Source organism: Rhinichthys klamathensis, unplaced genomic scaffold, assembly GCF_029890125.1.
Source record: "Rhinichthys klamathensis goyatoka isolate OS25496 unplaced genomic scaffold, OSU_Roscu_1.1 h1tg000114l_1, whole genome shotgun sequence".
Taxonomy (NCBI): Eukaryota; Metazoa; Chordata; class Actinopteri; order Cypriniformes; family Leuciscidae; genus Rhinichthys; species Rhinichthys klamathensis.
Genome location: NW_026606651.1, coordinates 3,067,384 through 3,130,000, shown reverse-complemented (window position 1 = coordinate 3,130,000; position 62,617 = coordinate 3,067,384). Strand labels below are relative to the sequence as shown.

The 62,617-nt window shown below is 37.3% G+C and overlaps 2 protein-coding genes across 5 annotated transcripts in view; both read right to left on the bottom strand.

Annotated features, from left to right (window-relative positions):
* gak (cyclin G associated kinase) overlaps nucleotides 1-7,728 on the bottom strand; it is a 51,984-nt gene extending 44,256 nt beyond the window's left edge. For 3 of the 4 annotated variants that reach the window (XM_056254789.1, XM_056254790.1, XM_056254791.1), the window contains exon 1: nucleotides 7,371-7,727. In XM_056254789.1, coding sequence (XP_056110764.1) covers nucleotides 7,371-7,515 — 145 coding nt within the window. In that variant the 5' untranslated portion in view covers nucleotides 7,516-7,727. Of the gene's footprint in view, nucleotides 1-7,370 lie in introns of all 4 variants that reach the window. The other variant, XM_056254792.1, reaches the window with a different exon arrangement.
* A 6,468-nt stretch (nucleotides 7,729-14,196) lies between these two features.
* On the bottom strand, nucleotides 14,197-60,477 carry sh2b3 (SH2B adaptor protein 3). Its single transcript, XM_056254802.1, has 8 exons — nucleotides 60,360-60,477; nucleotides 43,738-44,718; nucleotides 26,041-26,145; nucleotides 24,290-24,384; nucleotides 20,649-20,734; nucleotides 20,035-20,249; nucleotides 18,892-19,063; nucleotides 14,197-14,583 (listed from the first exon to the last, which is right to left on the bottom strand). The coding sequence occupies exons 2-8, from the start codon at nucleotides 44,689-44,691 to the stop codon at nucleotides 14,243-14,245; spliced, it is 1,968 nt and encodes a 655-aa protein (XP_056110777.1). The 5' UTR covers nucleotides 44,692-44,718; nucleotides 60,360-60,477; the 3' UTR covers nucleotides 14,197-14,242.
* Nucleotides 60,478-62,617: the final 2,140 nt, after the last annotated feature.

The window sequence follows — 62,617 nt, the reverse complement described above, 5'->3', positions numbered from 1 at the left end:
CATTTTTGTACAAGCTAATATGATTCTTTAGAGTCTAAATTAAAACTTTGTAATATACTTTAATTAAAAATTCTCATTAGTATTGTAAGGAAACACTTATTTTACCTGGTCAAAAACAGCTGTTTTCAGCACGCCATTTCAGTGCATATGACTTTAAATGATAATGAGCTTTGCTCACCCCGCCTCTCTGTTCTGTGCGAACACCGTTTGTAACACAATAACCATAACGCGTTGTTCATTATAGACGTGGGATTATGAATTATATTGAGAACGTCGTACATAGAAAACATGCCGTAATGTACCCTGAGTGTAAACCTTAGACGCATTCATTGTGAAGCGCGCAGCTAGCGATTTGCAAAGATTAATATAAATATTAAAGGTTAATAAAACATTACACTCACTTCAGTTATTTTGGAGGTTCAGCAGGAACACGAATAGTTGGTACCGGTCCAGGAGCAGCTTCTTAGCAAAACCAGCTTTATACTGACGCTCGTTTATAAAGCAGTCTGGTGTGTGAAATGATTCGCGCAAATATGAGAGCATTGACGTTGCTCGTGGGGAATATTCCCTTTGAAAACAAACTCAGCCACTGCGTCTTCAGCGGTTCGGATTTAGGAACATTAAAATGACTGCTGTGTTCGTTATTACACCCAAGAACAGAACATCACAATCGCTTAGACGCCATTCTGCTCATAGACAGTGCTCCAGCATATCAACAATGACCGCGCCGGTCCGCGCGTACTATGATTGACAGCTCGCTCACGAGCGAGGGCGGGTCTGTGTTGAAACGCTGCTGTCAATCAACAATCGTGGGAGGGGCGTGCGAGCTTGTGACGTCACAGGCTCGAACGGCTCGATTTGAGGCAGGGGAAAACATAAGGAGATTAAAACAAAACACTGGATGGATTTTTATCATTTTATGATGGTTGTGTACAGGCACTGCCAACACACATTTCAGTACAATCAACTTGTAAAAGTGCATGTACCATTATATGACCCCTTTAACCAATAGCTTACATGGATTGGTGAAAAGCTACATTTATATAAAAGTAAAATTAGAATAAAAACTTTAAAATATAAATGGTAACACTTTAGTTTGGGGACTAATTTTCAATATTATCTAGTTTCTTATTATGTAGTCACGTAACTCCGCCCCGTCCAGTCTGCGACTAAATTGAAGCAACATGAGCCCCTTTCACACAGCGCGTTAATCCCGGGAAATTGCCCGAACAAACACCTTCTGTGTGAACGCAAACACGACCCGGGATTGATGCCAGGTTGGGGACCTAGTAACATTGCCGTGTTCAGTCCCGGAACGCGCGCTGTGTGAACAAAAGCCGTAATCAATGCCGTGTCGTAATGATGGCGCTTAAGCCGGGATCGTTCGCCAGCGTGAAACGGTACGTAATGCACTAGTTTATGATCGAATCAAAGAGAAAAAAATACACAAGCGTGTTCGCAATCACGCAAACTATATACGCCGCTGAGACACGTCACATGTCTTTGCAGGTTGTGTGTGAACGCTAGGGGTGTAACGATATTCGAACCGAACCGAAAAAACGCGATACAGAACACACGATTCGAATCGCGATACTCTCATTGCGTACCGAACACGCCCCTCCCCGCCCCCTGCTACCCCGGCCCCGCCCGGCTCAATGGACCTCATGTCTTGTGTACAGTACACAACGAATTCAGTTTTGTAGCCTAACCACCATTAACACCAAATAACCACCTCCGTGTTTTGTTACTTTCGATAATAAGCAAGATGTAATCTTTCAAATTCTGTCTATTTGATCACGAAATTCAAACAATAAATGGCGTTTTGGCGCTCTTTGATTTGGCGTGACAGATCGCTGTAGGCCTATTAAGCTCCTTAATTCAAATGGCAGCGCGGCGCGCGGGTAAACGCGATCATCTCTTCCTCAGTTACAGAATGGACACCTGAAGGTATGTTGAAAGATGCAGTATACTTACTGAAAGGCATCATAACTCGTGTAATCGCTCAATCAGTGTTTCAGCAGCGGAAAGACGTCAATAAAACAGCATAGCTTGTCACTAGCATTATATTTACCTCAACAGGCAAGTGATTCAGTGTCCACAACTTTGGTTCCTATAAATGAACTCTTGCACTAAATAAATGCACCATGTTAGCCTATATATTATATTTTACTTAACCTGTTAATGATATCTTGATTATTTAATGTATGTTTAAAATATCTTTCATGAAAATGACCACTGTGTAAAGTATTATATTTCAATAACAAATTAGAGTAAAAACACAAGTTAATGCAAAAACTGCCTTATGTTCAGTTTACATGTTTTCATACAATGTGTTGTGTGTTGATTATTATATCTAAAAAATAAATAGCATCTGAATTTAGGTTAAAAGTCTAGGCTACATCCTTTAATGTTATAGTAATGTGCGGCTCCCTATATAGGTTACAGATTTAGAAGATTTTTTTTTAATCCTTGTGAAACGTTTAATTGTAATTGAATTAATTTAAAGACAAAGACAATTTTTTCGTTAAACCACTGTTTAAAAAAAGAAGAAAAAAAAAGAGCAATTTTAGCTTTCTAAACCGAACCGAACCGAACCGAGACGTCAAAACCGTGGGGAAACCGAACCGTCAGTTTTGTGTATCGTTACACCCCTAGTGAACGCACTCTCTGATTCCGGAAAATCACTGGCAGTGTGAATGAACCAAAAGCTCCTTTCACACAGAGATTCCGGAAAATACACGGATAAAATGACCCGGGATTTGACCCGGGTTCGTTTGATTTTGCTTCATTCACACTGCCAGTGATTTGCCGGAATCAGAGAGCGCGTTCACACACAACCCGTGTATGTTCCGGAAAGACGCGTGACGTTGGATGTGACGGGTCTCTACTTCAGTCCAGTTTGCAGACATTTTTTCGTTCTTTCTTGTATCGTTTTTATTTTTTTCTCTTTTTTTTATTATTATTATTCAGTATTAACAATATAATACAACAACATCTGTTTATGCCAGGGTTGATACACAAAATACACTACTAAAACAGACATACAAAACAAACAATAACCATAAAATAAATAAAATAAAAAATAAAACAAGACCAAATTACATAAAAGGATGCAAATTAAACATATTTAGAGAGTACAAGATCGGTCTTAATAGCCTTTCTATTTTTAAGACCTCTTACAGTGGTGTGATATTGTTTTAGCTCTGCTAAAAGGTGTTCAAAATTTAGTTTGGACTCTGCCCATTTCTTCTTATGAATATGGAATTTTCCTAAGACTAAAAACAATTGGACAAAAAAGAAAAATCCTTATCTGTTCCACCATCTACAAAGTAAATAAACACATCTTTTCCCCTCAATGTTAAAGTTTGTCCAGTAAAAGTCTTATATAGTTTTCAACATCTCTCCAAAATTTTTCTTGTATCGATGACGAACACAAACTTTCTTCTAGAGTAACTGAGTCGCACGATAACTACGTCATTGCAAAGGCTCGTGAATCATCACTATGACACACCCTTTATACGGCATTGGTTCTGGCTTTTGTTCACACAGCGCGCGTTCCGGGTCTTTACACGGCAATGTTACTAGGTCCCCAACCCGGCATCGATCCCGGCATCAATCCCGGGTCGCGTTCACACAGAAGGCACTCTGGCAATTTGCCGGGTTCAAAGCGCTGTGTGAAAGGGGCTTAAGTCAAACGAACCCGGGTCAAATCCCAGGTCACTTTATCCGTGTATTTTCCGGAATCTGTGTGAAAGGGAACTCAAACACTGAGTCAACTCCGCAACAGGAGCCGCTTGTCCCAAAGAAACACGCGAAAAAAGAGAGAGACTGACAAACGCCCAGCAACAAGTGCCTCCACTCCACAAAACAGGTTTCGATAACACAAGCATTTACAAATGCTACACAATATGAAAAGGATTTTTTTTTTTTTTTATACAAGTTTTACTTTTAAGATGGCAATATTTACAATAATTTATTTTGTTTACAAAAAAACCTATTTTCTACATTTTTAGGAAACTTTCTTTTTACATTAAAACTTAATTACTTTTTTATAAGACGTTTTTATTTCAAGCATTGTATGCTTTGTTTGATTCAATTGTTTGAAATATTTAATAAATAAGCATTAAAAGCTATCTGTGTTTCTCCTTATTTTAGAATCACAAAGATAGGATTATGCATTCTTTCATTAAAAAAAATAACCGAGAACATATTTACAGTATAAGCCTTGCCAGTGACATGAGAAAGATTTTTTTTTAAATAATCGTAATCGAGGTAACTTGTTCGATTAATCGCGATTATGATTTTAGCCAAAATCGTCCAGCCCTAGTTAATAGTGAATGTGTTCCCAAACTAAAGAGTGACCACAAAAATAATTAAAACGAAACTTACTGAAAAAAATATAGAGTATCGTATTTATTTCCCTGCATTATAATGCAAACATTAACTGACATCAGAGAACCAAGAATAAAGACACATCGAAATGTGTCTTTAAATTAATTAAATATTAGATAATCAATTCAGAGGGTACTTCAAGTAAATATTTTAGGTCAAAGGTGTTTAGCTGAGTCCCTGGTGGGGATATAAAGGTGGATATAAATATGCATGCATTAATGACCAGGAACATGTATTAAGAAAGTAAAAAGGGCTTTCAATTAATTTATGCATGAAGACATAAAAAAAAAAAAAAAAATGTCCTTTTCACATCTTACAAGAATTCTGTTGTTCCACTCCAAAAACAATTATAGAAATATGAGAATGTACCTGACTGATTATTAAAATGAACAATAATAAAACATTAAAAGTATGTCAGATGTTGACTGACTGTTTCAGGTCAACAACGCACAGAGGTGTGTGTCTTTACATGAACAAAAGTGACAATGACAGGTATTTATGAACACTTGTGAAACAATCCTCAAGTGACCAAAACGACCTGTAACCATGGCAACGGGTAAATGAATACCAGCGGAGGCCTGAGTCAGGCTGCACGAATCAAAAGAAGCTTTCGAGTTTCACCTTACAGTGCCCTGACATTCACACGCACCACGCATTTGCAAAAGAACGGTGCAAAACACACTAACAGATGTAGAGCAAAGACACCTCAGGTAAATATGAAGTATAGTGAGCCCAAACATTTCGTTTTTAAAAGAAAGCCTTTTCTGGAAACAAATTCCCGCCAACATTTACAGTCCAGAAATGTCATGCGATACAACGAACGTGGTGCAACTGTGCAAACAATACTGAGTCGGATACTTTGTCATTAAAAATGATGCTTTCATCCAAAGCAACAAGTAGTGGAGTCATTACACAGTCCAACTTTCAGTTTACCAGCCTGGACCTCGAACCACTACGCCTCACCACCACCATGTAAATCATTCCTGTTTACCCAGAATGCCCTCTGTTTCCATTAAAGGCCTGTAGATATCAACACACCTGTGAGGGTTTATGGACATACACTGATCTCACTGCCATAATCCAACAGATTTCAAATGGTCTGAGCAAAATACACAACAATCAATATATGAACATGGCTATATGAATATAATGTCAAAATATGAACATATATCAAATAATGTAGTACAACAATGTGCACTTTTTACAACAAAAATATTAATACTTTTATTCAGCAAGGGCACATTAATTTGATTAAACGTGACAGCCGAGACATTTGTCCTCTTACAAAGATTTCCTTGTCAAAACAGACCTCCTATTCATCAAAGAATTCAGAAAAAATGCATAACGGTTTCTATTTAGACTGATTTCTGAAGGATCATGTGACACTGAAGACTGGAGTAATGACGCTGAAATTTCATTTTGATCGCAGGAATAAATTACATTTTAAAACATTCAAATATAATATAGAATATTGTAATGATATTTTACAATATTCCTGCTTTACTGTATTTTATCAAATAAATGCAGCCTTGGTGAGCATAAGAGACTTCTATCAGAAACATACAAATGGATCCAGTCCCAAACCTTTGAACGATATTGTATACTTTTATACAGTTCTTACACAATATAGACTGACATTATGAAAAGCTTATATACGTTAGGGCTGCACGATATTGGAAACAAAACAACTGACATTGCAATTTCTTGTTTTCCTGCAATATTTCCTGTAATTTCACCAGATGACTTGAACAGCTCTATTTGGAAAGAATTAATCATAAATACAAATAAAATAGATAAACACAACACAATAAAACAAATTAAATAAACAGTGCTTTATGTTTTTGAGGTAACTCTTAAAGTATTCAGGTACAGAAATTGTATAATCAAATGTAAACTGTATAAATTCACTGCATAAATATAATGAATATTTGTTAAAGCTACAAAAGTGATTTTCTCTTTGTATTTTGTTGTTTGATTTTTAAGATGATTAACATTAATGGAATAGCAGCAGGAATATTGAGCTGCTGTCACTTTAAGACCAAATATAATGATATGCATCCATTTTTTCCCTCAATTGTTCATTTTCACGTAAGCCATAAGTGACTGTGTTTATGACATTACAAACACATTTGCAAAGGTGGGCATTTTGACATTATTTTGCATGTATGTGTCTTTCAAACAGATACGGAAGAGAACAGCATTCTTATAAAATGTGTCATCTGACACACATGAGACTTTATTGGAAAAGGTACCATAGTACTTTGAATATGATGTAAATTTGTGAAATTCAGTACCATTGTAAATTTCAATGCGTCACAGCACTAAATAGTGATACCATGGTGCTATCATAGTACTTTTTTAAAGGGATGAGAGACCACTAACAAAACATACCACGGTCAGGTCATGTTATTATGAACATGTATCAAAGCACTCTTTGAATCATCACGTTATTATGAGTGAACATATATCAAAGTACTCTTTGAATCACCACGGAGTAGCATGAAATACCCATGGTGCAGTCTGCACACACACACACACACACACATATATATATATATATATATAAGAGAAGTTAAAATATAACGTTACAGATCAACATATAGAACATAAATATGATCTATTGTTGGCGTGGCAAATTATATAGATGTGCAATGAAAGAGTGTAAGCATAACGTTATGTCTGAATGCCTCAAGAGCACACAGACTTAACGTTACTAGCATATGAAATATATGGGTTCATGTCAGGTGCATCACAAGTGACTTGCTAACAACTTAGCCAGCGAGTTTAAGTCAATTTTCATTACGCTAAATTCCCAAATAAACACATATACACTAAGGTCAATGTTTATATGTGTGAATAATAATACATTATGTACATTATACAGTCAAATTCACAGCTGTTTTAAATAAAATACATGTTAGTAACATAAACCCAGGTTAGCATGACTAGCCTAATGCTATTTTGATTGATTCTTTTACCTTCCGCAATGACTCGTTTGATCCGGAGCTTGAGCTCTCCGAGCTCCACCACCTGCCCGACGAAGTCGTTCTGATCCCGGCTTGCGGCGCCGACGGATCCGCCGGGCCCGGCCAGGAAATCGAGGGCTGATTGGAACAGGGACATTTTGTCCCTCTTTTTCCCGTTGCGCCTATTAACCGGAACCGGCACCGGATGGGAGATCAAGTGCACTAACTCAACTAGTGGCGTGAGTAGATAATGATGCGTAAATTTAGATTTGAAACTCTCTATTGGAGTATGAAAACATCTCGAGTACTGGTTCCGATCGACCTGTCCTCTCGCAGCGGTATTTCCGCAAGGTGCTGACGTGGGCGGTGACGTCACGCGCACGAGATGCTTTCAAACTCTTCACTAGTTTGCCAGGTCTGTCTGTCATTCATGTCTGAAATTTGCGTGACTAAGATGGTTGGAAGTCAGTGAATTGTAGGTTTTGAAGTGCAATGTATTCTATTCATCAGTCAAAGTTATTTGACGTGCAAACCTAAAATGTTTAGAATAAGTCTACAATACTGTGCCAATACAATGGCACAGTCAGTGATGCATGGGATTGAAATTCATGTACCATGGTATTTATGGTATGCCTACTGCAAGGTACTTCCCAGAATACCATGGAACTCCCATAGTATAGTACATGTAGAATACCATATCCTAAAACATACTTTTTGGTACTAAATCTTTACTTTAAAAAAAAGTATTGTGGTGGTAGCATGGTTGTGGAATCAGATGGTAATCTTATGGTATACTTTAAAATATACCTTATGACAGAGTAGACCTACCATGGCACTTTTGAAGTGTTGCTTGTCAGACTTACTATAGACATTTAAATATATCCAGTTAGCAGGAGGTTTTATTCATTGACTTATGAATATAGTGCAAGCATAAGTGATTGAAAATAATTGGCTATAAATTGGGTGATAAATGCAAGTACTATATACTGTATCAAACAATATTGATACCATATATCCTAATTTTACCATCACTTAAAGTGTTTAATATTTGCTTTATACTTCATTATAATTACCATACTGCAAAACATTAAATTATTACATAATTCACATAGGCCTACATAGAACATTAAATAATATTACAAATTCTTAATGATATATTTATGTTTTAAATATAAGATTATTGTATTACAGTCATTTTCTGATATCTAATTTTTAATATTGTATATAATTACTGTATTAAATTTATGGTAAAAAGTGAAAATCATGAGTCATGAATTATTGACTTATTAATTATCATTGTTTTAAGGGATATACCGTATAATATATATATATATATATATATATATATATATATATATATATATATATATATATATATATATATATATATATATATTATATACACTCACCTAAAGGATTATTAGGAACACCATACTAATACTGTGTTTGACCCCCTTTCGCCTTCAGAACTGCCTTAATTCTACGTGGCATTGATTCAACAAGGTGCTGAAAGCATTCTTTAGAAATGTTGGCCCATATTGATAGGATAGCATCTTGCAGTTGATGGAGATTTGTGGGATGCACATCCAAGGCACGAAGCTCCCGTTCCACCACATCCCAAAGATGCTCTATTGGGTTGAGATCTGGTGACTGTGGGGGCCATTTTAGTACAGTGAACTCATTGTCATGTTCAAGAAACCAATTTGAAATGATTCGAGTTTTGTGACATGGTGCATTATCCTGCTGGAAGTAGCCATCAGAGGATGGGTACATGGTGGCCATAAAGGGATGGACATGGTCAGAAACAATGCTCAGGTAGGCCGTGGCATTTAAACGATGCCCAATTGGCACTAAGGGGCCTAAAGTGTGCCAAGAAAACATCCCCCACACCATTACACCACCACCACCAGCCTGCACAGTGGTAACAAGGCATGATGGATCCATGTTCTCATTCTGTTTACACCAAATTCTGACTCTACCATCTGAATGTCTCAACAGATATCAAGACTCATCAGACCAGGCAACATTTTTCCAGTCTTCAACTGTCCAATTTTGGTGAGCTCTTGCAAATTGTAGCCTCTTTTTCCTATTTGTAGTGGAGGAGATGAGTGGTTAAATCAGCAAAATTGCTTAAATCACCTTTCTTTCCCATTCTGACATTCAGTTTGGAGTTCAGGAGATTGTCTTGACCAGGACCACACCCCTAAATGCATTGAAGCAACTGCCATGTGATTGGTTGATTAGATAATTGCATTAATGAGAAATTGAACAGGTGTTCCTAATAATCCTTTAGGTGATATGATTTCTAAAAATAGTCATAGTTTTTCAGTAATACCATGGTACATTTTTTTAAGATGCTTTTTAAGTGTTGTTAATCTATCAGAACCATAGTACATTTACATGTATTCATTTAGCAGAAGGTTTTGATGTAAAATATGAATGCTTTCCAGAATGAAATGAACTTATTTAAGAACTAAGTAACAGAAAAGTTTTGCATGCAATATAAATCATTATGATATTAATATTGTGTGGACAATATTTATTATATTTTGTTTAATATACCCATAACAAAGAACCAAAAATACTTGGTGGATTTAACTATTAACTTTATTTTTCCCCTCTAAAAAGATCAAAAATACAGTTGATAATATAATTTAATATGCATATGCAAAGTAACAGGAAAATTTGATGAGAAAGCCGTGTTGGAGTGGTTAAACTAGCTGAGGGTAAAGCCCAGGGGTTTACAGTGCACTTATACGTCTCAGAGCAACAACAGTATAGAGAGAGAGAGGACATACATTCATCAGCTGAACTTTGAGGGACCTCAGAAGGGTTACATTTGTGACTATAAAGCAAAGTGGTGCAGTTTAGGGCCAGTATGTACAAAGCATCTCCAAGTGCACAGCTTCAGGATCAGGGGCCAGTTGCATTAACATAGCCCTTATGTTCAGACTGTGTCTTAAAGGGATAGTTCACCCAAAAATGAAAATTCTGTCAGTAATTACTCTCCCTCATGTTGTTCCAACCCCGTAAGACTTTCGTTCATCTTCGCAACACAAATTAAGATATTTTTGATTAAATCTGAGAGCTGGATCACTCCTCCATAGGCTTCTTAAGGGATCGAAACTGGCCGGCCCAAAAGTTATGAAAGACATCGTTAAAATAGTCCAAGTGACTACAGTGGCTCAATCTTAAGTTTATCAAGCGACGAGAATACTTTTTGTGCGCAAAAACAAACAAAAATAACGACTTTATTCAACTATTAATTTCCTTCTCTGTTGGCCTCGAGATTTCACGTAGTGAAACTACGCAACGCTTCTAGGTTCCACGTCACACGCATCACACACATGACCAGCGTGGGCCAATAGTGAGCCTACGTGTGACGTCCAACACAGAACCGTTGCGCAGTTCCACTACGTGAAATCTCGAGGCCAACAGAGAAGGAAATGAATAGTTGAATAAAGTCGTTATTTTTGTTTGTTTTTAGTGCACAAAAAGTATTCTCGTCGCTTGATAAACTTAAGATTGAGCCACTGTAGTCACTCTGACTATTTTAACGATGTCTTTCATAACTTTTGGTCCGGCCAGTTTCGATCCCTTAAGAAGCCTATGGAGGAGTGATCCAGCTCTCAGATTTAATCAAAAATATCTTAATTTGTGTTCCGAAGATGAACGAAAGTCTTACGGGGTTGGAACAACATGAGGGCGAGTAATTACTGACAGAATTTTCATTTTTGGATGAACTATCCCTTTAAGTACTGGTATGTCCAACTAGCGTTGAGTCAAGGGGCAGCCTTACTTTGTGACTGACTAGTCTGAACGGTTTATGCGACCGGCCCCAAATCTTCCCATTTCCATTATATTATATAACAGTGCAATTGACTCTGAGATGTACTTTTGTCAATATGGCCCGTTGAGCACTACGTTTGGAGTAAGCAATTCATTACCAGACAATGCAGCTGTTGTTTTCTGATAAAGTCAGCAATACGAAATTTAATCTGTACATATTAAAACTCATGTTAGAAACTTATTTGCATAAAAACAAGTGTTTTCTAATTACAAAAGGACATTCTGGGTCCTTTGCAAAGCAGCATAGTCATTTAAACAATACTCTGCTGACTGAATTGAACACATGCATGTCAGCGACACAATGCTACTCTGACACCGTCCAATCTTAAAAAAAAAACAGTCTACCTGAAACACACAATCCACAATGCAATGCGAGGTAGTGATACACAGGTACAGGTACGCTTTCATTCATATCATGTTAAAAAATATAATTATAGATTGTAGAATGTGGTTGCCAAACCACATGCGAAAGCGAAGAAACAACGGCCGATGAAGAGTAGCAGGAACAGAACGTATAGCAGAGACCGAATTCTGCAGAAAAGCAGATGAGAAGGAGAGAGTATAGAGATGGAGAGAGTATAGAGAAGTTTCTTGCTTTGCATCAATCATGGACAATCAGATTCGTGTGAACTGTTATGAATTCACAAAATCTGTATGTAATATGTCAGTCATATTTCACCCCACAACCAGAAGAAAAGTCTTAATTGTACATTGATTTTTTTTTAATATTGTATAAAAGTACTGTAATACAGTAATTGTAAAACACGCAAATAATCATTAAGTATTATGAGAATTATTTATGGTCCTAAAAATGAAGGCCTAATTTTCTTCATTTTATGAAAAATATAATTACATATCATTTTAAAAATAAATTAAGTACAAATATTATATATTAGTAAATATATTTTTACGCACACGCGCACACATACACACGCACCTGTCATTATATGAGGACATTCCATAGGCATAATGGTTTTTATACTGTACAAACTGTATATTCTATCCCCTAACCCTAAACCCATCACAGAAAGCTTTGCATTTTTACATTTAAAAAAAACATTGTTTCACGTTTTTTAAGCCATTTTAATTACGAGGACTCAGGAAATGTCCTCATAAACCACATTTACGTTGTTATACCAGTGTAATGTCGTTCTACAAAATTTTGTCATCATAAATCATATAAACAAGCACGTGTACAATTATGAGGACTTTCCATCGACATAATAATTTTATACTGTACAAACTGCATACTCTATCCCATACTCCTAAACCTATATACCACAAAAAAAAAAAAAAAAAAAAACTTTCTGCATTTTTACATTGAAAAAAAAACATCACTTAGTATGATTTTTCTCATGGGGACCAAAAAAAAAAAGTCTCACTAGTTCAAAAAATTTACTGGTAGTACTATCCTTGTGGGATCATTTGGTCCTCACAACCTAGGGACAATCAGGTACACACACATACATACATACATACACATATATATATCTTTTCTTTTGACTTAGGGGTGAAATGTGAGATTTTCCAAATTATGTGTGAACGAGATATAAAGTGATTTGGGTATCTGCACTTGATACAGATTTGACTATCATGGTAGTGTTAAGCACAAAGAAAGACATTCACAACGATTTAAAGAGACAAAGGAGACACGGCTCCGAAAACGTTGAGCAATGTTTTTTTTCATAATGCATTTACTAAAAAAAAACGACAGACAAATAGCTTAAAATCAACTATTTATGGTGTCAGATTTTTTTTTAGCAGTTAGTTTAGAAGTAGTATTTCCACAGCTTATGAAGCCATGAAACACACGAGGGTTAAAATGTGTTAAAACAGATAGAAAGAATGAATTCACAGGTTAAAACAAATTAAATATGACAATTTAGGCATAACAAAACGTATTGCCTATAATGCTGGATTGGTTTTGGTTAATTTTACTCTTTGGTCGGTTAAATCGTAAACCTCTAGAATCCAGGATGACATGACTCACTGTGATGAGAGACGCACTACATCTAGGCCTATTCGACCAAAATATGGTTCTATGGTCTATATTATTTGGTCTTCTTATACACGAAACATAGAAACCTGTGTATTACTACAACTGAACATGAATTGAACAATCAGAGAGTGTGTGTGTGTGCAGCCAGACTAAACTATTTGGATCTTTAAGATGTTTAACACAGTATCTACATCATGTTTGGCATGTGGCAACACGACACAACTAAGTTGCTCCGCTTATAATGATCAGAGCTGTCTACACTGCAAGCACTCGAAGCGGATGCCCCGTTTCTCCACTTCTATATCCGACTACTCCAGCCACATCGAAAATGATGTGATTTTTTATTTCAAATCAATAAATTGTATTCTGTTCATGTTTAAATAACTTCTGACCGTTATATATCAAAGCCAGCTCGAGATGTTTCTGGTCTAATGTACTAATTGTAATCATTAATTTAACCATAAGAATACTAACATATGGAAAATTAAGTATAATATTAATCACACGCAAAATCAATTTTATGACCAATCTCTTTTAAAAAGAACGATTCTTTTCAGCTGGTTTTATTGTCGTTTTACCACTTGCTCGAGTGCAGTCTCAAGCTTGCAGCTGACTGGTCTGTGAACGCTTCCAGTGTAGACGACCTCAAGTTGTCGCAATGTCGGCCACTTCCAGTGTAGACACAGACGTGTTTGAATAGACCCTTGGGTTGTGTTCAACTTACTGACTAGCCATTGTGAAACTTTCCCATTCCACGTTCTTCAACAAATGCGCTGTATCCCCATGAGCCGCTGCCTGCTTCTACTTCCTACTTGAGTTATTCTACAATACACACAGATTTGATAGTGAAACATCTGTATAATACATTAACAAGGCAGACAGCTGTGATGGTGAGGTGCCAGGGCTCTGGCGGTATCGTTCAGACACATGTGCATCGCACGGTTACCCCGAGTCTGGTGCACGACTAGATCTCGCGGGAATTCTGGAGCACTTTTCATCCGCGGCGGCTTCTGTTCGCTTTTTCATCCCGTCTCTGTCAGAAGAACATGTACTGGTTGTCGATGGCTCTCTTGCGCCCCCTGTCCAGCGGCTCCAGTTCGTAGTCAGAGTCCCGGTTGGGCAGGAGGGGCGGCAGTGGGTTGGGGTGGCGGAGCAGGTTTCTGCGGCCCACTGACTCGCTCCGGCGCAGGGGAACGGGAACGGGACGATCTGGAAGGGAAGGGGGCGCGCGGTGCGGGAGCTCGACTAACGCTGAGGGGGGCGAACACGACTGGGCCATGTGAGGGCACGAATCCGGGCTACAGTGAGCCAGACTCGGCTCTGAGCTCCAGCGAGAGAAGGGCACCAACACCGGAGATCCCACGGCCGAACTCTGACCTAGAGAGATGGAACAGACAAAACACTTCATCAGCGCAACAGTTATTACAGTTATCAAAAAAATGATTGGTTTTCGGTTTAATTTGAGTTAGTCTTAAAAGCTAGATGAAGTTTTCATAAAGGTTCGATGAACACATACATGTAGAACCACAAATCGCTCCATCTGCCTATGATGACGAACACTACACTACAGAAGTACATTTTTATTCGTAAAATTCAGTTCACACCTTTTGACCAATTACTTTCTATGAATTTTCTGACTTTTACAAATTGAAACAAAAAATGACATTCACAAGTAGTTTCTAGAGCTGAACATCTCTAAATAACGCATTTTTAAATATTACTTTTGTTGGGAAAAAACAACGACTTTTGTTATTTAGCAAGGATGCATTAGATTGATCACAAGTGACGGTAAAGACATTTATAATTTTACTAAATATTTCTATTTCAAATCAAATATATACTTTTGAACTTTCTATAGAATCCTGAACAAATGTTTATCAGTTTCCACAGCACAGCACAACTGTTTTGAATATTGTTTTCATCATTTTAATAAATGTTATGAAATCAGATTATTAGAATGATTTCTGAAGGATCTTGTGACACTGAAGATTGGAGTAATGATGCTGAAAATACAGCTTTGCATGTCAAATCTGTCAATCTTTGTAGGGTGCAGATGTTGTAAATGTGAAGACGATGCCCTCTATGGGATACAGGGAGCATTGTATGGTTATCGAGGAAATATTTAATGTAAGATGTAAAATACAGTAAGAAAGTAGTAAAAAAAAAAATTGTAGCCTTAGTGAACATAAGAGGCTTTGTTAAAAATCTTACCCATCTCAAACTTTTGAATGGTAGAGTATACTACAGTTATGCACATAAATAGATTGACTAGTTTTGACAGCATTTTATTTCTTGGATTTAATAATATTTCCTCAATAACCATACAATGCTCCCTGTATCCCATAGAGGGCATCGTCTTCACATTTACAACATCTGCACCCTCTGCAAGTATAACAGTAAGAGTGTGTGTGCTTGAAGTGTATTGAACTATGAGCACAAAATAGAGCATGTTAGTAAATGTGTGTGATAAAAAATGCTATTAGGCTTTGTGTAAGTGTGTGTTTGTGCTTGACCACATTACTACAGCTTGTGAGGATGGGACAGCAGGAAACAGAGACTTGATGGCAGGTTAGTCTGTAGTCGTGATGATTAGTGATGCATAAAAGTGTATGGATGCGTGTGTGTGTGTTTGAGAGAGTGCATGTTTCCTTGTGTCAGGTCTCTCAGAACTACTAAAACCCTTCTAAACCACAAAGCACAAGAGGGAAACGCTCCTGCCGAGCTCTGAGTGTGCGACAGACAGAGACAAAAAAGAAATTGTATGCATGTTTTCATCTGCCTGAACATTTACAGATCAATAACTGCTATGCAATATTTCATTTAATCTATTTTCTATTATATTTTAACACTGCAATAAATATCGCCTTTGTTACTGACATTTAACCCTTTAGCTGTCACCCGCCTTTTTGAGCGTAGATGTGAAAATGCACTACTCAAACTTAAACGGTTGTAATTCATGAAGCCTGTGTACTAAAGACTTACGGTTGGTCTCTTTTAAAAGAAGACTCTTGGCAGATTATTGCTGAAGTGGAATAAATTAATAGAATTACATTATTTAAAAGTTATTGAAGTTTAAGTTTATTGTTATGAAAATATAATAAAATATATTTTTTTTCTTTTATTAAAATAAATAAATAAATAAATATAGGTTTCAGCCTAAAAATGACAGAAAGTCAAAGCCATATATCTAACCATGTTGTGTTCCAAATTTGAAGTTGATATCACAAACATTGAAGTTCCCATGAGATTTTGTTTAGGCGTAATACCAAAAATACCCACCGGGTGCTTTTGCATTCCATTGAATTTAATTGTATGCATTCTGCCATAACAAATTAATAAATTTCTATCCAAATATCACTTCTGTCACTAAATATGGAACCTTGAGACTCAGACCTTTCTGACAATATGTGTTTTGTCAAGATTAGAACATTTTGATAATAAATTATGAAAGATGATGCTCAAAAGGGGAGGGGCCTAATAAAAAAATACCGTTTCTATGGTAACGCAACGTCCAATTTCAAAACGGTTTTCACAGGATTAATTCTGAGTTCGTAAGCTTTCAAATGACACCTAATTTATGATAACTACTAAAATATGTGATATAATAATAATAAAAAATGATATATATATATATATATTATACTTTTTAGAGGACTTTTTACTTTACTTTTTAAAATATAATTTTATCTTTTTTTATTGACAAATACTAGATTATGTTTTATTATGAACTTTTAGCATTAAAAACCAAAGTTTCAATTATTAAAAGTGTGTGCGTCAACTTTTTGTGACAAAGGTCAGAAACTCCTGTAATGAAGTTGATTTTTTGAGGTTCACTCTTGTCATAAATTCATATATTACTGTTCATACTTAATTTGTAAGAAAAAAACATGGCTAAAATATCTATTAAGGAGTCTTAGACCTTTCCAACGATATATAGTTTGTCATGACTAGATTAGGATTTAATAGTAATATAGTAATATAGTGAAGTAAATTTAGGTTGCCCGTTTACGGGCAGGTGACAGACAGTGTATGATCACATAAACTATCCAAAGATTATTTAAACATTTTTATTATGCTATTTAATGTGGTTTACACACATTACATTACAATATATTACATTACACATAAGCCCAAAATTTATTCTTGCCAAGCACCAAATATGTGAAAAAATTGGCTTTGGTGAATAAATCAAACATGTTTACTTGCCAGTTGGCCAATGACAATTACGATCAGATGGTTTACATCAAACTATAAAAATGACTCAGAAGTGATTCAAATCAAGTTGTCTACTAAGAAAACATCTGTTGCACTTTATTGTATGTGCAAAATGATGCTTAAGTGACTTCCCCCCCCCCCCCCCCTCCAGAACTCCACGTGGCGGCACTTATGTTATATTGCTTGCATTAAGCATTAATGCATTATCAATTGCACTAATCCTGCACTATCTTCCTCCATGTTTCACAATGCTCATAATTTAACCCGGGGTTAACAATTAATCCTCGGTTTTCACACTGTACATTCCTAAACCCTGGGTTAACGCCTCATTTGCATATTTGCGGTGTCATTGGTATTGATTGGAGGAGAGACGTGTGCGACCTGTTTATATAAAAGCACTAATATTGCACGTCTTTATATTATACACTGCAGACTATAGTGGTGCAATGGATCACTAAACTCACGCTTCGGATCATAGTACAGTTTTTTTGTCACGGATTGGATCATTTTTTCGGATCAGCAAAAAAAAAAAAAGGGGAATGGGGGCAATGCAACTTTGCTTTTCATTTATTACTTAAAGACCACTTTAAGTACATCGATACCACAGCAAAAAATAATAATAATTAAACATTAAAGATAAAAGTCAGTAATAAAATAAGAACATTTACACCAATTACATATACAATATAATACAGTTACAAATAAAGTTAAAACAGTAGTATTCAGGAACAGAAATGTAATCAGTAAATTGTAATATAACACTATAGAGGTCACTGTATAAATTAAATATAGATTAATCTTTGTGTTTTGTTGTTTAATTAACGTTAAATGACAGACAGCAGCCGATTTATATAGGCTGCTGTCACTTTAAGACATAATGAGCGGATCAATGAACTGATACACATCTGATTTCTCTCAACTGTTTACGTTCACTTAAGACATAACCGACTGCGTAAACAAAATGCTTGCTGAGACGGGTATTTTAACAATTTGATGTGTATGTGTCCGTTCAAGCGCAAGGAGACGTGAAAGAGGAATCAATTCGGTGCTCTGTCACCTCTTCTTGCGCTTGAATGGTTTAAAATCTCTTGAATGTGCAAATTGTCAAGAAAAAAAAAACCTGCAAATGATAAACTTTCACTCTACGATGGTTAAACTTGACAATTAATCCGTGATTCACATGCGTGCCGAACCGTGGGGCCTCGTCCGTACGGATCACGGATCAACTGCGATCTGTTGTCCTCTAGCAGACTGTACTAATGGACTATAAAGATAATGAAACGGTCTCTTCTTCACATCAATCGAGAATATGAGGCATGTGATTGGTTGTCGGTTGTTAAGCATCTAGTAATAACATTCTAACACTGCATGGTTTCACACTGCACAGCTTAGGAGCAGGGTTTCGTAACACCGGCTAAAAAGCTGTGCTATACTGTATATATTTACATGTGTAAATATCTCTAGTCTCACCTGTGTGAGTGGGGTTTACCCGCACATAATTGGCCAACATAACGTCACATGCGGTGCCACATTCCAGTGGGATCGGACAGTTGCGGAAGTGATTCAGCATGTCCAAGACTGATGGGAAACGCAGGTGCTGCACACGACACTGACCCCATTCGGTTAAAGATAGACGTAAATGCTGCAGAGGAAGAAAAACAGTGGAAAATGCATTATAAATACTGACATAAACATAGAAAAAAAATTGCATCAGTAATATTGATAAAATAGAAAATGTTATTTTAATAATTTTTTTAAATGCTTACATTAAAATTATGTATTTACATTTAAGTGAATATAATTGTTTTAATTAATAAAATATTACATTACTTTAATGCATTTAGATTTAAGTAAATATCATTATTTGAATTAATAAAATATTAAATGCACTTAAATAGAAAGACATTTATTTTGAAAAACAGTGGAAAATGCATTATAAATACTGACATAAACATAGAAAAAGAATTGCAACAGTAATATTGATGTGAATAGTGATAAAATAGAAAATGTTATTTTAATAGTTTTAAAATGCTGTTTTCTATTTAAGTGAATATAATTGTTTTAATTATAAAATATTACATTACTTTAATGCATTTATATTTAAGTAAATATAATTATTTGAATTAATAAAATATTAAATGCACTTAAATAGAAATTGCATTTTTATTTAAAATGTGTGTAAAATGTCTAATAATAATAAAACAGAGATGGAAGAATAAGTTGAGCACTGCATTGTGGGATACAGTTTTATAAATTAAATTGAAAATATAAATTAAATAAAACAAATTCTGGCTTTTTTGAGTGTGTGTGTGTGTGTTTCACAAAACAGTATAATGTACAGTAAAAAAAAGAAAAAAAGATTAATAATTGTTTAATGCTTTTAAAACGCACAGATATACATTATACTGACTCAATATGAAATAATAAGCCCTGATATTATTTGCTTCCAATAGTCGCCTAAACAGGATGCCTTTAAAATAAACAAAAAACATTCTTAAATACAATATATAAAATAATAATAATACATTTAAACAATACCAATTTGGTCACTGATATACTGAACATCCCTAATGAAAATAATATTCATGATAATGATGATGTTGAGTTCCTTACCTTTGCTCTGCCCTGGTAGTTAAACGTGAGGACATAGTCTCCTCTCCGTGTCTCGCTCTGTCTCACCAGGAAGTTCCCATGACCGCTGACCCCGGCATGCTGTACAAGGTAGGCAGCCCGCACACGTGATATGGGCCCATGGAACCATGGGTAAGAGGACAGGAAGTGATCCGTTTTATTGTAGGCGTGCTCTGTGAGTCCAAATCCCAGAGAGCCTGTGGAGGCACACGAGACAGTATGTTTACAGACATCTGAATATGACTCATCTGATTTTCTACCTAAAGCAAGCAGTCGATTATCATGCAAAATAGTTTCATCTCAAATGTTAGTTTATAAAAATGAATGAAAAACGTGTTGCAGTGGAGATCTATTCAGCGAATGTAACTGTGACACTGTTTAAACTGTATAACTAAAACATATGAACAATAAAGAATACAAAAATTGAGAGTTTTGGACCCATTCACACCAGTTATTAAGATCCGTTTTGATCGAGTTGATAACAAATGCTTTCAAAGCTGTTTAAAGTACTTGCATTAATACAAGTAAGAGAGAAAAACAGAAGACAGGAAGAGAGAGTGTGTATGTGTGTTTGTGTGTGTATGTGCGTGACTCACCCGGGCCACTGGGCTCTGTGCTCCCTCTGCGAACTGCATTCAGCGAGTCACTAACAGGAAACGGTTCTCCATCCACACTATCTGACCTGGAATCACACACACACACTCTCATAAACATCTATGAACTTCTTTAATCGCATGATGAAGAGGTCCCACAATGTCACACAGTCAATAACATCACATCACATATGCTAAGGTACGTCCACATTGTTTGATGACTAAAAAAGCGAAACTTTTTAAAACAAACACACCTGGTAACATAAAATGTTTTTTTTTTTTTGCGATCCATAAGAGGCCCTAAAACTACACTTTTGTCGCACATATTAAATGTGCTTAAATAGAAAGTTATTTGCATTTTTAATTAAATTGTGTAAAATTTCTTCAAATAATCAAAACAGAGATGTTAAAGAATTTAACATGGTATATATATATATATATATATATATAGGGCTTCCTTTTGTGGCCAAGTTTGTCTTGGGAATGACCGATACAAGTCCTTCACAGTGGCCAGAGGGATTCTGAGCCATTCCTCTCCCAGAACAGCGGTCAGTCACGTTTTCTGACAAAGTGGCTCATAAATCTTTAGATCTGGTGACTGTGCAGGCCTTGGGAGATGTTCAACTTCACTTTCATGTTCATCAAACCATTCTGTCACAAGTCTTGCTGTGTGTGTTGGTACATTATCATGCTGATACACGGCACCACCTTCAGGGTACAATGTTTAAAACATTAGGTGCACATGGTCCTTCAGAATGGTTCGGTAGTCCATCAAGCACAGTCGGGAATGTCATGATATTACAGCTCAAACATCACTGATCCACCGTCGTGTTTCGCTCTGGGCATCAACAGTTCGGGTGTTCAGACTCTTTGGGGATTCTCCACACCGTAACTCCCACGGAAATGGGAAAGACAGTGAACGTGGACCCATCAGAGAACAAAACATGTTTAAGCCCAAGATTTACACTGTTGGCATCAATGAAACCGACATTTGGCATTGGCAAGAGTGACCAAAGGTTTGGCTATAGCATCCCGACCATGAATATGGACTCTGTGGAGTTGAGCAGCTGTGGGTTTTTGGATACACTCTGGGTTAGTAACTGGACATCCCTTTCAGACAGGACAGCTTCCTCAAGCGTCGACAGTTACTCCTGTTGGATGCGGTTCTCCTATGTGGAGATATGCCAGCATTACCCTCGATACCAGAGCTCTCGATACACCACAAAGACTTGCTGTCCTGGTCACAGATGAGCCAGCGAGACGAGCACCAACACTTTGTCCTCTTCTGAACTCTGGTATATCTCCCATTATGTTGTGTGAAAACTGCAATATTTTATGTACAGCTGTGCTATCCACCTTATTCCTACGCCCCATGACGCTTTGCGCGAATTATGGGTGTAACTTCCGTTAAGCTGTAAACAATCACTGAAGGCTCGCTCTATGAACGCAATACGTTAAAAAAGTGTCACAATGAGATGACATTAATCGACTCACCCTTCAACCATCGAACATTAAAATGAAATTTAAAAGTTTAAAAGAATCAACAAGGTAGCCTACTTTCAACAGACCAAAAATAGCCCCAAAAGCGCGAGTCTTTGGTTAAATATCACTGTAGTAGGCAATATTGTATAACAAGCCTTAATCAAAAATGTTCATTAACTTCACCATTACGTGACACTATATCAAAGTGATTTGCGTCATTTTGACTGATTATAAATTGCATTTACCTGTGAAAACAAACCTGGAAAGAAACGTGAGAATAACGAGAGATTCTTCGTGCATTCCAGTGAATTATTATCGTAAATTAAATTCGGGAGAACAGACCACAAATGTGCCGTATATGTTGTACTTTTTTCATACTTTTACAGCGGATTGCAAAGGAAACAATAAAAATCATCATGAGGAAAAGAAAGCAGCGACTGAAAAGAGCTCTTGCCATAGATAATCTTGTTATAACATGTCACGTTAAAACACCAAGTATAACATTATTCTCATGATGTCTGAATATAAATCATGAAGGAAAATCGACAGCTCATCCAGTCAAACTGACGGATCGGCTTTATTTGAAGGGCAACCTTACGATTTGAAATGATTCGTTTCAGCCTTTTTGAATGGAAGTTCCCCAAACCGGAAGTGCCACCCATAATTCAAACCGCAGTAAGGTCGTCAGGAATAAGGTGGATTGCTCTGATGTTAATCCTCACACTCTACTCTTACTGGTGGAATGTATAATCAGTGATGATTGGCCACCAGGCCGCGCAAATATATATACGTGAAACCTTCAACACTATACTGGCCAGTGTTTCAGTTTCATTGTCCAGCCCCTGTGTATGTGTGTTAGACAGAAAAACAGACGTCGCTTTGAAACCTACAGGGACGAAATGAAGGAAAGAACAGAGGAAGAGAGCAGAAGCAAGACTCGGGGAGGGGCGTTTGGGGAAGTTGCGGGAGAGAGCAGCACAAAAGCTTTTGGTTCGAGTCAGGAAATGTGTCTTGTAATTCTTGGACAAGCAAAAAAAAAAAAGAAAAAAAAGGGTAAAGGTAAAAAAAAAAAAAAAAAACTAAGAAAAATAAAACAAGGCAAAGAAACCGAGAGAGCAGGGGGCATGGAGAGAAAGGAGGCCATGAGATGTGCTGAGTCGAGTTCTTGAGATTCTTAGTAATCAGAATAACAGGAAGACCTCACTCTCTCTCTCTTCCTAAAACTCACATTGATATATTCACACAGGCTTGAGTTCTCAGTACCCTCACACCAATAAAAGGAAATGAAACATTCGTGCACACACACACACACAGACACACCTTCTATGACAGACATACACACAGATGGTATATACGGACACGTCTGCAAGTAAACAAACAGTCTGATATCTATATTAAGATTTTTTTTTTAAACTACTACAATGCATGAGAAACTAAACTCTGTGGATTTCTTTGGTACAAAGTTGAGTCTTGTTAAAATAGAGCTGTTTGTAACCCTGTGTGTGTGCGCATGTGTGTGTGCAGTCCTGGTAAACCCTATGTTGTAGGGACAAAATGTCCCCATAAAGATAGCAAAATCCTTGACCTTGTGGGGTATTTTATTGGTCCCCATGAGGAAAGCAGCTTATAAATCATACTAAGTGATGATTTGTGTAAAAAATGCAGAAGGTTTTCTGTTATTGGTAGGTTTAGGGAATAGAATATATAGTTTTTACGGTTTTAAAATCATTACGCCTATGGAATGTCCCCATAAAACCTGAAAACCTAATATGTGTGAGCGTGCGTGCGTGCGTGTGTGTGTCTGTGTGTGTGTGTGCGTGTGTGTGTGTCTGTGTGTGTCTGTGTGTGTCTGTGTGTGTCTGTGTGTCTGTCTGTGTGTGTGTGTGTGTGTGTGTGTGTGTGTGTGTGTGTGTGTGTGTGTGTGTGTGTGTGTGTGTGTGTGTGTGTGTGTGTGTGTGTGTCTGTGCGTGTGTGTGTGTGTGTGTGTGTGTGTGTCTGTGTGTCGGTGTGTGTGTGTGTGTGTGTGTGTGTGTGTGTGTGTGCGTGTGTGTGTGTAAGAGGAAGTGAGTGGGTTTTCTCAGTAGGGGAATGTCAGGAACTTTTGCAGATGTCTGGAATCTTCAGAAGTAAGTTTAGTGAAATGCAGAAAGCACTGCTCTCACCCGCTGGTGATGCATTCTCTGAGCTCTGTGGTCCAAGAGCTCACCCGCTGCTCATTATCCGCCTCAAATATAAAACTACGTGGATGGCCAGTAACCTGAGCAGAGAGAGAGAGAGAAAACGGAGAGAACACAAGAAGAAAAAAGATTTAGAAATGAACTTGGCTGATAATTTTGTGATTGTCAGCATCAGTTAATGAACCGTAGTTGAGTTGTGTCAGTTTCAAGACAGCTTTGCCAAAGAATAATGGCATGTCCAGTTTTACGATATTTTTAATTGAATTTGAAGTGAGATTTGAAAAAATAACTCATTTGCTACAATAAAAAATAAAACAAAAATAATAATAATAATAAGTAATAAATTCTAATACATTTATTTATGTGACTAGCTTGACACACCATTTTCTACAGTTATTAAATTACTATTTATTTATAGTTTGATTTACTTTAATATATTATATATATATATATATATATATATATAAGACAGCTTTATATATATATATATATATATATATACACACACACACACACACATATATATAAACAAATAAAAATAAATACATAAATAGATAAATAAATAAATATAATTTAATAACTGGTAGAAAATGGTGACAAGCTAGTCACATATATAAATAAATAAATATAAATTCACAATTTTTCACCATTTTAATTACTTTTATTTAAATATATAACAACTACTATTCCATGTATCTCTCAATTAACATGAGGCCATAAATAATTGCATGCATAGTAATTGTAAAGATTGTTTGAATAGTTTTAGATAGATAATAGCACGTCACACCACAGAGCGCTGCCATCAACTACTCATCTGCTTTACATCGGCTGTCAGCCACCTTGCTCTCTAGATATCAGCATAGACCAAAGGAAAACCCATTTTGGTCGACCACTAATCATGACGACTTCAGCAAAAATAAAAAAATCTAAATCAAAGACTAAGCTCTCCTTTCCAGCTCTGAAACGACGAGACTCCCAAGAAGTAGCATTAACCTGAGACAGATTAAAACAGGTATAAACTTTTATGTGCTAGATGTTTTTTCATTTGAGACAACGAAATAGAACTTGGATTCGCAAAAAGCCAAACATTTTGGTTTGTGAAAATACTATAATACAGTATATTACTGTGAAAATACTGTATGTGCACGTTTATAAACCCGTTCTAAAATCAGATATACTGTATCTACAAAAAAAATCTGAGACCAATGGTGAAAATGGTTCTGTTTTGCAATTTTCAAATGTATTTTTTTTTATTGTAAAACATGATGACCATGTTTCTCCATCATGATTTGATTTTGTTCAAAGAAGCATCCTGAGCTTCAAAGAAAGATAATCTGGCTGTCTGTACAAAAAGTCACCTGATCAATGACACTCATTTACTTACATTTGATTAGTCACCTAGAAATACTGCATCATCTGAAATATTTCATATTCATTCATAATAATAAGGTTAAAAAACATGAAAGTCCTATAAATTTCAATAAGGTGTAAAAACTTTTGGACCCCACTGTATATATTCCATAATAATATATGAATTGAATCAATTTAACTCAACATTTTTTGCATGCAATATTTACTAAAATTTTCACTAAAAACATTTTGAAAACAGGACGTGCACTATGAAGATCAAGCCAAAGTTGATCACCTTAAAACGGCCTAAAACCATCCAAATGAATCGCCCTTGTCAATATATAATTTTTTTTCAATGAAATGAACCAGTGTGTGTCTTCGTTCACCTTTAAGACAAATGTGTTCATATTGTCTGGCATCTCAAGGCGATTACAGCGTCGGATCTCTTTGATGTCCGAACAGTGTACGGTAAGCTTTGGCGTTTTGTAGTCCTGAAACACAAACAAAGCAACAAAACTTCTTTATATAACCATATAACAATTACATCACGTCTTTAGAAACATTTACAAGTTCCAAAATCTCCTTTACTGTTTATATTGTGCCTGTGTAATGTCTTTATACTTTAAATGCATATTTCAATGTTGTGCAGTAGCTTGAATTGATCACTTCTGCTTACATTATTCTCATTTGTGAGTTGCTCATAAAAATGTCTGCTATATGAATAAAAGTAAATGTAAGATTTTACACCGTGATTTGGACTCTCATACTGAAACAAAACCCAACAATTTTCTTTACAGGTCAATAAAACATAATAATATACCACTCAAATAGTCTGACAAATGATGATAAAACATTCATTTCCAGTGCATGACACACTTCATGAATGTCGTCCAGTGTGTGTGTTTTGAGCAGAGAGAGGGAAACAAGAGGGGGACGATTTTCTTGTTCTACTGGGATTAGCGAAGAATGTTCATCTGGAAATTAAGAGAGACTAGAGCTTCGACCCGTGATCTGAAACCTTCGACCTACGCCTACAGTACATACACACATGCACACACACACTAAATCTCCTTGGGAAAAAAATGAGAGCGGATTCCGGGAAGTTGCGAGAGCTGCAAATGAATCCGGACGCTTTGAGCTGCAGGAATTTCCAGCATGTATCCCGTCAGTTCTGACACACCAGATTGAGAATTTAGCTCTTTCTCTCTCAAACAAAATCTGTCATTTTGAGTGAGTCAGGCTAAAAATCACGGCTTAAAATAGCTTCACACGCTCTGGCTTCTGCCAAAGTAACGGTGCCGTAATACTACAAGCCTTCCTCTCTGAATCGCAGTCAACCCTCACACAGAGAGGAGAGGAGAAAACACCACTGACTCATTCACATCCACATGTTTGCACACTTCTGCTCTAATTCCAGGAGAACAAGAAGTTATTGAAGTATTAAACACCACACACACACACCGTAAAGCAGATGACTTGTTTCTCTTCTCCAATGTTGTTCGCCAAGGCAAATGCATTAAAGCTACTAAACTCCTAAAAAATTCCACAAAAGCATTTCTATAATATATTTAATACTCAAGAAGACGGTTTCCGAGAATCAGCGTCGAGGTTGTGGAGATTCACGAACCACACACCAATCAGCTTCTCTGTCAACTAAGATTTATTACAAATTGCTGGATGTTAATATGTCTTAAACTGTCGACATCCATGTTTCTTGTTCAATTTCAGGTTCTCCATTATCACTGAACATCAACACATTGTACAATAACTTGTTTGCAGTTTGTATGTTATGTCTGCATATACATGTGTTTATTAAAACTACACTGTAAAAAAAAAAAAAGGTGCAATTTATGGTAAAACACTGGCAGCTGACACTGACAACCACTAAAAACCAGTGGTGATGAGACATACATACACCGTACATACTGTAGTAAGGAAACTTACTGTTAAATAAATAAATAACAGGTCACATCTTTACAGTATTTTACCATTAAAGTCACAATATTTTTTTACAGTGTACTATACATATGGCTACAAACAAACAATGATTTAAACTAATAGTATACAGTTGTAAACAAAAGTTTAGTGAAATTAATATATCATTTAAACTAGTATACATATGGTTATAAACTAGTATGCTAGTTTGCGCTATGCTAGTTTTTGAAGCTATGCTGCTACGTACAAAAGATGATTAAAACTAGTATACACCATTATGAAAAAAAAGATTAAACCTAGCAAACCTTTTAAAAAAAGACGATTAAAACTAAAATACATCTGTTTGCAAAGAAAAGATGAATGAATATCGTTTAAACTAGTGTATGCGTGTAAAAGATGAAACATACCAACAAAAGATGATTCAAACTAGTATAAGTATACAAACAAAAGATTATTTAAACTAGTATAGGCTACTAGTAGTACATGTTTACAAAAAACTAGTATACATATGATTACAAACAAAAGATGGTTCAAATTAGTATAAATACTGTTATGAACAAAAGATGATTAAAACTGGTACCATACGCTTATGAACAAAAAATTATTTACACTAGACACTATGTACACCGGTATACATACTATACAAGCAAAAGATGCAGTAGGTCATAAACCAGAAGCATCATGAGTTAGCTTTAGCGTAAAGATCAAAAATGATTTAAATATAATCAATTAATCATATTTAGAGAGAAAATCGTTTTATTTTAAGTGCGCATGGAACATATAGCGGCTGGAGCAAATATGATGCACATCAAAAACAGTCAAATGAACGTTTTAATCTCATTCATTCAAATCCCTTCATTGTTTTTGAGCCAGAAAAATATGCATAGCTATCATTGCAATCATACATTTAAAAAGATATTGTCTAGTAGCTTCAGGGTGGTTAGATACTGTTTGTTAGTAGCTTGTAGAGTATATACATTTATTTATTTATTTAATTTAGTATAAGACTACTTTTAAGCTATGAGTAACTTAAGCAAGCTACACTTTCAAACTAGCTTCCCAAACCCTGTTGTGAAATGACTTCAGGAACTGCTCTCTAGTCTTAACTAAATACTGCCGAATGTGACAAATCATGACGGCTCTTAAACCAACGAGCGAAAAACGGAGAAATTCGCATTAGCTCGATTTCTATAACCATATTTGGCCCCTGTTTCTGTTTGTCAGAGGCGGGGATATTCACCCTCGCTCCACACAATACAAACATTTTGCTAGGCTGTGTAGAAGGCTGTTTATCTGTTTTCTGACACGACTCTGTAGTGCATTTCCTCCGGACAACTTGAGTTTCAATGTATGTAGTCCATTTGGGGACGCAACATCACAGTCTATTTATTATTCACTTGATCCATTTAAAATCCTGTTTTTGTATATTGTGTAAGGATTTCATGGCTCATCCCTACATTAAAAAGTTTCATTTCTCTGGTGTTACCGCATTAAACACAGTTTAATTGTGCGCGCGTTTGTGTATGAGTGCCGTTTAAAATGCCACAACAAACAGCCATGCCATTCATCTGAATAACTCCACTTCCTAATTGTTACTTTTGCTTTTAGTCACATTCTCAGAACAACCTTTCAAAATGAGTCACATAAAGAAATTAGAAATAACAAATCGCAAAGGAATCCACAAACAACGCAAAATAATGACATTAGGAATCAATTAATATTCAACAATATTATTAATCCGACTTTACGGACGCTGTTGTATGAGAACTGAACTGAACTGGACGATGACGATATTAAGCAGAACTGCTTTATAGATGAAATTAAGTCATTTAATAATTGATGATCTTTAGAGCGGAACTGAATCAACACTGAACTGACTTCAGCTGAACAGCAGCCCAGATGCATAATTTCCCTGTTATCACTGTAAAGCTGCTTTGAAACAACCTGTATTGTATAAAGCGCTATATAAATAAAGGTGACTTGACATTAGGAAGAGATGTCTCAGTGATGTTCTGCTGTGATCCAGAGGTGGCCTTTCAGCAATTCAGTGAAAACAGTCGGAGGCCGCCCACCCAATGAGGAAAAAAGTCAGACAAAAACATTGTATGGAATGCGACTGGAATTAATCTCGGTTATATTTAACAATAATATATGTTTAATAAAAATTTGAATAATACAACATTACAATATAAACTTGCAGCAACAGCTCTGACAAGTTTATCCTTATCCAGCATAGTGTTGTCAAAAGTACCGACTTCGGTTCCAAGTCGGTAAAAAATGTGACTATACCAGCATTTCCCCACTAGCATTTTGGGCATTTTGTCTTAAACACCTCTGGTTGACCATTGGGTTCACGAGCTCAACATATATGTCTGTGATTGGCTACAATAGGGGCTTTCAAACCACCAGAGGAACCTTTTCATAGTTCCCAGAACTATTGGTGCAAGTACCCGTTTTTTGTAGTGTTCGCACCGCAGGAACTAGGAACGATTTTAGTTCTAGGAACTCCTTTTGGAGGAACTAATTTAGCTTCTACTTCAGAGTCGGTCTAAACCAGCAGTTTAGGAACTATCCGTGACGTTAGTGTTCGCTGATTGGCCGAACGCACGCGAAACACCAGCACCCGCCATTTAAAAAAAAAGCTGTGTAAACACAGTTTATAGCCTATATATTTACTCCACAAACTAACTCTACGAACATGGAAACCAGTGATAGATGGGCCTCTTACCCTTTACGCTACGGAGAAAATCCAACGCAACTTTGAGCAAAGCAATAGGTTAGGTCGGTGTGTTCGACTTGAAGCGGTGTTGCGCAGACCTATCGGTGTAGTCTCGCAAGAGCGATTAGAGACCAGACGGTTTCACTGTACTTTGATGTCACAAACCGATCAACTGTTTCAAATCGAACTCACTTACGCTGTCATTCACTCTTCCCTACCTTACTCCACTAATATAATCCAGTAGGAGGAGTCATGATGAGTCGTTAAACCGAGGTCCTGACTCATTGTGGTCATTAAAAAGTCCTTTGAAAGAGTAGGGGTGTAACCCCGTCATCCTGGCCAAATTTGCCTATTGGCCTCTGTCCATCATCATGGCCTCCTAATCATCCCCAAATAGACTGATTGACTTCATCACTCCATCGCCTCTCCACCAATAAGCCGTTCTGGTGCAATATGGCTGCCGTCGCATCATCCAGGGGGATGCTGCACATTGGTGGTGGTTGAGGAGATTTCCCCCCTTCTATGTAAAGCACTTTGAGTGCTGAGAAAAGCGCTATAAATGTGATGAATTATTATTATTATTAATTAAACGAGTGAGTAAATTCGGACACTGAGAGCGCCAGAGTGCACTTTTGCATATTTTGTGCGTGCTGTTTAATAATCATTTGAAGCAGCCTCAGTAGGCCTAGTAATGAAAAAGATTGATCTTGAACTCTGCCAAGGAAACTATCATGTATAAATCTTGATTAATTTTTTTATAATCAATTAAAAAGGAATTTATACCTGTGTGTTATTATGCTGTAGCTATATTGGACTAGCGGTTTGGAAAATGGATGGATGATTCAGTTGCGAGCGCCAGGGGCGTCACTAGGATTTTCATTTTAGGGGGGCTAAGCCCCCAATATGATTTTTTTTTAAATTATAAAAAAAGGTAACACTTTAGTTTAGGATCTAAAGATCACTATTAACCATTTTCATTACGATGCAAAGGCACGGTTTTATAATAACTGTGGTCCCAAATGTGAGGTAGGGCAAATAGGGGGGATCGGAGTCTCCCCGAGAAAATTTTGATTTCTCTGATCTACATATGTGCATTTTAAGATGTTCTGAAGGCCAAAAAAACTTGGATAGTGGGCAGCTGATAATTTTTCTCTCCTCATCAGCATCACACTCTTTTTCTCTTTGTTTTTATCGTGCCCTGTCTCTTCCCCTCCTAAAGCTGAGCTTTGACTGATATAGGCTTTTCATTTTTGTCTGTCAGTGAAGAAAGTAAACATAGGGTCAACTGATAGGTTGATTTTGCCTATGAATCATTTTCTCAGACGCGTTTATTTACTGAAAGCTACTAAATGAATTTTTGACCAAATCATAAGTTTATTACGGTAAGATACATACATTTAACCGATTGCTGTGCCAGTGTAGTGATATTATTTATTACCAGCTTTGCTTGTTTGTGGTGGTGGATTCCAAAAGGTCAAGATCACTGTTCAATGATGATGATGCGGAAGTGTGTGTCGCTAATGTGCTGTCATGATGCATCGGCTTGCATTAAATTGTGTGTGGTTTTGTGGCCAGTTATCACCATATTCTGCTGAAATGCACACACCGATTGTGTGATGATGCAATTATCTATAATGAGGATTTGCATTTTATTACATTTTGTTTTATTTTGGTGATAACTCTCACGCTCATGGACAAAGGTAACCACAGAAGAGGACACAGTAAGCTGCTTATTTTAGGCTCAGTACTTTTTCGAAGAAGTGAGAGTGCCTAGGTTCTAGGTGCCAAGTCACTGTTCGAGATATATATATAATGCATAAGTTTAGAAAAAAAATAAATCTAAAATGGTCTTTTACACCTACAGTTTCCCAGCTTTTAAAACACACACTCACACATTTGTACACGTGTGCATGCTTGTGTTAAACACTGATCCCTTCTTAGGTAAGAATGGTTTGCTCATGGTTTTCACTGGATTATTTTTTATTTATTTATTTATTTACATTCCTTTCATTTATTTACCTCCATCTCCCTCCCTGCACGCTGCTAAAATACTGTCAATCACTCTGACCTTTACGGCTGCTCTCGAAACGAAGCCCCACCACAGCAGTACTGAGAAAATACACATGAAAGAAAGACAGAGATAGAGCGAGGGAGAGGGAGAAGCGCAGATGAAAAAAAGAGCAGGTTTCCTGTGTCAGTCAAAAACCTCCCGAAGATGGACAAATATCTTACTTTTCTTTAAAAAAGGGATGTTTTCTGTAATCTGAAACGGCTAGAAAACCACTTGTCATCCACCGCTAGCTGTGTTGTTAAGATGCTACATGTGTTTGTTTGCATTTAATGCACAGCAGGGAGAAAAAGTGCATTAATGCATCAAGCAAAAGAGTTAATTTTTTCCTCTCTTTTTAGTTCAATCTTTATCACAGCTTCAGCAGTATATCTGTAACTATTGATTCAAAAACATCCGTTCGCCTGTTGAGAAACTGCACCGGCCCTTTAATTACAGAAAGAGATTTATTGGCTTAAATCACCATAAATACATATGCAATTTGGCTTGCTGGAAAGTGTGAGTACAATGACAAAACACGGCACAATACTCATACACTAGTGAAAACACACACACACACACACACTCAACTTCATATTCACACAGGTCGAGCGAGCATCCTGTTTACGGACTAGAGAAGGTGAACCACAGCACCTACATGCACACAACGACAGAGAGAGAGACGAATAGAGAGAGAGAAAGAGAGAGAGAGAGATTGAGGGGGAGCGAGCGGTGCTTTCCATGGGTGGCTTAGTGAGGTCAGGTATACCAGCTCAGCGGTTGCAGGTTTTAACATAAAGAGCTGCAACAATGCCCACACACACGCTCACAATATAGATTCTTTATGATCCACTCACACCCCGTCTGCACTGCTAGAGACTCCATGCATGAGAGAAACTAGAACACGCCCATTTGGAGTAGGCGATAAGTCAAGAAAATTATATCATGATGCTCTTAAAATTTCCGATATGCCAAAAATTTGCATGACTATATATATCTATATACATTTTTTTTTTTTTTGAAATTTTGTTTGAGAAAGTGATTGAGGAACTGTTAAAAAAAAAAAATAATAATAATGAAATGTCCTTTTAAAACAATGTCCAAAATAAAGGTAGGACTTTCATAATCCAGAGTTTTTCTTTCTTTCTTTACATTATTTCTTTATTTTAACTTACATATTTACAGAAATAAATGTATTTTTTTTATTTGTTTTTTTTTTTATGACATGCAATCATCCTAGGATATTCTATAAAATAAATACATTTTATATTTATTAATATAAAACATTTTAGTAGAATTTTATTAAATATTTGATAAAATATACAGTTAATAACCATTTTTTTATTTAAAAAACTTAATATTTTTTATTTTATTTTATTTTGAGCTTTGATGCAGAAGCAAATTGGTTTATCGTTTATTTATGCGATTTATGGTTTAAATCGGTACATTACTCACCTCTACGCCCATTACAATCAACAAAGCTGTCTAGATTACAAATATGATGCATATTATGTGACAAAACTAGAATGTTACCATTAAAATCAATGCAGATCACTGCACTGCAAGTGCAAACATGGACGACAAATTAAAACGCTCCCATCAGAATCAACCAAGCTGTCTATACTCCAACGCAGCATATATTCAAATGATGTTGCAGTACACTGTAAAAAAAATATTTTTCAACTTTTTTTCTTTCGTCAAATCAACTTAGGTAATTAATGTGGTTCAGTTAACATAATATTTTGAGTTTTAAAATAATATCTATTGTGTTAACTCAAATTTTTAATTTCAAAGAACTCAAAATTTTAAGGTAACTCACTTTTTTAAGTTAAACCAACACAATGTTTTACAGTGTATTTACTGCGAAAGTGACTAGAACTTTTGCAATAATTGACTATCTATACTGCACCGAAACGGTCTACGCTGATATGACGCGACAAAACTGAAGTGTCACGTTGGCACCTGCAGTGTAGACACGGCTTGAAACAGCTGTTAGCAGAGAAAAACAGTCTGCACAACACTTCACTGGATTCACACAAACACGCAGCTATAGCAAACACCTTTGATATACAAATTAAAGAGCTGTGGCGTGCTTTCCACATGAACACACACTGAAAAACCACGCACCGAAACCTAAACACCATTTGCTCACGTCAGGGGACCAAAACTGAAAACAAAAGCATGAGATGGACTCTGCTCATCCTAATGGATACGTGCAATGTAGAAATGACGGATGAGGCCTTTTACACCTGGCATTACCATGTATTTCGTGTTCGGATAGCATATGGATTTTTTTTTTTTAAATGTTAATGCACACGATCATATTGAAATCGCCAGGTGTAAATGTGAAGTTACAGGCGAATTCTGTGAAAAATAACACACTAGTGTGGGAAAAAAAAATGGTATTAAAATTTAAACCCAAAGGATGCAAATTATAGTGTCTGGACGGGTCTGATGCCACTAAAACTACGCAACTACACTGCTAATTTATTTGACTTATTTAAAGGTGGGGTATGTGATTTTCTTTTTTGACCACTTTTTTTAAATCACTTGAAATCCTATTCCTAACCCACTTACAGCCACTGAGTTACAAGCACTGAAATGAAAATTAAGCAATTTAATCATCTGTGGAACGGGCAGGACTCGAAAAACTCCAGCCAATCATTTCCAAGACCACCTAGAATCATTGGACAGTCAGTGCGTTAATCAAACGGTCGTACCATCCCCCCATCCCCCCATCCCCCTCACGCGCGTGTCCCCTTTTTGAGTTGTGTATTTTCAAAATCTGCCGGCCGTTTTGAAAATCCCATACCCTACCTTTAATAAATTGGTTCAATAGTGTTTCGAAACTACGTTTCAGTAACCAAAACAATTAAGTCGCTTGATTTCTGATAGGATCGATGTCGGATGGCAAGTTGACATACCGAAACAAAGTACTGTCATAATTGTTATAGTATAAGCATAATAGCTTTATAATAGATTTGTATAATCAAAGATGACAAAAATAATTTTAAAAGACTTAAAGTCCCTGTAAAGTCAAAATTAAGTATGTGTTTTGAGTTTGTCACACCACAGAAAAATGTGTTATTAGCCACCCAGCCAAATTTGAATGATAAAAAAAGCCAGCAAGTACATAAAATAAGCTATAAAAATCTTGAAAAAATGAGCAGTAATCTCTGCTCTCAAACGCTGGGGGCGTGTCCGCTGGCTGCGCTGAAACCACACCCACTCGCGGGAAAGCTGCCGTCGCCACACTCAACTCTACAGCCGGAATGGATGCTCGCACGGTGGGCACGCACTGCCGAATGGCACCAGTTGTCCGCGCGACGGGAGGATGAAGGCTGAGGCGGGAGTCGGTTCGGCCCCATTCACCAGTAACTGCGGATTATCAGTGAATCCCAGACAGTTATCTCCGACGAAAGTTTATAAAACTATCCCGTGTAAAATGATTACTTACAGAGGCAGGTTTTGGCGGTGATCCTCAGCTCTCCATCAAGGTTGGCTCTTCACAAAATTAATCCACTTCTTCTTGATGTAATCGTTTTTCGGAAATTTAAACAAGGACACCGATCTGTTTTGTACGTGATCCGGTGATCGCATCCAGGTAGTACGCATTTCCGTGACGAAGGCATAGCTAGCTAGCAATCTGTAGGCTGTTACTAATAATAGTACTGACAGTAACTCGCGATTGAGCGGCAAACTGATGTGTATGTGCTCTATAATATTGTTAGGAGCGGCCAGCCTCAGCGGCTTTAGTGCGTCATCAAGTAGGGGCGTGTCCAGGAGCTCAAGGGCTCCAGTGCGTCATCGAGCCCTGTTTTAGCCCCGCCCAGAAAATCCGGAAAATAGCAATGGTGAAAAACTGTTTAACGATCTAACTCCACAATTCAGTACTTCACAGTTCACAGTCTTTGTAATATGTTTTAGCAATACATTTCTAACATTTATAATGTGTTTAGAATTTTTTTTTGAAATTGCCTTTACAGGGACTTTAAAAAAGGGGCGCTCACACCGACAGCGATTTGCAATTTAAAAAAGCGAATAGAATGTTCTGACATGAAAAACCACTACACAGGCCTCCAGACTGCGACCACAATTGTTTGAGAAGGTGCGAGTTCAAATTTGAAGTGGTCGCATTTGTGCGAGTGCATGGTCACGCACTCAATCGGTGTCTGCTAACCGCAACGACAGCAAAAAGAACAGAAGAAGAGACAATCTATGCATCAACCCAAAACAGGAGTTCAGATGGAACGCAAGAGCTTGCTAGTATATCCTAAACGCCGAGATTCGATTCGTTTTTGTGGCGCGTTCCACAAGATTTACGGAAAGGAAACCGGGATGCCAGAAAGTAGGGTTGCCAACCGTTCCGTATAATACGGAATCGTCCCGTATTTGACACATAAAAGTCTTGTTCCGTATTGAACAGATACGGAACGCACTTTGTTCCGTATTTTTGAGAATCAATTCAGTGCAAATTCATGACAGGCACATAGCTTCTAATAAATGTCAGACAGACTATGAACGAAGACATTTAAGGCTATGATAAGAAGAAAAAAACCCTACGGTGCGGTAGATACTAATTTCTCCCCCTGTTTGTCTGTGATCAGCCGCGTAGCGTTTTTATCATCATTAGAGAATGCCCTTTTAATTGGTCGTTAGTCATTGTGAGTCACGTATTGTAGCAACGATGACGACAAGTGACAACAGCGGGAAATGTAAAAATGACTACCTCCGAGCAGCCGGCGAAAAAGAAAAGAGCAAATATATAGAGTTGAATGGGAAAATGACTACCCGTGGCTGGAATGCGCGAGGTATTAAAGGTAGGGATATTAAAAATATTATTTTTTTTGCACTGGAAAGAACATTCTAGAAGTCTAATTCTATTGAATAAGTTCGCACAAGGCTACAGACAACTGTTGTGTTTATTTTTCTTCAAATGCAGTCTGAGTTTTGAATGTTATAGGCTATGTTGTATTTGTTTAAGTTAAAAATAAAACGTATTATAAACTAAACAAATCCATGGTTCATTGTTGGCAAAATGATCATGATAGCTATATATCTATGTGGTTCAGTCTTGTATAGGCCTGTTATTGATTAGGACTACTTTGCTATTCTATAAATATATAGGCGTAGGCCTAATAAGTTATATTATAATATGTTATAACGTTAATGTATGATAGCATACAATATCCGTTCCTTATTTCCATTTCAGAAAGTTGGCAACCCTACCAGAAAGCGACATCCTGTTTGTTTCTTTATTTTACAAAAGCACAATGTTTTGTTTTTATTGTGACTGTAAAAAAATGTAAATAGACCCTTTACAATTTTGTATCCGAACTGGTAGATGTACCAAACTCGTATCAAACCGTGACCCCAAAATCAAGGTACGTACCGAATTGTGACTTCTGTGTACCGTTACACCCCTAATAATTAAAAACATGTTACAAAAATGCTTTTTTGTTTTGTTTCAAAATGTCGTTTGGACAAATTTTAGTAAAGGAACTAAAGAAATTCACCCAAAACTCATTGTATATTTCACACGCTGCACAGCTGTTGTGAATATTCACACTGGGGGGCTTTCAACAGTGCTTGGGTCCAAACAAACAAGCATTCAATGATGCATAACACAGGCGTCATGAGGATGTACTGTTGAATTACAGGCGACACTGATATATTACACACAATATTTTAAGCAGGGGCTGTTTCACACCCACCACCCACATGGCCGTGTTTGTCCTCCGAGCGAACACAGCTCTCAGAGGTATTGGGTGAACACAAAAACACACAACCACCCAAAGATGAGGAACTGTCATATGCAAAGCACACAGTGGATCTCATATCAGTCCTGATTCTGCAGATGTGAAGGCTTTGGACAGTCTGTGCCAGTGTGAATCGGTAATGTTGACAGATCTGCTTTACTACTAATGATTGAACTACATCAGTAAATAAAAAAGCAGAAGCTAACAGACAAAACAAACTACTCAGTTAATGGAAACCATGAGGTGTAAAAACACTAAATTATTAAAGAGGCCAAACAATGTGCTCAGATATCCAAAAATAAATAAATAAAAATAATTACATAAAGAAAACCAAATCAAATTAAATACTGAATTAATTAAAAAACGAAATAAATGAATGGATGACCTTAAAAAAAAACATGTTATTTGATGTTAACATTATTTCAGACTATTCGAATTATAATGTCCCCAAAATTACAACTTTTTGGAACTTGTATTTATTAATCTATTCTACACTGATTTGATCAGTAATCATTTATTTTTCCCATAAACATATAGAGCAGTGGATCTCAGCTGGTTTCGAAATCAGTTTTATTCATGTAAATAAGAAACAAGTCAGGCATGAAATGTATTAATATTATTCTGAACTATGCAGGCCCAAAAATATACAAAATGATTACCAAGACCAGCTGAGAAACGCTAAAATAGAACATATGTGACATTAAACTACAATTTGAAAAAATGACGAATAAAAAAAAGAGTGATACATTTTTCATTTAAATTCATCTCGAATTAAATTAGTCATGCCAATTATTAAAAAATGGACAAATAGAAAATGATTACTTGCACTTCTGTTCGAAATAAAAAATGCTGTTGACATCATGTGAACCAGTGCGCGGTCTGCAACTGTGTGTGTGTGCGAGTACATCTTTAAGAATGCATCTGTGTGTGTGATATAATTCTTGATATAACACTTGTCAAGTGTTATGCTTTCGGAGAATTGTCTGGGACATGTCTGATTTCGTTATGACTGATGACTGTGGCCTACTTATCAATCAGCAGATTCTCATATTGATAAAACCGGGTACGAGGTCAGAGCTGCTCGATCACGTTAAGAAACTAAACTTTTGAGTCAGGCTGGGTTTCAGTCAAGTTTCAGACCGTTTCTTTAAAAAGCAAATGCAAAACAAACGAGGGCACGTGTCGTGACCAAAACCCAACAGGTAAAAATCCCATTCACGTTCTCCATAGAAAATTATATTTTTGCTGTTTTGCTTAAAACAATAGTTCACAAATGTTGCGATTCATCTCATATCAAAGTTTTTTTTATTTATTTTTTTATTTTTTTTATGGAAAAAATAAATAAGGGAAAATACATCAAGAACCAAGACCGCTGAAAAAAATGTCCATCTTGATTTCACTTTACAAAGACCCCAAAAAAATGCAAGCATAAACTATCATATATCTTACGCATTTTGTTTTTAGGTTGTGTGTCAGTGCAGACTGTTACATTGAATATTGTGTTGTTGATCGGATTCAGTTGTCAGTGGCTTGTTAAAGAGTTAAAACGACTCTGGATGTAGTTGTGTGAGCATCTGCATGAGCATAAGGTCACCGTGAAGCTCTAACACACTCCAGATGGGAGGATGCGGTTTTCTAGAATTAGAAATATTTTCCACAGCACTGGATATGATTGCTGTACAGCAAATAATACTAGAAAAACAAGACATGATTACACCTCCAACACATAAACATAATAGCAAAATCGGAACTCTAACTTTATTATGGCATGTCTTCCTTCTCGCTTGCTCACACACCAACAAACCACATCAGAAGACGTCAACATACAACACAAACACTAGGTCTTATTCAATCCATACTCTATTGGCTCAAGGGCACTACAAACTGCTGGCTATTCTGGTGTCCATATATGTGTGTATCTGTGTATGTCTTCTATCCGATTTAAGGTTTCAAAGCACAGCTTGACCAAACTTGTTCAGACTACATCAGCAATTTAAGGTCTGTGGTCTCTAGCCCTAGAAGCCCTGTTTAATGAACACTATCATTTGAAGCCCAAAACAGATGTTTCTCAAACCTTCCAAACAACATCACATACACATAAACAAGCAAGAAACCAACCATCCAGTTTTTCTACACACATATGAGTCTAAATCTGGGGGTAATAAGGTGTAATAATGGAGTTATGGAACAATAGTTTTAAAAAGTTTTTTTTTTTTTTTCACTATTATTTTCAACATGATCTGCATTTTCATGGGTTTAAATATTTTTGTTATAAGAGACAGACAACGTTGTGCATGAAAACCACTCCTGGTAAAAAAAAAAAAAATTTAATTAACAAATTAAAAATTTTGACAAGCCAAACATGTCAGTCTCTGAGTAACATGAAATTTATTTAAGTCACAAAATCCGTAAAATAAGTATAATGAGCATTTCGAATGTCTCCAGCACATTTTATAATAACCCAAAAATCAAACATAGTTGACACCTCATGTCAAAAACCTAGACTGGCTGTTGTTTGTAATATTACAAATTATATATTTGTAAAATATTGCTAAAATATTATAATATTACTAAAAATAGACATAACACACACTCATGGGCATCAATCACTTCATTGAATACTTGCCGGCTAATAAATAAATAATTAATACCGTACGATCCATCTGTTTTCAAATCCACATCGTTTGAACATCACAACATCGATGTCTGTCAAAAAATAATGCACAACACTCGTATTTACGGTAGGTCCAGCGAGTTCACGTAAAACCCACACTACCGGATATTTTGACTACATCATCGCTTGCTTTCAGAGAAGAGAGAGAAAATGGTGGCCTGAGCAGCTTCAAACTACTGTCTGTCTGAGACAATAATGTACCTACAGTAATAGCCTAACGCACGCGAGTATAAATTTGTCCTTCACTTGCTGAAATTGAATTGAAACGATCTAGATAGATAGATAATTTTTACCTAGAAACACATAACTAGTCATCTGTTTAGGCTAAAAATGAACTCAGCCTACTTCATGAAGATCCAGCAATTATGAATCATTTAGCAACTTTAGTGGGTCATGGTTTTAAAATGTCATGCACTTGAGATGAATTGCTGAAAAACTGTACCTGGAAAACCTTGATGTTGAGCCCTGGATGCACAAGTAAACATATATCTAATGTCTATAAATATATTCTAACACTTTTGTCTCTGGCCTATCTAGTCATTTTTAACTTGATAATAATAAAACACTTCTGTGAAATCTGAAAGCAGATAATCAAACTCATTTATCTGCTGTGCACAGGCTGGTTTTAAAGTTAGGACTTCCCTGAAACAAAGTTTCTCACGCAAAGAAATTATCAGCCACCCTGCAGCTTCCTCTCTTAGCATAGCTGCCCTCGCTGCTGCTATTGTAGTGAACACACCAAACATAGAGCGCACAATTACAGAATCAAGGCACGGACTCGTATGATGCAGCCTCGACGCTCACACACCAATACAGTGCATAAGACACTGTGAAATAAAGTGTGATGCATGCATGCATGCTCAGAAAATTAATTTCCATTTCTCTCCTTTTAAAATTATGAATCTAATAAAATGTCAACAACAACAAAAAGAACCAATGAATGCGTTGCTAATTTGAAGCTAAAATGTGTGTGCATGCTTCTGACATTTATTGGAGTCTATCAACTTTAAGTGTTTGAACTTTCTTGGTCTACGTTGCCGTTCCCTTATATAGACATTCAGAGCAAGTTCTCGCATCTCTGCCAAGATTCCTCAGCAGCCAATCAGTGCCTTGATATAGCCGTACCGTAACCCCTCGAGTGAGCAGACGTCATTTGCTGTCTGAATGAACTGACAAAACTACCAATTAGGCTATCATGCTGTGTCAGCCCGAGAAATGGAGCGAGGCGGAGAGAAATGCAGACAACACAGTAATTGTGTCCTTATTAGTTTCATTACATTTGATAGCATCAATCATACTTCGTTCCAAATTGGCTGTTTGTCTTGCATGTGGGTGGATAATAAGGTTATATGAGTGTTACTGTGAACAGATCAGTTACTAGGTGAATCACGCCAATCATTGGTTTTGATAAAAAATGCATTCTGCAACATGACATCATGACTTTGCGTAAACATACACACCACTTTCAATTCAAGTGGCGTGTTATCTATACGCATTTTGAGGTATCCGCGTGTATGTCCACGCCGAAATCTTTTGCGTGTATGTCTACGCCATTAAATGTCCGAGTGATTCCGCGTGTATGTGTACGCCGTTAAATGTCCGAGCGAAACGAAGCAAAATCTATATCTACATCTGTGGAGCGATATTTCTTTTCCTAGGATGGTAGGAGAAGACTCATAAATGGTATTAACCCCAGTGACGGGTAGGTTTAGGGACGGGGTTGGGGTAGGTCATATATTTATATATACATAATACAGTAATTTAACGTTAAGTCAAAGGCGTTGATAAACACGCTGAAAAGCGATTATGCGTGTTGATAGCACGCCAAAAATGAAAATACGAATTGGCGTGTCATACATACGCCATTTCATGCATAATTTACACACTTTCAAACCCATCTGAATTTCTTTCTTCCATGGAGCAGGATAAATCTTGCAGAATGTAAGGACTGCAAGTTTGAAACTTTTCTAAACTTAAGTTGTTATTTACTGAAATTCCTCCCCTCCGCCATACAGCTCTTAAATCTCATTTGCATTCGCGATTATGAAAATGTAAGGCCTCAAGATCATTCAAACCATGTTTGACATCAAATCCAATTGGTTCTCATGTTTCATTGACATCAAACGTGGTGCAACACATCTTAATGCATCATATTTGCATTCAGGTGAATCAAATTATAATTTTTATTACGGTAACTAAAACACGACATAGCTCTCATTTGCATGTATTTTAAACATAACGCATGTGTCATTGACGACAAAACTGGTGCAACACATCTTGATGTGCCATATTTAACTATCTGTGGATAAAATTGACATTTTTATTAACTAAAACATGACACGTCTTTCAAATATATTTAAATATAACGCATCAAGCCAAATCACACCAGAATTCATGGCAAAATTTACCAATGCTATTAGTTCTTGTGCGATTTGTCATTGGCATCAACCTTCGTGCAACACATCATGATATGTCATATTTAAATATACGTGAATGAAATTTACATTTTTATTAACTAAAGCACGACTTTGCTCTTAAATCTCATTTACGTTTGCATATATTTAACGCTTCAAGGTAAGTCACATCAGGTTGACATCAAACTTTGTACAACACATTCTGATGTGCCATATTGGAAGATACATGAATGCAAATGAGATTCTGCTAAACAACAAATTTTTTGTTCATGGAAGAAATTCACGCGTTTTGAGCAACATACTGTAAAGGTAAGTAAATGATGACAATTTTTCAAATTTCCATGAAATATACCTTAACATTTCTTCAACTGATACTGATCTAATCTAAAAGATCTGACCAATATATCAAGTTACAGTAAGTCAGAAACAACTACAAACTCTGAGAGATACAATTAACAAATTAGGGGAAAAAAAATTAACACATGAGAGTAGTCACTCTTGAAAAATGCATTCGGTTTTCGACCGGTCGCCTTACCTTGGGTGGGTCGTAGAGCTCTAGCTGGTACCTCTCGCTAGCTGTGTGGTCATTGGTCCTCCTGACCTGCAGGCGGCAGCGCAGCCAATGCGGGGGTGTGTCTGAGATAGTGTCATCCACCTCCAGGTACCGCAGCTGCCCCTCTTTACAAACACTTCCTGTCTCTTGCCGCCGTCTCACAGTTCGCAATGGATTCCAACGTTCCCACAGTGCAACCTTCTTTGAGGTGCGATGGGCGGTTACCTGCACAGTCTGAGGTGGGGTTTGAGAGGTGCTTTCAACAGTCGCAGATGGTCCGCCCACCTGGAGTGAATCGTCCCTAGGGTAACCACTTGAAGATTCATCAAGTTGCGTAGATTTCTTAAAGAGTTGGGATACGCTTTCTCGGATGCGTCTGACGGAAATGTGTGTTACCTCACTACGGGAAGGGAAGGGAAACGCAGGGTGCGCGTATCTTTCTGACGCGGTCCTCCGCTCCGGGTGTTCATCTTCCTGGCTGTGTGGCCGCGTTCTGCGTGTAGTGTCTGTAGGAGAGCAGCGCTGCAACTGCTCCTGTTCCCTAGGGATGCCAACGGCATCTGGTTTGGGCGCAAACGCGGCGACTAGCGGAGACGCTCCTGGCCGCGCGGTCTCCCGGTAATCCAGCACCCCTGAGAAGGAAGTGATGCGTAAGCGGCTGGTCATGGGTAGTAATGGTGGTGGCCGCAGGGGGGTTTCTGCATCTTTAGCCACCTCACAGCTGAAGTGGTGCTGGAACAGTGCGCTGAATTGCTTGGAGAAATTTTCCGGCGGGACCACATCCTGTACCGGCCGCTCTTTGATAAAGCGCCGGTAGTGCTGGGCAAGTTCTCGGGCCGTGGTGCTGGCATGCAACTCGCAGAACTCCCTCCATCCACAGGGGGGGGCTACGGATAGTGCAGTGCTTGTGGTCTGCTGGACAGTGTTACCATTCATTGCAGTAACCAGCACAGCAGGAAATCACTGCGAAAAACAGATTAACAACATCACAAAATTGCATCCATGCACAATAAAGTCCGTTCTATACTGTGATTGCTAAAGAGAATTGAGTATGAGTGGAATTGCAATATAACACACCGCATCAAGTTGCTTTTTTCAAACACTTACTGCATAATGAAAAATATCAAGTACACGCTTTATTTTGTGAAGCTACTTCAGTACATGTAAGCTAAGGTTACCAGACTCTATGCTGCTGCAAATTAATATGGAAAGTAACTTGCAGTAACAAGGCAACCAACATGATTCATTTTCATAAGCTACATTTAAATGCAAATTAATAATCCATTTATAATTGGACTGATGGCTAAATTGGACTGAAGAGTCTTTATGTAAATGCCTCAAACAATTCAAATGAGCTCAAATTTAAAATGAAATTTCGAATCAATTGAGAGGTGGTGAAGATCTTAAATAATTTATTTAACAGGAACATTTTAGCCTCGTCTCAAATGTGTTGTGCATGTTTATATACATATTACGTCTAGCAAATGTGCATGTTTATTTATCCTCACAGTAGCTCTGGTGACAATCTTGTTCGGGGGTTTTTTTTGTGGTTTTTTTTAAATGTGGCGACTGGGCACTGTGCTTACGGCTGCAATTTCGCTCAGAACAGATGTAATGCACACGTAAACAAATATGCAAATGTTTACGATCTCAAGTTCGGAAAAAAAAACAGTGAACATATTAACATGCCTAATAAGAACTGCTGATCTCTACTGACTCAAGCATCAAAGATGGTTAAACACAATTCAACAAAGTTGAGCAGAGTGCAACTTTATTCAAATAAGCAGCAACAACATGTACGGACTACTAATGAGAGTTTTGACAGTGATTTTATAGCCTATACGTGTCAGTGTGATCGCTCAAAGTCGGCATGAAATCCTAATCTTTTTCAAAAATGCATTTTATTGATCTTATTGTGGATGATCCATCCATGCATGTTTCATTTTAATTATTTATTTATTTTGACCTTTGACGTTCGCAAAGACCCGCCCCCCTTAGTTACTGTCGCTATGTCCGACAAGCTACGCTACTCTCACACACACACCATGTTCTCACGCAGTGAAAAGTACATTGCGGACGCGGACTGACAACACGCTGACAGGCAGGACAGACCAGGTTACTTTTCGGTTACTTTTGATTTTAAACATATTGTCTCACCTTTCAAATTTGGTCGTTTAAAAAAAAAAGAAATTTAAACAATAAATACCGTTTTGTGGCTCTTTAATGTGTCGTGACCGGTCGTGACAGATCGCTGTAGAGCATCAGTTAAAGCTGCTCGTGATCCGACCATCTCTTCCTTCTAGTTCATTTATAGCATCAAATAAACATGAATGAACATAAGAAGGAATGTAGTTTTAACCGCAGAAAGGCATCAGTACACTCCGTTTTTCAAATTCAAATCCTCCCATGTTAATCTACTAACTCTCCTGACTGCTTTGTCGGACAAAATGGCGGATGGCGAAGTATGATTGGTCAGATCACATGTCAATCAAACTCCCTGCGAAGGGTCAATTTGATATCATAAGTCAATCTTTCGGTGAAAATGACAGACTTCTCTCTGGTGATGCATGGCACCCCTTTCTTACAATCGACTGCAAGTCTGGTATACATGTTCAACTGCTTGCTAATTCAAATATCTATTCAGCCAAACACATGGCAGCAACTCAATGCATTTAGGCATTTACGAGCTGCTGAAGTTCAAACTGAGCATCAGAATGGGAAAGAAAGGTGATTTAAGTGACATTGAACGTGGTGCCAGACAGGCTGGTTTGAGTATTTCAGAAACTGCTGATCTACAGGGATTATCAAACACAACCATCTCTAGGGTCTACAGATAATGTCCAGAAAAAGAGGAAATATCCAGTGAGCGGCAGTTCTGTGGGCGAAAATGCCTTGTTGATGTCAGAGGAGAATGGCCAGACTGGTTCCAGCTGATAAAAAGGCAACATTAACTCAAATAACCACTTGTTACAACTGAGATCTGCAGAAGAGCATCTCTGAATGGTTTGAACCCTGATGCAGACGGCCTACAGCAGCAGAAGACACACCGGTGACACTCCTGTCAGCTTAGAACAGGAAACTGAGGCTACAAAATTCACACTGACTCACAGGCATTAATATCTGCCTCCATTCAACCAACAACCAATAAATTGAACCAAGTTACAATACGGAAGATCTGCCACTACTTCCATTACTAGGTGAACACGTGTCTTGTGAGATTGTGTTTTAATACCATATTATATAAGGTTTTGATATTCTAGTGTGCGTGAACAATTTATCTCTTTCTTTACGCTGCGCATCTTCTGATTGAGCAATCTCTGTACCGAAACTGTTCAATGAATCAAGCTTTCTATGAACGCTAACGAAGTGTATCAGTTTACCTCATCACTGCATGGCTGACGCAGTCTTCTGAACTCAGCTGGTACAAAACAGATTCTTCGCTTTTACTCACTCCCTCATTCAACTCTCCAGTACAGGAAGAGAGTGACTAATATCGCTCATGCCACTTTACAACGCGCAACGGGTCAAACACAGAAATATCTGTGAGGACATTGTTGATGTGAAGAGGAAGACTGAGGAAGTTGAAAGTGTCAGAAGCATCTGATACCAGTCACTGATGGGCCCGCGGTTTTCGATGTGGAATTTGCTCGTGAATGTGCGCAGTCCCTCAACACGTGGTGCAAACCACCTTCGGAATCGGATCACAGTCGCCATTTGCAGCTGGGGAATTTTTCTTTTGAGGCTAAAAAAAAAAATCTGCACATGGGTGCTGCGCTGCACCAGACGCGTTGCGACACAACTGGAGCCAATCTCCCCATTCTCTTCCCCACATCCTCATTCACGAGCGCACAGCCCTCTCGGACGCCTGTGAACGTTTAACTCTGCGTGAGAAGTAAAGGGCTGTTCTTGAAGTTCCGTTGGAAGCCCTGAAGCATGACAAAATGAAGGTTTAATACATGAAGAAAGCAACAGATCAGAAAAACCACAACACTCGCACACTAAAGGAGGACAAAAAGAGAAGGGGGGCATTCTTTAGACGGCATCATGCACTCTGCTCTTTTATTGGGTGACAGGAAGCATTAACCTACACAGGGAGAGGAACACCCATCACACGTATAGCTGTTTTCTTTGGTGTGCAAAGTCCTTTCTAAAAAAGACGAGGTCAAAGCTGGTCACAAACGTCTTTAAGATGTGTTGCTGCCTGGTTTTGGTGGTTTGCACTCAAAGCTTCCTAATTTGCTTAAAGAAATGGTTTGCTCAAAAATGCAAATTCTGGTATCGTGGACAAAGTTTTAAATCACTGTATGTTTTTATTTCATTTACAACCGCAAAAGAAAAAAATCCACAATATTAGCATTTTTATGCGACTTTACAAAAGGCAGAAAAAAATATATAGAGGGACTGATTGTGTCGGTCAGAAGAGAGAGAACTGTAGAAACACTCAAACAGCAGCATTAACTTCTTGTCTGTCAATTAATGTCAATGTAATATAACAAAGGATAGTGTTGACAATGGAAATAACTGTGGAAAAGTATCATCACAGTCTATGAAAAGGGTCCATTGGATATTTTTGATTGAAATCAAACCCAAATTGTTTTATCTATTAAATAACCACGAGGCAAAGCCAATTTCTTATGATAATCCATCGAATTCAATATTTTACAAATGAAAATTACAGTTCATTTGGTTATTTTCCATATGCAAACCATAAGACAAGATTATTCAGTGCAAATGAGCGGGGCTGTTCACACAAAACACATTTCTGCATTTAAAAACGCCAGACACGGGGAAGTGTAATGGAAAAACCTTTTTTCTTAAGACGATTTTGGCATCATTCACCCTCTTGCCACTGCAAACCTGTATGGTTTTCTTTCATCTTATGAAAATGCCACTTTTGTATTGCACAGAAGAAAGTCAGTCATAGAGGGTTTGGAAAGTCATGCAATAATGTTTATAGGGTGAACCATTTCTACAACCAGCAAGACTTTCTTGGTTAACCAGCATCAGACTAGCACCTAACCAGCCTGGAAAGTCATCGATGCGAGTGCATATGTCGTGTTTACACCATGGCCCGTGCTTCAGAGCCGTGTGACGTGTGACGTAGTCCCGCCCCCTGTGCTGGCCCCCGGGTGTTCGTTCTATCAGTGATCATCCGGCCCACTCATGACTCAGCAACCTCCAAACAAACTAACATCATTTCCTCTCTGGCCGTCTCTCTCTCCACATTATTCTCTCCTTCCTCATCCTTCACATGCATGCATGTTAAATTCCCGTTCTTGCAATACCTCCCTCGTGTTTCTTTTCATCCTATTCCTAACTGCCCTATTTCTCCATCTTTAAACCTCGACATACCCAAACAGCCACTTCATTGTTTTCTCACTTTAACTCATTCCTGTTTCACACCATAAGCTTATTCATTTTCCTCACTTGTCTTCTTTTCCCCATCTCCATATACTTTGCATGCACTTTGTAGCCTTTACTACCGTGATAACGCTCTTTCTGGCATTAAAGTTGGGCGGTAAGACCAAAGTCTTAAATCACAGTATGATTTTATTTATTTACAAATATTACTTAAAAAAAATTACATATATACATACACACAAATATCTATTCAGCCAATCACATGGCAGCAACTCTATGCATTGAGGTATTTAGACATACTCAAGACGATCTGCCGAAGTTCAAACTGGTGGGGAATGGGGAAGAAAGGTGTTTTAAGTGACATTAAATGTGGCATGGTTGTTGGTGCCATGCCATGTTCGGGCTGGTCTGAGTATTTCAGAAACTGCTGATCTACTGGGATTTTCACACACAACCATCTTCAAGATTTATAGATAACGGCCAGAAAAGGAGAAAATTTCCAGTGAGCGGCAGTTCTGTGGGCGAAAATGCCTTGTTGATGCCAGAGGTCAGAGGAGAATGGCCAGACTGGTTCCAGCTGATAAAAAAACAACAGTAACTCAAATAACCACTCGCTACAACCTAGATACGTCTAAATAACGCACGTCCAACCTTGAAGCAGATGGGCTACAATTCACACTGGCTCACCAAAACTGGACAATAGAACATTAGAAAAACACTGCTTGGCCTGATGAGTCTCGATTTCTGCTGAGACATTCAGATGTTCGGGTCAGAATTTGGCGTAAACAACATTAAAGCATGTATTTATCCTACCTTGTATGCACGGTTCAGGCTGCTGGTAGTCTAATGGTGTGTGGGATATTTTCTCTGCACACTTTGGGTCCTTTAGCACCAATTGAGCATCGTTTAAACACCACAGTCTACCTGAGTATTGTTGCTGACCCTATCCATCCCTTTATGGCCACAGTGAACCCATCTTCTTCTGATGGATACTTCCAGTGGGATAATAATGTGCCATGTCACAAAGCTCAAATCATCTCAAACTGGTTTCTTCAACATGACAATGAGTTCACTAAACTCAAAACGGCCTCCACAGTCTCCAGATCTCAATCCAGTAGAGCAGCTTTGGGATGTGGTGGAATAGGAGATTCGCATCATGGATAAACAGCTGATAAATCTGCAGTAACTGTGTGATGCTATCATGTCAATATGAACCAAAAAAGAAATGTTTCCAGCGCCTTGTTGAATCTTGGCCAAGAAGAATTAAGGAAGTTCTGAAGGCAAAAGGGGTCCAAACCGGTGCTAGCAAGGTGTACCTAATTAAGTGGCCGGTGTGTGTGCGTATATATAATAAAATTACAGTATAGTTATTTTTGATGGAAATCACCCCACTTTTTAAAAAATTAAATAACCATGTAGTAAAGCCAATTATTATTTCTGATAATCCATTGAATTAAATATTTTGCAAATAAAAATGACAATTCATTTGGTTATTTTTCATTTGTATTTGGAACTCAATGGATGCATACCAAAAGACAAGATTATTCAGAGCAAACGAGCAGGGCTGTAGTTCACAGAAAATGCATTTTTGCATTTAAAAACTTTTTTAGAACGCTGCGTCATAGGAGGCTGCAAAAAAATGCAAGTACGACATTCAAAGACGTCCATGTAGTGTTGTTTACATATAAAACAATGGAAAAGCAGTGCAGTGGAATGCAAAAACGTGTTATGGGTGAACAGTCAATATGTCTTGCATCTGTACAAATGTGTCTTCACACTATACAAGGCTTGAGTTAAAATCAAACAACTCAAAAAACAGCATTCAAAACCAATATACTATCTAGCAAACAGTTACGGTGTGAACGGTGAGAGTCTCAACCATGATTGGCTGTTGTGGTTGGTTGCCACGGCATTGCTATGTGGTTGCTAAGGTGTCCTGATCGTTTTTAGTTGTTGCAGTGTAGTTGCTATGGTGTTTTAAAGGGCCTTGTAAGGTTAAATCTAATCATGCAATGCCTACTAGTGTTAATGTTACCTAAAAATACTTGCTAGTATTTCATAAACAACTTTTCAGCACAAAAGAAAACATGGGGATAATTAAAGTGTATGAAAAATCATGAATTTACCAAGATTTGTAACGTTACTCTTAGAAAATAAACAACAGTATCGTTTCAAAACTGTTTCAAAAATACATTTTAAATCAAAACATTTTTACATTTTGATTCAAGCTGCTAATATGAAATATTAAATCTAAGTCGAAGTCTGTGTAAGTTTAGTTTAACAGATATTACGAACGGAAGGAACCGCTATAAATCAACTCCCTTATTAACATTAACCAATTCAAACACACACAGTTCAGAATCATCACTCAAGCCAAACACTTGGTGCTCTGGTGTAATTTCCGAGCTTTGTATTCCAACGCGACTTTAAGTCCATTACATTTGCAACCTCTAATTCCCCGGCTGGGGTCTTTGGAAGCTCGACACACACAGAGAGTTTCCTGTACTGTAGGGTCATGATAATAAAAGCAGTGCCCAGATGATACCGACTCTCAGAAACTGATTTCGTACACGTAATTTTGCTGAATCAGAGAAATCGCAAACCTCGTGCCAGCTTCCTCCTTATGACTCGACGAGCGTACAGACAACACGGAACAAACACTTCGCACAAGCATGAGAACTTCTTTATAATGAGACACAAATAAAGAGTGCGGGAAGCAGACAGGCAGTGGGCTTATTCACAGAGACAGGAAACCCTGCCCTGCCTTAGTGACCACTTACTTATTCACACACACACACACACACACACACACACCGTTCACATGCAGATATGAACTTTGACTTCAAAGTTTTAGGCGTGAAAGGTATGGTAGCTAAAGCAAAACTTAAGATGTCAAGGAGGGTGCGACGTCACAGGACGACATTACGAAAGAAAAAGGACATATGCTTCCAATTTAACACATTAATTTAATGCAAATAAATTATTACAAGAAATAACAATATTAAAACATTCACATAATAGAGAATATCCCTTCCAAAACTGACCATCTGAGCAATTCACGTTTGAAGTACCATCTTTTTGCGAGTCCTCACACAACTAACCTTAAAACTTAAACCAAACTTAAAAACGGGTATCGCCACATTCTTGCAAATGAAAATACCAAAAAAAAAATAATAATAATCCAACAGAGCGAGACATTTTTCAAAATGAACTACTTTAAACTTACAAAACAACTTAATAGCAAAGGATTCAAAAACAGCAGGACGCAACTCAATGGCTGAAGATGTACGAATGCGTCCAGTGTTCAATGTCAACCTCGGACAGACTGACAAATTGTAAAATGGATTGCTGTGGACTTAAAGGGATACTTCAGGATTTAGCATTAAGCTTTGTATCAGTAGAAAACCAGTAGTATTTTCGAATTACCGTGATTCTCCCCCCCCAAATAAATAAAAATTTATTTTTAGTCTGGAAAAAATCCTCTGATGACGCGCCATTTTGCGTCATCGGAGGATTTTTGTGCGGGAGGCTAAAGACTACAGCCAGTGTTGCGCATGTTTTCACCACGCCCACATGGGTCGGGATCTCACTCACAGAATGTAAAGATAGTGTCAGCCATCTTTCTGTAGAAGCTAAGCTAACAGGCTCTTGCCTCTTGGTCTGTGTAGAAAGTTTGTATAGTAGGCTAATCACGATGGCGGAAGGTAGTTTTGAAGTTGAAATGGCAGAAGGGGATTTCGAAGATCTGTTGCGAGAATCTGATCCTCGCGGCTACCTGTACGAGCCGCAATACAGCGATAAACAGTTGCGGGAGATGGAGGAACAAGAGGCGGCCAGAGCGAGACCTGAGCCCGAGCTGGGGCGGACTGGCGGTGTCAGTGCTCTCGCTGTGCGCCTATGGAAACAGATATAGAGTCCTATATGCTGATTTCACGCAGCCGCCATTTTGAAATCGCTCCGGTGGGAAGAAAACCGGAAGTGTCGCTTTTAATCATAGGAGAGTCGCGAATGCGATGGCGTATTGTTGTGTTTAATGTAGAAATTAGTTATTCTAAAAATGTACATACATTTCTTTCATACTTTAGACTATATACAGTGAAATTCATTTATAAATAAAACATTTTTTTTTATATATATAATTCAGAACGAAAAAAAAAGAAGCAGGAACGAACTATATACATACCCTATATTGGATATTAACATCCAATAGTGTAAATCGCGGCAGCAGCTTCAGGTTGGTAGTCCAAGCATTGTTGTCTATCTGTACTTCCGGGGTTCTTCCCACCGGAGCCTCGCTTTCGATTTCAAAATGGCGGCAGCGTGAAATCAGCGTATTGCTGTCGCGAATCTCAGCAATGACATTTTCTTCTGGACGAGATCGCTGAATCCGCAGAGCTTTGAGTGTAAAAGTGTTAATATTAATTATTTTTTTAATTAAAAGTTATAACTCACATTGGTTGTGGTTCTTTTTATAAACCTTTAGTGTTACTAGAGTATGGATTAGCCTAGATAATGTATTAGCTTAGAGAAATAGTGATTTCAATTAGAGGAAAACAGTTCATATGCAGAGCTACTAAGCTACTCTGTTGACATGGTCCTGCCTTGCATCATATTTTTTATGTGAAAGTCTAAGTTGTGTTTTATATATTAGGCTAGTACATCCCGGTACAACGCAATTTAGCACCATTTCGATGGAAATTTATCAAATAACTCACGATGTATCAAAGCAAGCCTAGTTGTATCCATTTTTCGGATTCTGCCCCCTGTAACCGGTAGGCGTGGTTTGGGAGTGGCCTCGTAAGGGCAGCAAAGCAAGTGCATTCTGGGAGTTGTTGTCTTTCAGCCACATGAGTAAAAAATACATTTTCTGCCTTTTCTCAGTCTAGAATGCTTCAATTTCAAAAATAATTTCACATTTCTAATATATAAATGACCAATATTAAATACACATTCATCTTCCCAGAGGTGAAGTATCCCTTTAAGTTCAATGACATGAAATAGGACTGAATAAGGACTTGATTGGCCAGTGGGGCACTGTAGCACTACACTGTACTGAAGCCCTCTCGGATCAAATCCAATAAAAGACACCGAACTAGAGTGTGGGACAGGCTAAAATATCACAGTGAGGATATATTGCAGAGGACACTTACAACGAGCTGACAGATAAGACAGAGCAGGTTACTTTTGATATGAAAAAAAAGGTTTAGCTTTTAAATTCTGTCCATTTTACTATGAAATTGAAACAATAAATTATCATCGCTTCCTCTTTACTACTAGTTACAGCACGAAATAAACATGAATGACCATCAGAAGGTATGTTGAAAGATTCACTGATATCTGATAGGCTATATATCCAAATTGAATCGGAATTGAGTCGCAAGCTTATGAATAGAAAACTTGCGTCAATGCCCTGCCTTAATAAAAACAAAGTACCAGTCATTGCAGTTGAACTATTGATGACTTCCGAGAAGGACAGAAAACCTGAAGGAGATTGGTCTATTCATTTGGCTTCAAAAGCTGAAGTGATTTCCTTGTTTTATTTGATAGTTAGAATATAAATCAATATTGCAAACGCTGAATAATCGATTAAAATATTCGACGATTAGTCGATTAACCGTTAGTAAATGTTGATATATGCAATTAATTGCGATTAATTTGATTAATTCATTAATTTAATTCGTTGTTTTTTGTTTTACAATTTAAATCAAAGTAATCAACATGGAAGGAATGGTCTGCAAACAGCCAGAGCAGCAGGATACAAAAAGAGAAGGGGCTCTTGGGATTGTTTTCCCCTAGTATGTGTGCGTTCATGTCACATTTCCGTTGACCTAGCTGGCCACATGGTCCAGACATTGTTTATGCATTCTCACACATATTGTGCTCAGAAATACAGAAAAATGCATATTATATATTTTTAAATATATTAATTATATATTATTATATATATTTTACATTTCAGAGTAGCTTAAAAAGTTAAATTAAAATATTACTTTTTTTAAATGATTTGTACTTGATTGATTTTCTTATTCGCAAACAAGAAATACAAAAATCATGTAGGCCTACTTGACATAAACAAACCACTAAAACAAAAACATACATAAATCAAAAGAGTTAGCTAATAAAATGGTTATAAATAAGTAAGTAAAATAAAAAAGGGGGGCAGGGGTGTTGCCAGCACCATAACTAGGAATTATATCATATTGACCATGACCATTATTTTCGTCTCGCCATATGCTGCTGCTACTGTGGATTACAGAAATGCAAATAAATGTCACCATTGATCAAAATAAATATCTATCTTCCCTTTCAGACTATAGGAGGGTTCTTCAAGGGCTGCCACCTACCCTAAATCCAAAAGCCACTCAAAAAACTGAGGCCTTGCGTAAGATTTTAAGCTTTTCACAATCCAAGTCTGCCCAACATGATGCAGCCATATGGAAGCTTATTACCGCCACTGAATACAATTTTAAAAAACTCAAAATTCTGACTTTTTTCTCAAAATTGCGTGACAAACTTCTTTCTGAGAATTGCGTGATATAGCTAAACTCGCAATTCTGACTTTTTTTCTCAGAATTGCTAGATATAACGTCGCAATTGCAAGTTATAAAGTCAGAATTGTATGATTAAAACTCCATGAAATGACTAAAAAAGTCCATGGCCAAGGTTTCACCAAGAATGTATTAGGACAGAGAACATACTGGGTCTGTGATATCTTTAAAATATAATTAAAGTACCCATCTCCAAAAATACTGGACTTCTGAGTAGGGGTGTAACGGTTCACAAAATTCACGGTTCGGTTCGGTACGATACACTTGTGTCACGGTTCGGTTCGGTACGGTTCGGTACGTTTCCGATACAGCAAAAAGAAAGAAATTTCCTTGATTTAATTTTTTTAATTATATTTTTATTAAAACTAACATCATAAAGTATGATATTTTTTTTTTTACAGTTTTTTAGCAATGATGGAGCTATACTTGGAGCTTATAAAACAAACCAGCTCCTTGAACAAAATGAAATGTAATATTGTAGTAGTTATAAACAGGTTTATTTTAGTTCAGATTAACATTTGAGGGCAGCAATTGTATTCATAATGTCAAAATAAAACTGACGTAATGTTACTTGAAAGCATTATAGCCTAACGTTACTATTCCTGCCAAACTTCCATGGTTACAGTTAGTAGTGTTACTACAGTAAATCCATGGTGAATGTTGCTGATCTGTGGACACTGAATAGTTCATCCATGGCACAATGTTTCTTCCTGGTTTCCACGTCAGCGCTGTTTGATCCATTAATAACGGAGAAATGTGAATGCACTATATCTCGCAGCGATGTTATTATTTCAGTGGCGAATTCAAATTTTTTCTTTCTGATTTCGCTGTGTAGTAACAGTGCTGCTTGATTAAGATCGGCTCGCGCTGCATTGGTCCAAACTGATAAATGGTCCGCCAACCACACAATAACGAGTGGTTTCGTTCCGCTTACATTACATTTGCCATTTGATGTTGGGCAATGTTGTGGTCACGCCAGCGTCTCTTACATTATGAGCGCGCGTGACGCGCCTACATTTGAAATAACGAAATTTTGGTCGGCAGGAAAAATGGTCCAACGAACCGTTCGGTTCAAAAATGCGTACCGAAAGCCTCATACCGAACGGTTCAATACGAATACGTGTATCGTTACACCCCTACTTCTGAGCATTCTCTCTGACATCTCTCTCTGGCATCGACAACATTGAGGATTATCCTTAAACCCACTCTAAACAGCAAAATATTACATTTTCTAATAGAACATGTGAAGTTTGCCTGTGTCACAGACACAATTTTGTTGCCATGCAGTTGCTGGCCAGTTGCTAGGTGGTTACTAGGGTGTTCTGAGTGTTTGCTTGCCGGCGCAAATCAAAAGTGCCCAACCCCAAGTCTCTAGAGCCACCGAGCACCAAAAACAAACACCTTTTACCTTTCGTCCTGATCCAAAACAACAAGCTTATGCTGCGTTTACGCCACGTCATAAATGTAATTACAAGATGGCAACCAGTGACGTTCTACCCGGAGCTGTTCAAGTCCTCAGACTCTGATTTATGCGTTTCAATGTCAACACTATCAACACTGAAATGAATCTGCAGCAGTCAGGAGGTACAACTAGAGCTCTGTAAGTGGTTTGTGTGCATGTTATGTGCTTTGAGACATGACGTAATTTATCTTTGCAGACTCTGCTGTGTGTGTTCATGTGTTTTGAAGGAGGCGTGGCTTTGGAGACGCTCTGAAGGGAGGGTGGGATCTCATGCTTTCAAAGCTAGCTTGCTATTGCTAGCCTCTTCGAAATGGGCTAATCTACCTTTAAGAATATTTCGTATTCAACAACTTAACATTCTTAACAAAATATTTGAGAAGATTTCTTAAGAATCTTAAAAAGACTTTCATGAATCCGGCCCCTGGTCCCTAGATATGGCTCAGGATCCTCCTTCCATGTAAGTTTTATCATCCACCATGTAAAAATTGTAATTCTGATTGCTTAAAATTAAGTTGAGGTTCATAGCACAAACTCCCATAAGTTACGCACCAATTTTTTTTAACAAACCCCTAATTCCTCAGTGTGACCAATAGTGCTATGGGGGCAGGGGTGTGTTAACACAGAGCACTAATTATACACACTTTGTGGGAGTCATTCCAATGTATGCCTTCAAATAAGCAAAAACACATTTCAACACCTCAATGGCACTCACTCATCTGCTAGACAAATATTCTGTGTCTCCAAACACACAATGACAGCATTCTTGACTCGACCGCAAGCAAGATACAATGTAACCTTGTAATTCTCCCCTGTCCTGTTTGCACAAGCCCATTCAATAGTCGTTCTATCTCTCCCTGACACTAGCATGCACAAAAACCAGACAGGATCGCTGATGCCGGGGCAGAAAACACCCATCAAAGTATGTCTTTGCGCCCTTTTATGAGGCTGCAGAACCTGAAGGAGGTTGATCAAAAGGAAGTGCATGTACACACGTGTGCACACACACACACACACGCACAAGTAGCACGTTGCTTTTAGGCTTCTTCGACCATATCACACAGCCACATCTCGGCACACTGTTCCCCCATGTAGGGGTAGGAGTTCAGGGGCCAGCGAGTGTGGGAACGGGGGATTCTTCCAGCTTGAGACGAACGCATGATGATGCAACAGAATCCCCTGTTCTATGAACATGCACATGTTGCCATCAGCGCTTCTCTATACTCATACATTAAAGTTTTCGAATGCGCTCTGAGCCGTGTGAAATTCGTTTCAATATAATACACAGAGACGCACAGAAAACCACAACTGAACTAATGCATGTTAGAAATATCACACCCAAGGTAAATATTTAACACTCACCAAAGTCCATACGAGACTAATAAGCATTTTTTATAGAAATAAACATTAGCAATACATGTTAATTTGGTTATTTGTTTATCTGCTGATTGACACAATCAGCTCTTTTTAAGGAAGTTAAATGGCTCCACTGACACAAGGTTACAGATATATGCAAAATACAGTTTTGTGGGCTGTAAGAAATCTTTTCAGCAGGTTAATACAGGCCATGTGTACCAAACAGTTCGTTTTGGACCCTGATCACATCAATAAAATATAAAGAAGTAAATTAAAAAGTACTAAATAATCCGCTAATGAAATACATATTTACATTTTGCATCAAAATGAGTGCGACTGAGGTCTTTCTAACATTCTCATTCCACTAAACCTATGTGTGTGTGTGTATCTTTAAAAAAATATTGGTCAAAATAAATGTTCAAAATGTAGGGCAGTGAGATGATTAATCGTATCCAAAATAAAAGTTTGTTTACATAATATATGCGTGTGTACTGTGTATAATTATTTTGTATATATAAATACATACACATGCATGTAGAAATTTTTGTTTATTTATATATAAAATATTTATATAAATTATATATATATATATATATACATGCAAATATTTCTTAAATATATACATGCATGTGTGTGTATTTATATATACAAAATAATAATGCACTGTACACACATATATTATGTAAACAAACTTTTATTTTGGATATGATTAATCGCGATTAATCGTTTCACTTGAACATCATTTCACCACTGCAAGAACATTCACGCCCCCTAATATCGGTATATGAAGTCAAATTTAGATTCCCAAGTCAAACAACATAAACTAAGAAGAGTCACACACTCAGTAGATGCTTCCTAAATACTTCACAATTTATGATTTGTATTTCAGCTGCAGGGCTTTAACATCTGCCTGACATAAACATCACAAACTGATCCAGATGCCCAAAGGATGAAAGCATATCTAGCATGAACTCATTTGCATACACACGAGCATGGCACATTATTATTATTATTATTAAAAATTCATTATAAACTAAAGTACAGACAGGATTTCCGGTCGCTTGTTCTAAATAATGAAAACCACATCTGGCATAAACTCATTTGCATACATATGTTCACGAGCCTATTTCACATGTGTATGCAAATGACCATGGCATATTATTATTGTTATTATTATTATTAATAATAAAATGCATCATAACTAAAGTAAAAGCGGTGTTTCCATAAATACATTTGAATACACGAGCCGGTTTTGCATAAGTATGGAAATTAGCTCGTGCCACATTCTTAATTAGCAATAATATTAATAATGTATGTTGTGTAACAAAAATTACGTAATCCCTGGACTTAATTCGATGTCATTAAGAAACTTGTAAGCGGGTGTGAACGCATGAGCACGTGCAGTTTAATCTTGTCAAATTATCGTACTAATTTTGCGCTGCTTTCTTTAATTGCCAGTTCGAAATGACGCAAATTCTAAGAATCCGTACGTAATTCACGTATCTTTCGGACCGAGCCAGGCACGCGCTGTGAAACTGCGTGATCCCTTTAAACTTTCTTCTGCGCGTGTCAAGTTCATTATAACTTTGCAATAAACTTTGAAAGGGAAGATAGCATCGCATAACCTCAATAGCCAATATATGAGTTATATGAAACTTTCATAATGATTACTGCGGTGTCATAAACTGTCGGAGAGCAGAAACGGGAGACCCCCCCTCTCGACTCAAACTCTCACGTTCTGCGTTATCTGCACTGACCAAGAAACTTCTGGCCCAAAGTGGCAGGATATATAGCACGAACTGTTAATCATTTGCAGAATCCTATTAAACATCTTAACTTACAAATAGAGAGAGCTATAGTAATGATTAAACATGACTTGCCTGCCAGCCGTGGTGTCCGTTACTTTCTCTGTCATGTTGGATGCGCGCAACAACAGTCCTGCGTAAACTTTCAGGAAGGAAAAAAAAACACACACAAACTTTCCATGGACACAGCGACAACAAGCGACGACCAATCCTTGATGTGGCGAGACACACTGAGTTTCCGGCAAAATAAAAGCCCCATTTCGTGTGCAAAGCCATTCGTGTAGTTTTTGTAACTTTCTCATACAATTGCATCACTATAATATTCATGATATTTCAAAACACGGACATCATGTATAAAAATGCTTTATTCTGAGAAACATGAAAGAGTTCTTGATTTATCAACATCTTGATATATACATAGGGATTAGGGTGATACAAATGAATATAAAACTACAATAAAAATAAAAATAAAAATAATACAATACAGTTAAAAAATAATGATAATTACACAATTATACAAATTCAAATTTACATGTATATGATGTATACAGATATAGAGATGTACAGTTATGTACACACATATAGGCTATAATATATATATATATATATATATATATATATATATATATATATATATATATATATATATATATATATATATATATATATATATATGTATGTATATACTGTATATATATCACACAAATTAAGTACTTTAAAATACTGCCATCTAGCCACTCTAATAAATTGCATGTATAGTAGGCTAATTGTAAACAAAAATGTTGTAAAAATATGTCACAGTGGATAACTCTATTATAACTGTAACTATTTGACGTCATTTTTACTCCCTAATTTAAAGTCCCCATAAAATCAAAATGAATTATTTTTTGGGGGATTTTAGTATGAATATGTTAGCCTTACTGTTATCTATAAGCTAGTGTGATCCAAAACAATGAACAATTTCACATTTAGAAGGTATAAGCATTCAAAAATTTCGAAAATATGGATAATTGATTTTGACGACATCTCTCTGCACTTCAGCTTCTCATCAGATTTTCTGTCCAATCAAAAGCTTTCTATAATCTGAAGCTCCGCCCCCCACATTATTGTTCACTTGTTGTTCACACATTTACTATTTTCTACATGGCGAATAGCACCAAGTGCACTATATGGGGAATAGGGAACAATTCAGACAGTCTAAAAATGCTTTCCATTGGGGGGAATGAAGTCTGGTTTCGCGTTAGTGAACCGCTGCAGCGCACACACAGTCTGACACAGAGCCGGCCAGAAAACATACCGGACCCATTTGAATTCTGCTCAGAATGCTATATTTTAAAGTGATAGAGATTAGGAGGAGAAACTATAAGAGATAAGGAGGAAACTGCGGCTATAACAAGCTCAACGGCTCTGGCCGAACTGTGATGTAAACAAAACACTATTTTAAAAGAGGGAGGAGCTGTTCGATATGTCCCGCCCTTTCTTCCTGTTTCTTTCAGTAGAAATTGCGTCAACACATGAATGCTGCGTGTTTCAAGCTATATTTTTACAGTATATGGTTTCAAGGCACTTCAGTGGCTCTTTTAATGTGGCGCTTTGGGACTTTTATTTTAAAAACAGCTTGGTTCAGTGCTTTCTTTGTGGCTTCACGATATATTTGGTAGTTTCCGTTGTCAAATGTGTGTTGTCTATTAAAAGCGTGTTACTAGAAATATGAAATTGTCAGGTTGTTATGAAAAAGCAATGAAATCTTCATTCAGCGTAGAAAAAACGTTCCACAGTAGTAACAATGCCCTCGAAAGTTAATCTTTACTTCCATGTCCTTGAAAGGGCATATATAAATGTAAAAGTGTATGTTTCATGGTTTATTTTTATTATGCGCATCGCTGAAGAAGAGAAATGTACAAAAAAAAAAGTCAAGAGCATTGAATTTTAGAAACCATCCACCAAATAAAAATTCAATGCATTCTCCAATACATGGACATTTCTAATTAATGCAATGACACGGGATCTGTGAATGAATCCTTCAGTCTTTCGGAAAATGGAACTACTCACCAATACAAAGCAATGCTGAGCCACCTTGTGGTTAAATTGTGCGAGTTCACATTTTGAACCCCCCCCCCCCCCCCCAAAAAAAACACACATAAAATACATATTTTATCCTGATGCTCATCTTTATTTGATTCCTTAAAAAAAAAATCTCCTTCAAATGAAATATTTTACCCAATGAAATTTCAGTGCCTGTTTTGACACACTGGTTATTGCAATACAGCTTCAGCAATAAGTAAATTCAATTGCAGTACCGTGTTAATACACAAGGATTAAAACCATATTCA

Excerpts from the sequence above, each read along its gene's own strand:
- sh2b3 (XM_056254802.1), bottom strand. The coding sequence starts at position 44,691 with ATGAATGGTAACACTGTCCAGCAGACCACAAGCACTGCACTATCCGTA. Across the intron at positions 26,146-43,737 it reads AGCTCTACGACCCACCCAAG|GACTACAAAACGCCAAAGCT; the intron begins GTAAGGCGACCG and ends TTTGTGTTTCAG. Across the intron at positions 19,064-20,034 it reads ACTACCAGGGCAGAGCAAAG|CATTTACGTCTATCTTTAAC; the intron begins GTAAGGAACTCA and ends CTTCCTCTGCAG.